General features: G+C 44.6%; 3 protein-coding genes across 3 annotated transcripts; 1 reads left to right on the top strand and 2 right to left on the bottom strand.

Moving 5' to 3' along the window:
- Positions 1-14,474: 14,474 nt before the first annotated feature.
- On the bottom strand, positions 14,475-15,395 carry OR14A16 (olfactory receptor family 14 subfamily A member 16). The gene has a single exon (XM_084807594.1). The coding sequence runs from the start codon at positions 15,393-15,395 to the stop codon at positions 14,475-14,477; it is 921 nt and encodes a 306-aa protein (XP_084663720.1).
- Positions 15,396-23,518: 8,123 nt separating this feature from the next.
- Positions 23,519-35,011, bottom strand: LOC146341647 (vomeronasal type-2 receptor 26-like). The gene is made up of 5 exons (XM_084807592.1): positions 34,727-35,011; positions 33,310-34,149; positions 29,895-30,122; positions 27,726-27,852; positions 23,519-24,417 (listed from the first exon to the last, which is right to left on the bottom strand). Exons 1-5 carry the CDS (start codon positions 35,009-35,011, stop codon positions 23,519-23,521), a joined length of 2,379 nt encoding a protein of 792 aa, XP_084663718.1.
- A 2,527-nt stretch (positions 35,012-37,538) lies between these two features.
- LOC146341646 (vomeronasal type-2 receptor 26-like) lies at positions 37,539-55,848 on the top strand. Its single transcript, XM_084807591.1, has 8 exons — positions 37,539-37,587; positions 37,815-37,869; positions 38,739-38,828; positions 49,846-50,137; positions 50,544-51,383; positions 52,799-53,026; positions 54,441-54,567; positions 54,947-55,848. The coding sequence occupies exons 1-8, from the start codon at positions 37,539-37,541 to the stop codon at positions 55,846-55,848; spliced, it is 2,583 nt and encodes an 860-aa protein (XP_084663717.1).
- The last annotated feature ends 16,070 nt before the right edge of the window (positions 55,849-71,918 follow it).

Raw genomic sequence — 71,918 nt, 5'->3', positions numbered from 1 at the left:
GCTGCGTTCTTGGCCCTGGACATTCAGCTCATGCCTGATCCTCCTGTACTTGTGTTGATGTAGCTGTGGTTTCAGTCAGTTTGGCATGATTCTCCTTCCCTCAGCAGTTGTCAAAAATCTGCTGGGTGGTCCCCAGCCTACCTCCTCTACTTGTAGTCATGGTTTTAACTACCTTATGCATGGGCCTCTATTTTCTCCCCTCTCCGTTCCACACCCACCAAAGTTGTGACAAGAGGTGCATTCAAATATACACAATCTGACCCAAATATTACTGCTTGAGTGCAGTTCCTAGATGATACCCCAGGGAAGGCAAAAACTATGCTAGCTCCATAGCCAATCTGGTTATCATGAAAAAAAATCCTTCCTGGCCCCAGTAGAAGGACCAGCTAATACCTGGGGTTACCCTGACAACAAGGGAGTTGTGGGTGTGTCATGCTGTTGATTTGGTCTGGAAAGAGACCTAGCTGTGTGTGCAGAGCCTTACATAGGCCCTAATTGATCTCATCTCATGAGATGCAGAAATCATTTTGCCCATGACCATACCAGCAAATCTGTGATGGCTGGGTTCTCCAGCCATTATGAGATTTGCTAATGATATGGTATTGGGCTGTGGCAGCTGCCAGGGTCAGCACATTGCAATCATCTCAGACTCTCCCCTCACTCCAACTTCCCCTTCCATACACTGTGGGGGGAGGGTGGTGGTGGACCCAAATGCAACATCTATAACTATCTAAACTATTCAATGCCACAGGACAATAAACATCACCATGAGTGCCAGGCTGAAAAAGTCAGAAGAGTTTCCAGATTAGAGATCACACCAGTGGTCTTAGTATTCCTTCTATTATAATCCTGATGATAAATGAAGACAAAAATCTGATTTTTTTAATAAATAAAATGTAATTAGGAAGCATCCATCCTTTATACATTTTTATGCATTTGTTCTGAGATGAGAGGGAGAACTGGTAACATTGTAAATGGGTACCTGTAGGGGGTACCTAACATTCTGCACTGATGGCAAGATTTATGCATTCAGAATTATTTCCTGAATCATACAGCTTTCAGGGTTGAATCAACAAGGCCAAACAGAGAGTGGTTGCTACTGAATGAGTGGTAAAATTATCTCCGCTATTTATAGGGTGATAGCTGATAGGTCCAACTTTGTCACTGGAGGCCCAGGTATCATCTCTGGCATGCAGAACCTTTAACTACCTAAGGCTGATGCACCAGCTGTGACCCTTTGTGATGATAGCCTGTAGAGTTATCTACACCCTGGAAACTAGACTACAAACTGGGATTGGCTACAGGAATCATATTTCACCAGTCCTTAAAACACTGCTGGTCCATTTCTGGAATCTGTCTTCTAACTTAAAAGGCTTGAAACCTTAAGGACCACATGAGCCTGTTTGGATGTTATGATTACTGCTGTGCCAAAAATTTTGATTCTTCCATTTTCAGCATTTCATGGGGGTGGGGGAATGAAAACTCTGTCAAAAGAGGCTGGGAGAGGTGAGAATTTTGGAGAATGTTTTCCTTGGGGAAGGGGGACAGGGTTTCCACATACCTTTTAAAGTGTAGACAGTTGTTGAGGGGGTCTTCTTTCTATTTCTATTCTTTTAAAAACACCCCCTGCACTCGCAGGAGCCCAGGACTCTTCTCCAGCTGGGAGTTCTTCCTGAATGCGGATTAGATAGGGCAAGGTCACATGGTCTCCTGATAGTTCAGAAAGAACTGCTGGGCTGGAGAAGAGTCCTGGGATTCTGCAAATGCAGGGGGTGTTTAAAAAAAAATAGAAAGAAGACAACTCAAGTACCTCCCTTTTTGTTATTGCTGTGTCCTCTTAAGAATACTGTATTGTTGGAAACTGTAGATAATGATTAGATTGCTGGAACTGTTTATTTCATTTATAAAGATAAAAAATAGAATAAAAAGTATTTTCAAAAAGAATCGCCTACACTTAAAAATGTATGTGGAAAGCCGAAAACCTGTCCCCCACCCAAAGGAGAAAATTCTCTGAAATTCTCCCCCTCCATGTGAAAGAGGCAGAAAAAGCAATGCCTTTTCCACAAGGAAAGAAAAAGTTCCCAGAAACAGGGGGCAAGGTTCAGCACAGCACTAGTTACAATAATCATGAGAGGCTCCTTGCAAATTTCCCCACTTTCTGTAGTTAGGCATGTAGTGATCACAAAGAGGGCCTCTTCAGTTGTGGAATATCCTTTGCCAGGGAAGCTCACCTGGCAAACTCACCAGGTGCAGAACTTTATTTTGTTTTTGTTTTAATTTGCCCATGCCTTCCAGCATGTTACCGGAAGCAGGGCTTTATCAAGGAGTGCAAGACAGGTGACACACAGTGCTGTGCTTCTGTGTTTGCCACCACTCCCTGTCCCGCAGGATCAGCTGTCTAAGGTCTTACTCTGCCTAACTTGTGACGTGTGTCTAACACGTCCTTGCTCAGGATCAGGGTTGTCTTCAGCTTTGACGGAGGGAATAGCAAATTCCACTCTTTGCCAAAGACAAACTGTCACCAGTATCAACAAGAACCTTTTCAGCAGGGCTGGCCCTACCGTTAGGCAGAGTGAAACAGTCACCTCAGGTAGCAGATGCTGGGAGGAAGCAGCAAGGTGTTGGGAGGAGCTGTGCACCATGCAGCCTGCTCTGTACCCCCTAAATTAGCTTACTGCCTTTAGGTGTAGTGAGGAACACTGTCCCATCGTCAGCACTGAAGACAGTCCAGTTGGCTTTTTGAATATGGAATGGGAGAGAGTGCAATCTTGTTTTTTGCCTTAGGCAGCAAAATGTCTTGGGCTGGCCTTACTTTTAAAGAATGTGTATAACATGTGTAAGTTTCTATATCTAAAAGGTTCACATTCAGTAATTGGGGGGCAGGGGAGAGAGGATTGAATATCTCCCCCCCCCACTTCCCCCTCCTCAGTGATGCTGATCAAGATAGCTGTTTAGCAAATTTGGCTATTAGCAGAGAAACAGCAATCTTGATCAGGATTGCTGGGTGGGGGGAGGCTTTAATCTCTCCCTCCCAGTGATCTTCCCTGCATCGGGATCACTGAGTACTGGAGGTCAAATCTTCCCCTCTCCCTACAAAACCTGATCATTGCCCAGCTTATGGATGGTCAGCTAGGCAGTGGGAAAAAGTGCATGTAGCTCCCTGGGCTCTTTGGAGAGCTACCAAAGCCCATGGGTTCCCCCCTCCCAGACTAAAATATTGGAATTTTGGAAGTGTATGTAAATTATATTAGGCAGGTTCCAGCTGAAATTAAGATCTTTAAAGCACCATTGATTTCAATGGGAGAGAGTTAAGGATGTGATTGACTTTCCTATTTGAAAACAATGGGAAGTAAAAAATACTTAACTATGGCTGGACCATGCCTGTCATATTTTTCTAAAAGCATATTAAAAATACATATACTTAGGGCACTGCCCATCCTCCTGAGGGTGCAGCAGTGCCTGTAGGAGTGGATTGGGACTGAGTTGAATAGAGCCCTCTTCTCTCCTTTTCCCTCCTTGGCTGGTACTTGAAATATGTGCAAAGGTGCCTATAGATTTTTGCACACTAGCTATTGCTTACAGAGGGAGGCTAGCATGCACCTCATGTAGGATGGTCCAAGAGTAAAATTTGTATTTACTTTCCCAGTTTGGTTAGTAACAACATGAGGTTCAAGGGGTGTAGTATCTTTCCAAATTTCACCAATCTTCCTGACATTTTCAGAGTGTGTAAAATGAACATGTCTTTCTGACTTCTGAAAAATTCAGAATGACTGGTCAAACCATTTCATTTTTATAAAAGTTAAGCAACCTACCACCAATCATCCCTTAACATGGTGGAATGTGAAATTTACTGAAGAGCCTTAACATAGGCATCACACGGGCTACAATATATTTGCTGGTACCATTTTTGTATTTTCTGGCTTGGGAGGTGCTTCAGGGGCCAGGAAAATGTATAATTCTTGATGCCCAGAACAATCAGTTGAGGTACATAAACCTGCAGCAGACTGGAGACTGTCCAAATTTTCTGATGTTCCTCTCCTGAACTGGAGAGTTAAAGACATACCCAATCCAGGGTTGAGAAACTAGCTATTTAGATGGAGTGGAGTGCTTAACTGTCTCACAACTAATAATACAGTTCAGCAGAAACGCTTGTTGTGGAATGGTTTTTAAAACTGTTTGAGCAAAGATCACTTTTAACTTTTACTAGGAACCAGTCTTTGAAAGTACAAGTACTGAATGTATACAATATTTTTGGTCCAGTATACTCTGAGTGTAAATGGGGCTAGGTAATTGAGGGCTTCAATTTGTAAAGTATTTAGAAATTTAACCTAAAGCTCCAGTCCTGCGTTGCAGGGGCAACTCTTTAAAAAAAGAAATAAATGTTCTCTTTTAACAGTCACAATACACATGTAGTTTAGTATTTCAAAAATAAAAGAGAATTCTTATTATAGTGAGTTTAAATGGTGAACACTGGATTTTATTTTAGACTGCCTTTCCATTTGAAAATCTATAAAATCGGAAGAAATGTGACAGAATATAATAAGGGGAAAATACCTTTCAGGATATTGGTTATATAACTGATTGAAGAAATATGTTCAAAATGGATAAATCTTTCTGAATGTTCTTCCTGGAAACCCGGATCTTTCGGGTACCATCATTGGGTGGTTCCTACAGAATTCTCATTCAGTCTTTCTCTCAACTATTATCTATCTCCGTGGTAGAGCACCTGTATTGCATTCAAAAGGCTCCAGTTTCAATTGCAGGCATCTCCCATTAAATGGATCATGTATCAGGTGATGTGGAAGACCTTTGCTTGGCACTCTAGAGCAGCAAGTCTGACCTGGTATTAGGCAGTTTTCTAACTTCTTCTTGTTCTCTGATGCTGTCTTTCTGTGGGAGTGCAAATGCCTGGCCATATGGCTAGAGAGTTTAATTTCTTTCTGCCTTAATTCACCTAGAGAGCTGTTCCCTAGACCTCAGTTCAAAACACCAAATACCCAGGGGGATAAGGTAGATTTTGCAGTTCCAATTTGCTATCAGGTTGCAGGCAAAAACTGTGCTCTAGAAGGGGGGTTTCTGCAATTTCTGCAAGGGACTAATTATGTAATACATCTGCATCTTGGTTCATGAGTACTTTGTTTAATTTAGGACTCTGCAGTAGGGTTTCTGTGTATGGCCCTCAATATAAATGTGCATCAGTCTATACAATCACTTAGATTTTTACTTTCCACAGAGTGCTCAGTCTTAGGGGGCTTCCAGAGAAGGCTTTTGTTCTGCAACCCTCCATTCACAGAATTTACTATGGGTCCAGATGACATCATCTTCTACACATAACCCTCTCACTTTTTCCGCTACTTCTTCTATCTTTTTTTCTTTTCTTCTGGCCACAGGAAATCCATTAAGGATGAAAAGATGGAATGGCTGCATAGTGTCTTTTGATTCATAGCACTAGGAGCCATCCATCTCAAAGCAGGCCTAGTATACCTACTCCTACGTCTCAGTTTCCAGAAATATTCAAGATGTCCTCCTCCTAGGCTTGATAAAAAATGACCACCACCCCTATTCACCTTCACATTTGCAGGTGGTGAATAGACTGGGCATTTTGTTGATTTGGAGAAGGTCTTCAAAACTTTGGGGGCTTACCATTGTTGGCACAGTGGCTAGTTCTTTTCTTTTTTTCTTTTTAACTGTATAAGTCCATCAGTTCTGGTAGCGGAGCTCCTCTCAGAGGCTTGTGGCAACCATTCCCACCCACAGCCAGAATACCCTGCAAAACTAATATAGCTTAAAAGTGTGTATAGTTAAAGGAAGAAAGATGACTTTCCCTCACATTTTGCATAATCCAGTAATTAAGTTTAATGTAATGATTTCTTCTTTTCCTGTCATTACTTACAGCACAAATTCCAGACATACAAACTGTGGATTCCACTATTTTTAGCACCACACTGGAATTCATTTTAGAAATTATTTTAGTTAAATCAGAATTCAAGCGCAGCAAACTAATAAAGGAGCAGAATGAGGGAATGCTCAATCTACCATGACCACCTTTTTGTTGACAAATTTGTCATTGTCCTCTAGTTAAAAATTTCTTTTGGACAGGCCAAAACCAATGACTTCAAAAATTCCTTGCAAACACTTTTTTTTTTTTGCCAGCCCTGATTCATATGCCCATATTGAAAAGCAGGGAAACTTCACCATGAACTTTATTTATAAAAGTTACATGCTCTAAAATTTCACAGATCCTTGTGAAAAACAATTCAAAAAAAGGAGAATGGGGGTACCCAACTAAATCAAGCTTAGCGATGTGTGAATCAGCTCAACTCAAGCTTGTCTAAGTTCTCCAGATTCCACTTTGAAGCTTATTCCAGCTCACGTCCACTTCAGATTGCAACCTTTGATTTGTGTTTTAACACAAAAATGTGTCAGTGTTTCCATGTGTATTTTTCAAAATGTATGCCAGTTGAATACATTTTTAAATGTATGCATTCTTCTTTAAGTGTTTGTGCACATTTTTCAAAAGTACATTTTTCCCATGCATATTTTTCAAACATTATGCATTTGTCAAATGCATTTTTCTTTCATTCCATGAATCACTGAAACAGATAGTAATATTGGTGGAATCACACAATATTGTTTCCAGTTGCCTGGACAGATTGTGTATGACATAAAGGAGATAGGAAGCTTTTGGCTTCTACCAGGTTGCAAAAGGTTTCACCTCTATTGCTGTGCTCCAGGCCACAAGTACCCAGTGATAATGAGGTCTAGACCAATGCACTAGCTGGCAATAGCTGCCCCCATCCCCCAAGGTGCACGGTGTATGACAGGACCAGCAGTCCTACACAGATATCAGCATCTTAAATTTTGCCCATGAGCATTTAAGACTACATATTAAGATTATCCCATTGAAGCAGCCATCTTTCCCTTCCCCCAGGAACGTCCCTGGGAATGAGACTCACATAGCGTCATTCCCATGGGGCATTCTGAGCCTCATGTACAAGGTGCTTGGAGTTATGGTTTAGCTTAGTTTTACATAAAAGAGAAGAGAAAAGGAAAGCCCATGAATAAGGCAAACCATTCAACATCACAGTAATTCAAGTCTATGCCCCAACCACTGAGGCCGAAGAAGCTGAGGTTGATCGGTTCTATGAAGACCTACAACACCTTCTAGAACTAACACCAAAAAAAGATGTCCTCTTCATCATAGGGGATTGGAATGCTAAAGTAGGAAGTCAAGAAATCACCGGGATAACAGGCAGGCATGGCCTTGGTGTACAGAATGAAGCAGGACAAAAGCTAATAGAGTTTTGCCAAGAGAACATGCTGATCATAGCAAACACTCTTTTCCAACAGCACAAGAGGCGACTCTACACATGGACGTCACCAGATGGTCAATATCGAAATCAGATTGATTATGTCCTTTGCAGTCAAAGATGGAGAAGCTCCATACAGTCAGTAAAAACAAGACCTGGAGCTGACTGTGGCTCAGATCATGAGCTGCTTCTTGCAAAATTTCGGCTTAAATTGAAGAATGTCGGGAAAACCACTAAACCGTTCAGGTATGACCTAAATCATATCCCTGATGAATATACAGTGGAGGTGAGGAATAGATTTCAGGGATTAGACCTGATAGACAGAGTGCCTGAGGAACTATGGACGGAGGTCCGTAACGTTGTTCAGGAGGCAGCAACGAAATCCATCCCAAAGAAAAAGAAATGCAAGAAAGCAAAGTGGCTGTCTGATGAGGCTTTACAAGTAGCTCACGAAAGAAGGGAAGCGAAAAGCAAGGGAGAAAGGGGAAGATATAGCCAACTGAATGCAGAGTTCCAGAGAATAGCAAGGAGAGACAAGAAGGCCTTCTTAAATGAACAATGCAAAGAAATCGAGGAAAACAACAGAATGGGAAAGACTAGAGATCTCTTCAAGAAAATTGGAGATCTCAAGGGAACGTTTTGTGCAAAGACGGGCATGATAAAGGACAAAGAAGGCAGGGACCTCACAGAAGCAGATGAGATTAAGAAGAGGTGGCAAGAATACACAGAAGAACTATACAGGAAAGATCTGAATGTCCCTGATAGCCATGAGAGTGCGGTCACTGAACTTGAGCCAGACATCCTAGAGAGTGAAGTCAAGTGGGCCTTAGGAAGCATTAGTAACAACAAAGCTAGCGGAGATGACAGTATTCCAGCTGAGCTATTTAAAATCCTAAAAGATGATGCTGTTAAAGTGCTGCATTCAATATGCCAACAAATCTGGAACACTCAACAGTGGCCACAAGACTGGAAAAGGTCAGTTTACATTCCAATTCCAAAGAAGGGCAACGCCAAAGAGTGTTCAAACTACCGCACAATTGCGCTCATTTCACATGCCAGCAAGGTGATGCTCAAAATCCTACAAGCTAGGCTTCAGCAGTATGCGAACCGAGAACTACCGGAAGTACAAGCTGGGTTTCAAAGAGGCAGAGGAACTAGAGATCAAATCGCCAACATTCGCTGCATCATGGAGAAAGCAAGAGAATTCCAGAAAAACGTCTATTTCTGCTTCATTGACTATGCTAAAGCCTTTGATTGTGTGGATCACAACAAACTGTGGCAAATTCTTAAAGTGATGGGAGTACCAGACCACCTTACCTGTCTCCTGAGAAACCTGTACGAGGGTCAAGAAGCAACAGTAAGAACCAGACATGGAACAACCGATTGGTTCAAAATTGGGAAAGGAGTACGACAAGGCTGCATATTGTCACCCTGCTTATTTAACTTATATGCAGAGTTCATCATGAGAAATGCCGGGTTGGATGAATCAGAGGTCGGAATTAAGACTGCTGGGAGAATTATCAACAACCTCCGATATGCAGACGATACCACCCTAATGGCAGAAAGCGAAGAGGATCTCAAGAGCCTCTTGTTGAGGGTGAAAGAGGAGAGTGCAAAAGCTGGTTTGAAACTCAACATTAAAAAAACTAAGATCATGGCATCTGGCCCCATCACTTCCTGGCATATAGAAGGGGAACAAATGGAAACAGTGACAGATTTTACTTTCTTGGGCTCCAAGATCACCGCAGATGGTGACTGTAGCCATGAAATTAAAAGACGCTTGCTCCTTGGGAGGAAAGCTATGGCCAACCTAGGCAGCATAGTAAGAAGCAGAGATATCACCTTGCCGACAAAGGTCCGTCTAATCAAAGCTATGGTTTTCCCAGTAGTAATGTATGGCTGTGAGAGCTGGACTATAAGGAAGGCTGAGCGCCGAAGAATTGATGCTTTTGAACTGTGGTGCTGGAGAAGACTCTTACGAGTCCCCTGGACTGCAAGGAGGTCAAATCAGTCCATCCTAAAGGAAATCAACTCTGAGTGCTCATTGGAAGGACAGATAATGAAGCTGAAGCTCCAATATTTTGGCCACCTAATGCGAAGAGAAAACTCCCTGGAAAAGACCCTGATGCTGGGAAAGACTGAAGGCAAAAGGAGAAGGGGATGGCAGAGGATGAGATGGCTAGATAGCATCACGGATGCAATGAATATGAACTTGAGCACGCTCCGGGAGAGAGCGCAGGACAGGAAGGCCTGGCGTGCTATGGTCCATGGGGTCACGAAGAGTCGGACATGACTGAACGACTGAACAACAACAACAAATTTGAAAGTGCTGCAACTTTCACAGTCCCCCATGAAAGTTGCCTATATCCCCTCTCCAACTTCACAGGGGGATAAGTGGTCCCACAAAGGTATCTCTGTGTGAGATATAGAGACAGGGAAAGAGGCAGAGACAGAAGGATCAGTCACAAGGAGCTTTTATCCTGAGATTTGAGATTGTTCCTTAATGGAAGTTTGCTGGCTCTTTACATGAGGCAGTAATCATCCCAGCCATCTCCTGCACTAAATGCCCCCTTCTTCCGTTTTTAAATAGATCGCAGATAATGAGCTGTCAAATTACCCTGTAGTGTTCCACTTCAGTTCCCTCCATCAAAAGAGTTAAAGCAGCAAGAAGAGGAACGAGATCAATGAATCTCGTATATAATGGAAGATTCAGATATGGGGGAGAAGAAGGGGGGAAAGGAATCACATGTAAATGGAGTCAGTTGTTATCCTGCATTTAAAACAGAAGCAGAAAGCCCCATTTTAAATGCAAGATTTTATTTTAGGCTGGTGTAGAAATGCCCAGAGAGAGAGAGAGAGAGGAGACTTCAGTTCACCCCAGTAGATACTACTACATTGTTATTGTTTGGCCCCAGCTCGCTTCCAAACCCGTAGGCACTCAAATGAGAAAGAGTGATTGAAGCTGTTTTTTATATTCAAAGCTAATGTTTAATTTTGTGGTGATTCTTAAAAGAATTGCTGCTCCTGGATTGTATTATTTTTAAATGTATGTTTCTATTGGTTTGGATTTTTATATTCCTATAAAAAAATTAAGATGACATTTCTGAACTCATCTACTCTTAGGAATTATAATAACCTGCTCATAAACATCTACAGGAAACAAGAAGTTCCTTACATAGGATCTTGAATAAACCTTGCACTGGGGTGTTTATTGAAGGACATAATGTTAAAAAAAGGGGGGAGAACAGACAAGAGATACCACCAGTTATGAGGTCTCCTAGCTGATAGCATCCATGTGGGATCTGGAAGGGATCACTCGGGGTGTGCCTTGCACTGAGTTTGTGTCATATCCCTGGAAGAGTCCTCCTCAGAGGAAGAGCTAGAAGCCCCAGAAACCCAGGACAACCTAGACCAAGGACTGCCACCAGACCCATAGGAGCCTGAACCCTCGGGGGAAGTGGCGGCAGGGCCATCCCTGTCAGGAGAGAGGAACTCTACCTCTGAGGCAGAGGCTGAGTAACCCCCTGATCCCCGGGAGCATCGCCTCAAGCAGCAGGCTAGTAGCACTCCTGTGCAAAAGGAGTTCTTGCCTCCAGAAAAGGTCTCCTTGGGAGAAAGTGACTGTGATTAAATGGCATTTTGTTTTGTTGTTTAATTGTATGTTTGCATGATTGATTTCTTCTAATAATTTCTTCTTCTAATCTCCTAAAGGCTATGGTAAACAGGGGGGAGGGGGGAGTTAGAATGGTCAGATTTTAAATGGTGTCTCCTGATCAGCTGTTGCTTTTTCAGTTAGGAGAGAGAGGGAATAAGAGGCACTTGGTTTTCTTTACAGGTTTAGATAGGGGTTGGCTTTCTGAGGGGTAGCATTAGGGCACTGGGTTCTAGCTTTGGGTGTGGTTATATACCCTTGGGAGGTGGTGGAAGGAAGTATATTTATTATTTTAAAGCTTTATTATTAGAAGGGGTAGAGTAGGAAAGGAATTAATAAAAAACTTGAAACAAGAATTTTACCATATAAAACTCAAACAGGCATGGAAACTTCTTATACCTTGTTTGGGGAACAAGGTATAAGAAGAAACTTCTTCTTCCTTGTTTGGGGAAGAAACACCAACCCCAGCATCAATAGCCATAGCAAGAAAAACAGCATTGTGACCACAAGAGAGCCAGTGTGGTGTAGCGGCTAGAGTGTTGGACTGGGAGATCTGGGTTTTAGCCCCCACTTGGCCATGGAAGCTCACTGGGTGACTTTGGGCCAGTCACAGTCTCTCAGCCCAACCTACCTCACAGGGTTGTTGTTGTTGTGAGGATAAAATGTAGAGGAGGAGGACTTAAAGAGGAAAAATAGCGGGATATAAATGTAATAAACAAACAAACAAACAAACAAGAGTGAATCCTTGTCTACTAAAGCAAAAGCCACAGTTCCAATCTAATTCATTATTATCTAACATCAGCCTGTTTACACTATTGTCTCCTGACTCTCCTAGTCAACACTGATACTATCTGCTAGAAGCTCTGCCTGTCCACAGTCTGTCACCCCACATTCTGAAAGGTGCAGAGGTAGGAGGTGTGTGTGTGTGAGAGAGAGAAAGAGAGAGAGAGTATATCTTTTCATTTTGATTTTGTACTGTAACAGCGGTCATGAAACGCCATGCAGTTTTTGGCAAGAAAGTGCATCACCGTAATTTGAGACAATTGCAGGGTTCACAATTACCTTGCCAAAGTATTCTATTCATAGGCAGCAGAACAGGCAAATAAAACATGTTTGTTAGATCTCATCTCACACTTGTTCCTCATTGGGACAGGAATGACACCTGAGCTTAATTCAGCAATGACCATGACCATTCTTCTGGAATTGTTCAGCCTTGTGATAAAGGCAAAGAGGAACTGGGCATGGTTGGGATAGAAACGGCAATGTTAACAATGTCTTCCCTCTGCTCCCTTGCATATGTTTACAATTGTGTATTGTGTTCTACGTAGGGCTGCTTGTAATACACAGAAGTTTCTAAGGCTGTGTGAAACCTCTCAGAGGAACTCCAAGGTGGGCTTCCTACATCCAGTCTCATCCTTTCCATGAATTACATCATTAATTTGTGCAGATTCAGCATAGCTTGATCTATGTTGCAAGGACCCCTCCACTATCCTTAGTGACAATGGTCCCTGCATCTCCTCAAAGAGCTGGATGATAAGGGCAGCTATTAAAACTACTTCTTTTAGATGAAGAACCATGTTGCTTCCCCTGTGCAGGGGTGGGAAACCCATGGCCTTCCAGATGTTGTTGGTCTTCAACTCACATCATTCCTCACCTTTGGCCATGCTGGCTGGGGCTGATGGAAGTTGGAGTGCCATGACATCTGGAGGTCCATATGTTCCCCACGCCTGTTATAGAGGACTGCTTTGAGCCTTCATCCACAGGTGAGCTAAGAGTCTCAGCCTGGTAGGAAATAGTATGTAACCTGCATGTCCTTCTGTCTGTCTGTCTGTCTGTCTGTCTGTCTGTCTGTCTAATCTGAACAGGATAGGTAAGAATTAGCAATTTCCTCCCTTCCTTTCTTACAAAATAATCAGCCAAGACACTGAAATTCATGGATTTTAAATTTTGTGGAAATTGAATTAAAAGTAATAGTTACAGAAAGCATTCTCTGGTCTTCATTTTTCCTTTGTGTGTTTCTGCAGACAACAGAAATACAGAGTTGGCAATGGTCAAAGACATTAAGAAGTGGTGATTCCAAATCACATCCATTAATCATACAGGGTTCATTATTTATTGTACTGTATTGTATTAAAATAGTCATTCTCCATCTTTCCTTATAAAATGCAATCTGGTCCACACAAAAAAGAACAATAAAACGGAGCAGCAGACCAAGAAATAAAAACAATAAAGAAAGCAGCAATAAAATATTACAACCCCCCCGTAACTCCTTCTCCCCACTCTAGAAAGCAACAAAGGCCAGATGGTAAGGTGAGGCCTGAAGGTTGGAAGATCTTTCTGTTGCGAGGATAAAAAGGAGAGGAGGAGGATTATGTACACCGCCTTGGGTTCCTTAAGGAGGAAAAAAGAAGGAGGGATATATATGTAAGAAACAAACAAACAAACAAACAAAGAAAGGGGCTGCCTGGAGGAGGAATGAGGAAATCCATTTTCATCAGCCCAGTTGTATGTGCCTATATCTGGATCCAACCCATCATATGCAGACTTTTTCACATTTGGAAATATGAACCACAATCAAATGAAGCGGTATGCACACTATTGAGAAAAGCAGGGAAGCTGAGGAATGGATTGTGCTTCAGTCCACCTTGGATAGTGGCCAATATGATCTGTAACGTTTCTTCCATTAACAACTAAACTTTTCAGCTATATAATATTACTTTTTCAGAAAAAAGTAATATTATATAAACTATTCAAACTATAATCAATAAGAAAAAATGAAGATATATTTGTACATAATCACATTAGTTTGGATACCTTTGGCAATAGTTTGGAAACCTAGTTAAGTTGCTTACGATGTACATGAGAAAATACACACTGCCAAAATGGATTTCCTTTCTTTCTACATTTTGGTACCATGGGGATAGTTTAACACAGCTAAGGAGAGAGATCCTGGGAGCAGGAGAAACATGTCAAATATGTGTATTTAAGCTCTGCCAGCAAAGACTGCCAACTAGGTAAATACGATCTCATAATGTAATAACTATTTTGTCAAATAGAACTGTAAAAAGTAATATCTGAAGGGCTGTCACAAAGAAAATGGAGCTGTCTGGTTCTCTGGTGCTCCAGAGGGCAGAACTAGAATGAATGTGTACAAATAGTAGGGAAGCAGGCTTTGGCGAACATGAGGAGAAACGTCCTAACAGTAAGAGCTGCCCAACAGTGGAACAACATGCCTCAGGATATTGTGGGCTTTACTTTGCTAAAGGTATTTAAGCAAAGGATGAATGAGATCCTGGATTAAGCCCAAAGTTTGATGAGATGACCTCCAAGTTACATTCCAGCTCTGTGGTTCTGTGCTTGTAAATGGGATTGTGAGGAGGGATGGCTTTTTTCAGTAATTAGGTTTTACATCCTTCTCTCATTTCTGCACTCCTCTTTAACCAAAAGTGTGCAAGTATATTATCAACCCACCCACCCCAACACACCTATCAGCAAATTTAAGGCAAGTTTATTTAAACAACCTGGATGACTATTTGGTTAATCAGCTTCCATAGAGCCACTTGGATCTCTTTATTCCTTATACTGTAAATGACTGGATTCATCACTGGTGGCACAGCACAGTAGATCACAGCAACTATTAGGTCAAGATCAGATGGGGACCTAGAGATTGGTTTTAGGTAGGCAAAGGAGCAGGTGTAGATAAATAAAGAGACTACAATCAGGTGAGGCAGGCAGGTAGAAAATGCTTTTTGCCTTCCTTTCACAGAGGGTATTTTCATTACTGTTCTGAAGATTTGCACATAAGAAATAGTTATGAATATAAAGCAGCTGAAGACTAAACATGCACTAAAAACAAGGACTGCAACTTCTATGAGGTACAGGTTAGAGCAGGAGAGCTTCAGTACCTGCGGGATCTCACAAAAGAACTGGTTGATAACGTTGGAGCAGAATGTGATTGCAAAGGTGCCAGCAACATGTATTGCTCCATAGAGAAGTCCACTGATCCATGCAGTGGCTGCCATTTGGATGCAGGCTCCCCTGCTCATGACTGTTGTATAGTGCAGTGGATCACAAATGGCAACATACCGGTCATAGGCCATGACTGTGAGGAGGGAGACGTCCATTGCCATAAAGAAAATGAGGAAGAACACTTGGGCAGCACATCCAAAGTAGGAAATTGACTTGGTGTTGCTCATTGATTTGGGGACAGTGACGGAGATGGTACCAAGGTCCACAACTGATAAATTTACAAGGAAGAAGTACATGGGGGTATGAAGGTGATGGTCAATGGATATGACAGTGATGATCAGGAAGTTCCCCATCAGGGCCACCAGATACACTGTGGGAAATACGATATAATGCAAAATCTGCAACTCTGGGGTGTCAGAGAACCCAAGAAGCTGGAATTCAGTCACAATGCTTCCATTAGACATCTCTTCCTCTGACAGTTGCTGGGGACATGTAGGAAACAAAATTATGAATACAACAGGTTAAGTGTAATCATTCTTGCTTGGTCCAAAAGTGGGAGAAACAAACTGACAGATTCCTCCATCCAGGCCTGGGGCTTTGGGTTTGGATCCTTGTGTATTCAGCCATGATAGTGCTGAATTAGGGCTCCTCCGCCACTTCCCCACGCCCCAATAGGCTCCTCATCTTTAACAATTATATGGCTGGCAGGTACAGTTTGATCTTCTCCATGCTCAGAATAGCTGTAGTTATTCTATGAGGCCAGTGCATGGGTGAGAATTTCTTGTCTGATCAGCTTTGTTAGAAGGGTTCAATCAATGTGCCTTGGTGCCACACTGTTGTTGTAATGTATTTATCCATGTAGTCCACCCAAATTGCATCATTGTGCTGAAAGCAGTGATGGTTGCCCCACTGAGAGGTGAATCACTGGCATGCTCATAAATACTCAATGTAACTGTACCACAAGGATGAGAATTTTTTACATAGTACCAGAATCAGGTGGGAGTCAACCATGTTAAAGCAGGACAGTCATGCTACTAGAGATGTATGAGAAATTTGTTTTAGTTTGTTTATGTTCAGGGTTTACCTAGTTCACAGCTTCTGGACTAAAGGTGGACACCATCTGCGGTCGAAGTCTGTAACTTCCTTAGTTTGCAATATGATTTATGGACCCCAAAAATGTGTTAGACAGCATGTGTACATTTGAAAAATGTGCATGAAACAACGCATACTTTTGAAAAATGTGCACAAATACTCTTTAATCAATGGGAGAAGAATGCACACATTTCAAAGATGCACATAACTGATGTGTACATTTGGAAATATATGTATGGAAATATGCAGGTTTTCATGTAAACAAAGAAAGAAAAAAGCTTGCAATCTGATCTGGACTCCAGTCAGAACAAGCTTCAGCCTTCAAGGTGGAATTTGGAGAACTTCAGAGAGCGCAGCTTTTGCTGATTCCTAGACACAGGTAGGCAACTTGAGGACAGTGGGCCACATCTGGCCCTTGGCTGCTCTCCAAATGACATGTGGAGCCCAATATTTTTCTTGGCTGCTCAGCTGTTAACTATCAGCTAGGTGTAGGTAGGGATCAAGGCAACTGTTTCCCCACTCTTATTAGTGGCAGGGACATGATGATTTTCATCAAGATCGGGGGGGGGGGTTAAACTTGTCCCCTGCCCCCCACCAGTGATCCCTGCAGGTGAGGGTATGTGGTTGTGAACAGAGTATGTGTGTGTTTTTCCTGTTCCTGGTGCCAGCTCCACCCTCCCATGCAACTTCTGAAGGGTTCTGCAGCTACAAAGGAGGCCATTCATCTCCCAAATGGTGGCCAACCCCTGCTTAAGGCTAACATGTTAATCAGCTCTTCACTTTGGAAAGGTCTGGAATGGTGCTGTGCAAGGTTGAAGAAGGCAGAGGGGCTGTATGAAATATATGGCTTCTGCTGCTGCAAACAAGAGAAGCATAGTCCACACAGTGTGATAATACTGACCTGCCACACTAGCGTCACCCAAACACATGCAGGATGCTAACATTTATCAAGATCATGTCTAACAGGAAAAACAGTAGGATGTCTCGGGGCTAGATGTGACAGCATTGGGAGAGTTCCTACCATGGAAAATAGTAGGCACAGAGAAGGGGGATTCCAATCAGGTCTGTGGCTGGGGAAAAGGCTTAAAGCTCCTCTTCCCCACGGCATGGTCCCAATATGCTTGCCTTGAGTTGGTTATCTTCTTTTTAACAAAACGAGCATGACAGGGCAATGCTACATCCAGTTTGTCCCCACACTCCCGGACCACATTCTGGTATGAATGCTCCTGTAAATGTGCTGTAAAGTGAAGGCAGCAAACATCAAGGAAAGCATTTTTTTTAACAGCTCATTAATTGTGATGACTTCCATGCTGGAGAGCAGGGATGGAAGAATCCATCACTTTAGCTTTCTCTCAGTTTCTGTTTTTTTTTTCAGTCTTAAATTTGGCTCATCATAAACATTGTGTTTTTTTTCCCAGTCTTAATTTCAGTTCATCCTAAACTTTGAGAATTCATTATTTTAAAGGTGACATGAATATTTACTTGTTTTTGTGTACATTTCTCCTAAAGAATGCATTTGCATACAAAATGTTGCCTAATATACACATTGCTTGAAATGACGGTCCTAAAATAATGCATTTTGAGCACTATTTTAATTATTATACACATTTTTGTATGCAGTTTTTGAGTGGATAAATCCATTGCAAACTTCAGGGAAGTGCACATTTCTGAGCATAACTGAGTTTTGATTGGCATATTGGTTTGACAGTCTGAAATTAAGTAAGTTGGTATTAAAATATTAACTGAACAAATATCTCCTCCATCCATATTGGAGTCATGTTTTTGCCATCAGTTTCCATGATTCCTTGAGGGCAGCCTCTTCACATAACATAACATAACATAGAAAACCCATTACACATTTCTAGTGTAAATATATCAGTAGAGTGTTGGGAAGTGTGATACTACCACAGTGAAACATGGGACCCTGGGGAAAGTACAAAGTAGCCGGATCATATAGCAAAGCCAAGACACACAAACACACTGAGAGGAAAAGATTTGTAGGAGAGAAGGAAGGTAAACATATTCATCTACTGACTGACATGTCATCAGCATGCATGCATTGGAAAAGCAGGGGAGAAAGACAGGCAGCACGGCTATGAGATAGAATGACTGAAGCTGAAGAGAACTTACAATTTCAACTGAATTCTCTACAGAATTCATAGCCGTTCTTTCCTTCAACTATATCTCAGTTGTAGAACACTTATATTGTATTCAGAAGGTCCCAGGTTCAATGATTGGTATCTCCCATTAAATGGCCCAGGAATCAGGTGGTTTTAAATACCTTTCCTTGACAGTCTAGAGAAGCCATTGCAAATCAAAGTGGACAATGCTGCACTAAAGAGAGCAGTTTTCTAACTCCCTCTTCTTCTCTGATGCTGTCTTAATGTGGGAGTGCAATGCCTGGCTATACACGTACAGAGTTTAATTGCTTTTTGCCTTAATTTGATGCCTAGATACCTGGTCCCTAGAGTTTAGTTCAGTGCATCCAGGGGATAAGGTAGATTTTGCAAGCTGATATCAGGTTGCAGGCAGACACTGTGAGTGTGCTCTAGAAAGGGGGTTTCTGCAGTTTTCTCCATGGGACTAATTAAGTAACACATCTGAAACTTGGTTCCTGAGTACTTGGTTTAATTTAGGACTCTGCATTATGGTTTCTGTGCATGGCCCTCAATATAAATGTGCATCAGTCTATACAATCCCTTAGATTTGTACTTTCCACAGAGTACGCAGTCTTAGGGGGCTTCCAGATAAGGCTTTGATTCTGTAATCCTCCTGCTTCATTCACAGAATTTACAATGGGTCCAGATGACATCATCGTCTGCACATAACCCTCTCACGTTTTTCACTGCTTCTTCTATCTTCTTTTTCCTGGCCATAGAAAATCCATTAAAGATGAAAAGATGGAATAGCTGCACAATGTCTTTTGATCTGTAGCACTAAGAGCCATCCATCTCAAAGCAGGCCTAGGTTTTCCCAGTAGTAATGTATGGCTGTGAGAGCTGGACTATAAGGAAGGCTGAGCGCCGAAGAATTGATGCTTTCGAACTGTGGTGCTGGAGAAGACTCTTACGAGTTCCCTGGACTGCAAGGAGGTCAAATCAGTCCATCCTAAAGGAAATCAACCCTGAGTGCTCATTGGAAGGACAGATACTGAAGCTGAAGCTCCAATATTTTGGCCACCTAATGCGAAGAGAAAACTCCCTGGAAAAGACCCTGATGCTGGGAAAGACTGAAGGCAAAAGGAGAAGGGAACAGCAGAGGATGAGATGGCTAGATAGCATCACCGATGCAATGAATATGAACTTGAGCACACTCTGAGAGAGAGCGGAGGACAGGAAGGCCTGGCGTGCTATGGTCCATGGGGTCACGAAGAGTCGGACACGACTTAATGGCCGAACAACAACAACAACATCCCAATTTCTAGAAAAAATCGAGATGTCTTTCTCATAGGGCTGATAAAAAATGACCACCACCCCTATTCACTTTCACATTTGCAGGTGGTGAATAGACTGGGCATTTTGTTGATTTGGAGGAGGTCTTCAAAACCTTTGGGGGCTTACCACTGTTAGCACAGTTTCTAGTTTTTTTCTTTTTTACTGTATAGTATCTCCGTCAGTTGTGGTGGTGGAGCTCCTCTCATAGGCTTGTGGCTACTATTCCCACCCCCAGGCCACAACCAGAATACCCTGCAAAACTAATATAGCTTAAAAGTGTGTATAATTAAAGGAAGAAAGATGACTTTCCCCCACATTTTGCATAATCCAATAATTAAGTTTAATGCAATGATGTCTTCCTTTACTGTCATTACTTACAACACAAATTCCAGACATGCAAATAAGGTCAGTAGTGGATTACACTATTATTAGTGCCACACTGGAATTCATTTTAGAAATGAGTTTAATTAAACTAGAATTCAAGAGAAGTGGACCATAGCACAGCAAGCCAATACATGTAAATGAGCAGAATGAGGTAAAGCTCCATCTATCTTGACCACCTTGTTGTCAAATCTGTCATTGTCCCTCTACTTAAAAAGTTTGGTTTTTGTTTTGTTTGTTTTTTGGGCAGGCCAAAACCAATGACTTCAAAAATTCCTTGCAAACAATTTTTACCAACCCAGATTCCTATGCCCATATTGAAAAGCAGGGAAACTTCACCATGAACTTTATTTATAAAAGTTACATGCTCTAAAATATCACAGATCCTTTGTGAAAAACAATTCAAGAAAGGAGAACGGGGGTACCCAACTGGATCATGCTTGATGATGTGTGAATCAGCTCAACTCAAGCTTGTCTAAGTTCTCCAGATTCCACTTTGAGGCTCATTCCAGCTCACATCATCTTCAGATTGCAACCTTTGATTTGTGTTTTAACACAAAAATGTGTCAGTGTTTCCGTGTGTATTTTTCAAAATGTATGCCAGTTGAATACATTTTTAAATGTATGCATTCTTCTTTAAGTGTTTGTGCACATTTTTCAAAAGTACATTTTTCCCATGCATATTTTTCATATGTTATGCATTTGCATTTTTCTTTTGTTCCATGAATCACTGAGAAGCAGACAGTAATATTGGTGGAATCACACAACAATGTTGTTTCCAGTTGCCTGGACAGATTGTGTATGACATAAAGGAGATAGGAAGCTTCTGGCTTCTACCAGGTTGCAAAAGGTTTCACCCCTATTGCTGTGCTCCAGGCCACAAGTACCCAGTGATAATGAGGTCTAGACCAATGCACTAGGTGGCAATAGCTGCCCCCATCCCCCAAGGTGCATGGTGTATGACAGAACCAGCAGTTCTACACAGATATCAGCATCTTAAATTTTGCCCATGAGCATTTAAGACTGCATATTAAGATTATCCCACTGAAGCAGCCATCTTTCCCTTCCCCCAGGAATGTCCCTGGGAATGAGACTCACATAGCTTTATTCCCATGGGGCACTCTAGGCCTCATTTACAAAGTGCTTGAACTTATGGTTTAGCTTGGTTTTACGTCGTAGAAGGAAGAGAAGAAGAAGAGAAAAGGAAAGCCCATGCATGAATAGTAAGTCCCACACATTTGAAAGTGCTGCAATTTTCACAGTCCCCCATGGAAGTTGCCTATATCCCTTCTCCAACTTCACAGGGGGATAAGTGGTCCCACAAAGGTGTGTGTGTGTGCATGTAAGATTGAGAGACAGAGAGAGAGAAAGAGAGAGAGAGAGAGAGAGAGAGAGAGAGAGAGAGAGAAACTTCTGTTCACCCCTAGTAAATACCACTATATTGTTATTTTTTGGCCCTGGCTCACTTCCAAACCCATAAGCATTCAAATGAGAAAGAATGATTGAAGACACTTTTTTATATATATATTGAAATCTAACATTTAATCATGTGGCTTAAAAAATGATTCTTAAAAGAATTGCTGCTCCTGGATTGTTTTAAAGTATGTTTCTGTTGTGTTGCATTTTTGGACTGCTGTAAGCTGCTCTTGATGCTCTATGAGCAGAATAGTGGAATTCTTCTTCTTCTTCTTCTTCTTCTTCTTCTTCTTCTTCTTCTTCTTCTTCTTCTTCTTCTCCTCCTCCTCGTCCTCGTCCTCCTCCATCAAAATGAACTCTTTCCTTGACCATCTCCATCACTGTATTGATTACAACTGACTTCTAACTGTTCACTTCTAAGCTTATGTTCCTCAGGATCATACGATAAGCCATTCTGTTCACCAAATCTCATCAATGACTGTGCAAAACCTTTACCCTATGAGAAATCCATGATTTTCCTTTCAGACAGAAGGATTTATGACAGGGACATGGGTTTTTTCTTGGTCTACACCTGAGATCCCCATAAACTCTAACGTAAAATTTGCTATATGGGGTTTCAGGAATCTTGCTCATCATCCTTCCATACCCATCATGCTGAGGCAGACCATTATTCTCATTATTGCTTTCTCTCTCTTTCTCTCTTACATACACACACACACACACACACACACAGACGTACAATGTGAGGAAGAAAAAGTGAAGAAAAGGCTAGGCTGGAGAGTGAGGGGTTGTTTTGTTGCCTTTTCTACCTGGAAACACTTTAGAATCCTCTTTCCAAGGATGCTGTTCTTCCCTGTCCCTCAAATGAATTTAGGCTAATGTGGAAGGGGCACTTCTCCTATTCCAGTAGGTCCCAATTCACAACTTCATAGGTGATGCTTTTCAGAACTCTGTCAGCCAATAAGCCCTTCCTCACAATGTCTTTCTCTCAGTCTTCAAGGAAGATCTGACCATGCTTGCCTCTTATGGCAGAAACCAGCTTCCCTTAGCTCCCCCCACTGCACTCACCCTAAGGGCTTACTACTGAATCACTGGTTACAGGAAAGGAAAATAGCACTGGGCATGAAAAGAGAAGTGGACTATGGGGATAGAACAGCCTGCAAATATGCCTCCTCAGGTTTTCTCTGAAATTTACATCACCACTGCAGAATAATATCATTGCAGGCATTTCAAATACTTACACTAGGATCACATGTTCCCTACATCACATGTGTGGGAGTCCTCTCTGGGAGTTCTGTCCTTGCTTGTTCGGAATAAACAACAAAAACAGCAGATAGTTGCTTCCCTCCACAAGTACTGTGGACAATCATTCAGTGGTGGATATAGGGATGTCCATTGCTGGGAAATCTGGCCTGTTCTGGGCTCATTGGAGGTTCACAACACACCGAACTGGGCTCACATTTGTGGATCAAGCTGTGGGTTCTTCCCAAACATTTTAAGTTTTTTTACATTTGCTAAAGTGAGACTTGTGCAAATTGCAGGCGTAATTTGCACAAAATACACAATTTGCACAATTTGCGGCTGAAATAGAGGCCACAATTTGTGCAAATGTCTGTTTGTTGAAAACATGCACACACACCACCCAACAACAACAAAAACAAAACAGAAAATCTGTTCGTTGACCTGACTTGCTGCATACCGAGTTGGGCCAGCTAGCAGAATTTGAGCCAAAATCTGGGGCACTGAGCTGATGAAAGCACATCAAGCCCCACCTCCACCATATTCCTTCAGCATCCCTAGCTGGAGGTGTTTAAAAGACTGGTAACTGATTCCCCCATTCTCAAAAAAGAGAAAGGATCAGGTGCCATTAAGTTCAAGGCTGACCTGCACCATCCATCCTCCAAACAGCAGTAGCTATATTTTGGAAGCTGGAGTTATTTTATTGCTGAAGCAGCCATTCACCTTTCCAGACAGAGGTCATCAGTGTCTGCTCAAGCAAAGGATTAATACTTCAAACAGATAAATGTACCTGTACTTTGATATGGGTTGGTATAGGACAACAGTGCCTGTGATGGCTTCCTCTCCTTTCTGACAGTGGATACAAAGCAAAGCCTGTGTAAGCAAGTCCAAGAAGAGTCTCTTGGACTTCTGACCTGTTCTAATGTTCATGGAAGGAAGCCCCTCACCTCCTCAGAATTTCAGCTAGGGAAAGAAGGAGTCCCATCCATGTCTTTGAAGAATTGTGTGTCCCTAACTACTGGCTTCTACTTATTTCTCTTTAAAAGATCCTTGCTGTTCAGCCCAGGCCTCAGGACAATTATATAACATTTTGGGGAAAAGATACAGCCCAATAAACCAGCATTGGAGGACAAGATGGAGAAGATCTCCACAACCACCATGTATTTCCCCTTGGTGCTCAGGTAAGTTGGAACAAAGGAGATCCACACACTGCAAAATACCAACATGCTGAAAGTGATGAACTGGGCTTCGTTAAAGATGTCAGGCAACTTCCTAGCAAAGAAAGCCACGACAAAGCTGACTACAGCCAAAAATCCCATGTAGCCCAGAACACAGTAAAACAGGGGGACAGAGCCTTCATTACATTCTACCACAATTTCTTCAGTCAAAGATTGCATGTCCAAGTCTGGGAATGGAGGGGCAGTACAGAGCCACACAGTACAAATAGCTGCTTGAATAAGAGAACAGGAGAAAACGATAAAAGCTGCCAGTCTTTTCCCCACCCAATTCCTTATTCTGGATCCTGGCTTCGTGGCCATGAATGCCAGAACCACCGTAATGGTCTTGGCCAACACAGAAGAAATAGACACTGAGAAGATGATGCCAAAAGCCATTTGCCGCAGGAGGCAGGTGACTGGCTGAGGGTGGCCAATGAATAGCAAGGAGCAGAGGAAGCCGAGCAGGAGGGAGATCAGCAGAGTGTAGGTGAGACCACAATTGTTGGCTTTGACGATGGGAGTGTTTTGGTACTTAATGAATATCCCTAGCACCAAAGCTGTGATCACGGAAAATGAAAAAGCCATAAACGCTAAACCGATGCTCAAGCTTTCATCATAAGGCAGGAAATTTAAAACCTTGGGAAGGCATCCGTCTTGGTTGCTGTTTGGATAGTGATCTTCTGGGCACTCGATACAGTTGTCCATATCTTTAAAAAGCAGAAATAATGACACCTCAGTGTCTCAAAGAAGTGCGTGTTTATACTCGGTTTTCTGCCTTGCCCTCTCAGGAATTCCAGAAAAGCAAGGTTCCTGGTTCCACAGGAATAGCCTTCTGCCTTTGCCTCATATAAAAGATGTGTGCAGTGATCACAGGATTTGACTCAGACCCAGCTTGAGGATTTCAGAAAATACTTCTATATATACCTTCATATTTTGATTTTATTAAATGGAACTGCTGATAACTTTATTTCTTGGCAGAACTGAATGCAATTTACAGGGATGGTTGCCACTTCTGAGGGTATTAAGCCTGCCAATTGGCAGATGAATAGGTCCAGGGAATTTGGGCAAGAGAAGCCTTTATATTTTGAAAATTATTACAATAATTTAGGATGGTTAAAACAAAAAGGATTTTGAAGAGCTCCAGAAGGATCTGTGACTGTCTAAACTGGGAGAATGGGCATCTAAATGGCAAATGTGGTTCAATGTAAGCAAGTGTAAAGTGATGCATGTTGGGGCAACCCCCCCCCCCCAACTTCAAGTATAACCTGATGGGATCTGAGCTAGTGGTAGGGATGGCGGAGAAATCCACCACGGACTCCAGTGAGGCTGGATTCTTTAGAATCTGGCCCCCCATAGTCCACGGCAGAATGGACGGCTCCCCACCACCACCCTGCGAAGGCTGGTCGGGACGGACCCTACCTGGCGCCAGCCTGTCCGGGTCTGTTGTAATCGTTCCGCAGCCGGGCTGTGGACGCAAATGGCATCTGGTGTAGCAGATGCCATTTACATACCTACTAGGGATGTACGAAAGTCATTTACCTTTTCGAAGGGTGACATTCGCGGTGGGGGGGAGGCGCTCCATCCCTCCCCCCCAAATTCTCTCCGGCCGGCTCCACTCTGTGGAGGTTTGAGTCCCTGTATTTTGCCGTGATAGGCTACGTAAATATTTACGTAGCCTATCACAGAAAACAAACAAACAGTGAACGCAAATGGCGGCGGCTACAGCGGCCGCCATTTGCGTTCCCTTTTTTTTTTTTTGCTGTGATAGGTTACGTAAATATTTAGGTAGCCTATTACGGCAAAAAAAAAAAAAGGAACGCAAATGGCGGCCACTATGCCATTTGCGTTCTTTTTTTCTTTTTTTTGCCGTAATAGCCTACGTAAATATTTATGTAGGCTATCATGGCAAAAACAAAAGGGAATGCAAATGGTGGCCGCCGTAGCCGCCGCCATTTGCGTTCCCTTTTTTTTTTGCCATGATAGGCTACGTAAATACTTATGCAGCCTATCATGGCTTCTGCAGGGATGAAAATGGCGGATTGCAGCATGGATGGCAGCAGGTAGGTGCTCCATTCCAGGTCCATTTCATGGGGTGGGGGGGCGGGGGGCTTTGTTCCGCCATGGATTTTGGGGGACTGAATGCACTGGCATTTGTCCTCACCGAGATCTGTGGCAGAATTCTCTGACATCCCTAGTACCTACTCTTGGCCATGATAGGCTACGTAAATATTTACGTAGCCTATCATGGCCAAGGGCAGGGATGCAAATGGCGTCCGCTATGCCGGATGCCATTTGCGTGGCAGTGGCCGGAAGTCTGGCTGCGGATGGGCCTGGCCAGTGGCTCCGCGGACTTGTCGCAGAGTGGAGCTGGCCGGGGAGGATTCTGGGGGGAGGGACGGATCGCCTCCCCACCCACGGACCCCTTCAGCGGATGGGTAAGTAGGTTTCGTACACCTCTAGTTAGCGGTGACTAACTAGGAAAGAGATCTTGGGGTTGTGGTGGACAGCTCAATGAAGATGTCAACCCAATGTGCAGCTGTTGTGAAAAAGGCAAACTCCATGTTAATTAGAAAAGGAATTGAGAATAAAACTGCCAATATCATAGTGCCTCTGTACAAATCTATGGTGCAACCATACTTGGAATACTGTGTTCAGTTCAGGTCACCACACCTAAAATAAGAGATAGTATGGAGCTGGAAAAAGTGCTGGAAAGGACAATTAAATGATCAAGGGACTGGAGCATCTCCCCTATGAGAGAAGGTTACAACCGCTGGGATTGTTTAGCTTGGACAAAAGGAGGGTAAGGGGAGACATGATAGAGGTCTACAAAATTATTCATGGTGTAGAGAATGTGGCAGGGAAACATTTTCCTCCCCCTTTCAAAATACTAGAACCCAGGGTCATCCTATGAATCTGATTGGTGGGAGAGTCAGGACAAATTAAAGGAAGTACTTCTTTACACAGCACATAGTTAAACTATGGAATTCACTACCACTGGATGTAGTGATAGCCACCAATTTGGATGGCTTTAAAAGGGGGTTGGACTAATTCCTGGAGGAAAAGGCTATCAATGGCTACTAGTCTTGATGGCTATGTGCTACCTCCAGTACCAGAGGCAGTGAGCCTACGTACACCAGTTGCTGGGCAACATTGGTAGGAGGGTGCTGTTGCACTCATGCCCTGCTTGTTGGTTTGTGGTCAACAGCTGGTTGGCCCCTGTGTGAACAGAATGCTGGACTAGATGGACCCTTGGTCTGATCCAGCAGGGCTCTTCTTATGCTTCTATGAAGGTATTATTTATTAATACTGCCTTGCAGGGCCAAAACAGATAGTTTACAACATATGATCATCATAAAACAGGTTACACATCAAGGACAACTTTCACAATGATAACCACCTAAAAGCAATTTATTTGAAAATCGTCAATAAAATAGTGGTAATGGTTAAACTTAAGAGCATAGACTAGCATCACCATTAATTAAAAGCGGATATCAACAGCCAGGTCTTTAGAGCCTGTCCAAAACCAGTTAACAAGGGAGCAAAATGAAATTCCTGTGGTAGGAAGTTTCACAGTGATGGGGCTACCACTGAGAAGGCCCTGTCTCTTGTGCCTGCAGCTTGTACCAGTTCACATCCCTGGCATCTCCAGCTAAAAAGGATCAGGTCACTGTTGATGTGGACAATCTCTTTGGAAGATGCTAGAGAACCACTTTAAGTCAGAGTACAAAATACTGGGCTAGAAAGACAAATATTTTGATCATAGTTTAAGTCAACTCCCTATGGCAATAAAATGGGTGGAACCTTAAATGCTGCTTTGCAAGCTTTACACTCCTTTAAAGAAGAATAAATGTGTAATCAATCAATACTATTTGCTCCAGAGCAAGCCCATATCTGAATGAAAACAAATGACCTGTGTCATGATTTAGATGGTTTTGGAAGGGATGATGCAATCTGAACCAAACCTACTTTATATGTTCTTAATGTATTAAATATGACAAGGTGTTGTATTACTTACCCTTTTTGTTAGTAATCTTCCCTTCTGGACACAAGTCACAATCATAGCAGCAGAATGGTTTCCCATCTTTTTTTTTCCTAACAGAACCTGGATGGCAGTTATCATTACATACTGAAGTGGGTGGCATCTATTCATAAACAGAAGGAAGGAAACATGTAGTCTATGGTTAGTAAATGCTCTTCTAGTTACATATTTTACCTATTTTAAAATTATTTTTTGTGTGAAATTCCCACAAATCAATAAAACAAAAGGAGGAAAAGAAAAAATATATAGCTACATACAGTTGAATATACCAATTTCAATGCATGCCTATAAAATGTGTAATTATATAGAAAGACAGAAAGACTAACAACAGAGTATTCAAAAATATATTTAAGATAAATATAGGAAGACTAACAACAGAATATTAAAATATATTTTAAGCTAAATGTTTTGGCTTCTGCCCTCATCACACTGTTAAATGGATACCAGGAGTGGCAGTTTGGAATGCCTGGAGATGAACGTTCCTTAGGAGAAAAAACAAAACAGAGGAATGACTGGTATACTGCTTATGAATTGTCTTCCAGATTAAGACCATTTGGACTAAGAGTCTATAGATCCAGAAATGTTCCCTTTTGTCAAGCATGTCATTGTCTTTTGTTTGTTCTGTTGGAAGGATCTTTAAATCTGAGAGACTATGTGAAGGTGAGATGAAATGTCTTGCAAGTTGCAACAGGCTGCTCCACTTTTTGGTAGGAATCACAGATTGTGGTTACGGAATCTTGTTCTTAGGTCTGCTGTAGTTTTCCTAGGGATGGCGCAAGCATCCAGTTGGGGACTGAAGCCTGGTGAGAAGTTGCCGGTTCAGCCCCCCTGATGCCAGTTCATGGACCTGAGCTCTTGCCCAATTCACAGCATGCTGAGTTGGGCAAGAGCTCAGGCACCCACTACCTCAGCAAGGAGAGGGGAAGAAGGCAGTACCTCTCCTCCTTCCCTCATTCCTGCTACAGCATCAGTGGCCGGGACAGGCTGGTCATTTTCCATAAGTTTTCCTGACCTTACAGAAAATGACCAGCTTGTCCCTTGCTGCTGCCACTGTAGCAGGTGGGGGCAGAAGGTGGAGGGAAGAAGGAGGCACCTATCCTCTTCTCCCCCCCCCACTGGAGGCCAGGGCAAGAGGCTGGGGGCTGGCCACTGAGGCCCTTTTCCCCCTCATCGGCCCTTGAAAGCTGACACGAGGAAGAGGGATGGCTCACACAGCTCGTGGGCGGGGGGGGATGCGGTGAGCAGGGAAACTCATGGAGCAGGTCCAGGCTGCACGAGCTGCAGGGGGCAGTTTGTCAAGCTCCCCCCTCCCCGGAAGGAGATGGGTTCATCCATCTCTAAGTTTTCCCTACATATTGCATGTGATATATATATATCTGTTGGTGTAAAGTGGCACAACAGCAAAGCAAAAAGGAAGCCCTGGATCCACTGTGGATGCAGTCAGTCTTAAGGTAAAATGTACATGGAAGATACAAAGACTAACAACAGAGTATTAAATATATATATATATTTTACACTCATACCTTGGCCTCTCCTAAGGAAATTTCATCTCCAGCCATTCCAAACTGCCACTCCTGATATCCAGTTAATAGCACAGCTGCTGATGAGGGCGGAAGCCAAAACGTTTAGCTTAAACCATTGTTTGAGTACTCTGTTGTTAGTCTTTCTATCTTTCTTATATATTTGTATGTCCTGTGAAATGACAAGTAGTCCTGTAAGTAATTGCCATAATATTCAATCCACCCATGCATCTTTTAAAAGCCAAAGGCACATAACATATTTTATTTATTTATTTATTTATTATTACATCTCTGTACCACCCAATTGCCAATGCTTCTCATGTGGGCAAGATTATTCCAGGAAGGAAAGAACAAAAAATGTACAGACTCTCATTATCAAAAGTCTGGTATAATTTGATTTCACTTGGGTAGAACACGATAACTGTAAGGAGGACAGAACCTCCAAATACAATGTTAATATAAATCAGTAGTTAATAAAAACATTTATTCAAGAGTAATAGATAACATGAGGATCTTTGCTTTTTAAGGAGATCACCCTATCTGGCAAAAATAGTTTGTCTACAACTGATATTGGAACATTCAAATATTGAAATTTGTGTCCCTCAAACTAATAATCAGGCCCTACCTGATTAAACACTTTGTGCCATGTGATAATCTTCTCATTAATGGTGAACATTTTGGCTTGGAAGGCCCATGGATCCATCTTCCCAACTTTCACCCTTGAGAAAGTTTTGTTTGGGAAAGTAACCCAGTTTATAATATCAAATCCACTTTCCAATTCACCTTTCTCATTCAAAGACAACTGGTTGCCAGCAGTGTTGTTAAATGAAATTCTCCTCAAAAAAGGATGAAGCTACAATCGAAGAGGTAAAGGCAGCCTTCACAAAATTATGGAAGAGACAACAGCATGTGTGTATGACTTTGTGCATGTGTATCCATCCTTCACTCAAAGGTTTGTGCATTATTTTATATAAAATATTGATTTCCTAGCTTTCCATCCACCAGGATGGAAGAAAGTGTGACACGGGCTGAGAGGACTACCACCCAGCTGTGCAGTAAAGACAAGGAGGAAAAAAAATCCAGAAATGCTGGGGTTTGGATTATCTAGAAGCAGAACGATCAACCCTCTCTGGAATGTAGACGGAGTCTCAAAAGGAGGATGTTGGAATAAATACATATTTCTCTAAGAATGTGCCAGGGATGTTAAAGCAAGGATGAGTTATAAACTATTCTTATCTAAAACCACAACCTCTGGGCATTCAACAAAAGTACAGTATTGAAGGGAAAAACATTGTGTCACTGTAAAAAGAGGTTTGGATGGGGGACTTTCATAAGCTCAACAAATGAATGATAAAAAGTTCTAAAAACACATTTAAATAATACTCTATTTGTTGTTTCAACTGTCATGGTCATATCAACCACGACTACATAAACCAAAAATACATAAATACAAATATACATACTCAAACACTATGATAAAAAGGATTAAAACAGTAAAAAGGACGCTAACAAAACTTTAAAAGATACCTATGGATATAAAATTTAAATAATAAAACAAATAAATAATGAGATGCTTTTCTAAACACCTTTTTCTTAAACTAAAGGAAGGACTTGTGACACCAGGAAAAAATATGCTGACGTTGACTCTGCAAGTCCACCCTTCCTCTTAGTTTCAATATGGCCTTGAAATAGTGTCCAAGAATTATCAAGAATAAAGTTCCTCATTAAAATCTGCCCTTGTGAAAGAATGGCTACTGGGAACGATCAAAAACAATCCTGGAGCACTATTACATTTTTCTCATACCCTGGGAACATTTCATCGTTGTTGTTCGATGGAGATTATTAGATTAAGAAAGCTGCATAATCCATTTAGTTTGTAACTGCTTCCACACAACTCTTCCGAGGCAGAGGGAATTCATCCTTCCAGGCTGGGTAAGAAACTTATTGTAAGACATTAGACTACGTAACAGTGCTCTAACTAATGGATTTTTCTAAGATTATATTTCTTCCATGTCTTCATGTATTTTAGATTCTGTATTTATTTTGTATCTGCTATTTTTCTAAACAAAGAATAGTTGATTATAACCTAACTACATGTGTTCAGCCTTCTCCTATTTATTGTGTATCACTAATTTATTTAGTGCATATCCTACACCTCCTCTCTATGGAGATATCATATCACCACACCTGTGTAGCTAAGGTGAAACAAAGGTGGATTAGTCCCTAGCCCAGCCATCAGGAAGAAGGAAATAGTGAGACAATCACGGGTGGCTTAATAGCCCTATAAAAACGATCGATGAAACAGTTAATCAAAAATAAAGAGCTCAAGCAAAGATATGCATTTAAAATGTCAGCAGCAATAAGACTTATGAAAGGCAATAAATATGTATTAGTAATCCCAAACCCCTTGAGAAACAACAGCATCTTAAATTTTCATCTGAACCACAGAAGTGAAGAAGGATCCTCTCCCCACTCAGGAACAAAGATTTTCACTGTCTAGGTGTCACCACCGGGAAGTCCCTGCCTCAGGAAGGCACTCATGGCACTTCAGATGGGGATAGGGCCATGGAGCAGCAAATGATGGGGTAGGAAATGGCAGAGCAAGTGGTGATGGGACACAGAGCAGGAGCTCCACTGATGATCTGAGTGAATAAGTAGGTTTATATGGGAGAAGTCAGTCTTCCAAGTATCCTGTATTTTCAGACTGCACAGACCTTTTAAGGTTATCGATTGTTAATTTTGATTTCATCATTGTTCTTATTTTTTATTATGTTCTATGGTTTTAAACTTTATTGTACACCACCTTGGGAGGGTTTATCCTAAAAAGGTGGCTTATCAATCTTTCAAATACATAAAAAAGTAAACAAATAAATAAAACCAGAATTGGGTCCAGAAACCAAGTGACCACCAAATAGGAAATTGAAATGTATGGGCATGAGTCTTTGATCCAATCATTTTGGATTATTAGAAGCTTCTGTCAGATTGGGAGATGCTCAGTGGTTTCTTCTTCTTCTTCTTCTTCTTCTTCTTCTTCTTCTTCTTCTTCTTCTTCTTCTTCTTCTTCAGGTTAGGTAGTCTTCTCTTTCTTTTCCCTTTCCTCTTTGGGAGGGGGCTAGGCCGTTCTGCAAGCTCCATCCACCTGTACTGGGTACTACTTAAAAAAAGGAGTTTGATCTCTCCTATAGGCGCATTCCAGAACAAATGGTGGTGGCATAGAATACATATGCTCCCTCAGTCTTCCATGTTTTATGCTATAGCTGGCAATCAGTTTTATTATTTATACTGATTTGTGTGTGATTTTCTTGCATCCATCACTTTATCCTAGCCTTCCCTGAGTGTTTGTGCTGCCCGGTTAGTTTGTTTAGTACTTAATGAGTTTTTAATTTTGGGTTTAAATATTTTAAACATTTTAAATGATGAGCTTTTCTATTTATTATGACTTATTTTAATTTTTGATTTTGTAAACTGCTTAGAGATATTGTTTAGGTATATTAAGTGGTATGTAAATTGATAAATAAAATAATTAAAATACAGACATAATTAGCTGATTAGGAGGGAATGCCGAGTTAGTGTTGAACATGCAAATAGAACATGCAGTCATGGCTGAAGCAAAGAAGGAGAATTTCTTCTTCTTCTGAGGGGAAATTTCAGGTGGAGAAAGAAACAGGGAGGGGGAAGAGGGAAGAGCAACTATGGGGTCCAAATACAGATTCTGATGTTACAAATTTATGGATTGCCAGGACCAGTAATTGCATGTGCAACAGATCCTAGTGATAGCATGGATACAGCAGAAAGAAACAGAATAAAGTTGGCCATCTAAATATGAGCAAAGATTTCTGCCATAATATGTTCCTGTTTTCTCAATTCCATGCATGGACTTCTGTAGCTGGAGGCGGGAGGGGGGGATGTAGCCGAGAAGGCAGAGCTAGAAGCATTCAGTGTTGTGTAATATGTGGTCATTTGTCACTCTGTTTGAACACAGTGGTCCTGTACATTTGCCTGTTCATGACAGTAGAACTGCTTTGGTTGTGAGGTAGTACCTGCCACGGTTGTGGATTTGGAAGTGCTGTCACCAGTCTGTGCTTGGTATTCAATGAGCGCATGGCATGTAAAGCATGTGCCACAACATAGACAGCATTGTATACACTGTAGCTTTGAGGAGTCATAGTCATTTCAAAAAAGGATCCAGGAAGGCTCTTCAGTGTTTCCTTCCCGGTGCAAGTTCCATCGTCCTCTCCAGCTGCATGGGCATCAGAAAATAAACAGTCAAAAGCCTGCTCCCAGAAGTCCCTGATAAAACTGTCTCCACTTAGGGAGTGAGGATTTAAGGTCTGAAGGAAATTCTGGAATTCTTGCACCTCATTGTCTTGTACTGCAAAGGACAAGGCTCCCCGGAAGACTTGTATCTCCCAATTCCTGTGAAACTGTAATGCTGGGAAGTCCCATTGGGCTGTCAAGATCCACACTCTGCTCAGAGTCTCTGGCCTATATTCAGCCTGTACTAGCAAATATTTCAAACCCAATATAGAGTGAGTTTCTGCATACACAACAAGGGCTTTGGCCTTGCTGTTGCTGAAAAGGTGGAGCTCATTCTCTGCCTTTAAGTATGCCTCGTGCAACTCAGAGAAATCCGTCAGAGAAGGCATTCTGTCAGTGAAAGCTGGACAGATGCCATTCCGGGAAAGCATGGGCATCAAAGTCTGCACAAAATTTTCTCCTTTGTCATCATCTAATGTGATAATCCCAATCCAAGTCCACTGGAAATGTTTAAGTAGTTGGACAATCCCAAAGTACTGATACTCTTCATTGGGAACCACTCGGTACATGAAAGGAAATTGTGTTTTAGCACTCAGCATAGGACCAAATAAATAATAAGAGACCTAAGCAAAAAATAAATGGTAAGGTAGGTAAAAAGATTGGTTCCATGGTGGACTTCGTACAAATAAGGAAATACGTGTTCCTAGTGTTCCTAATAGGTTGATATTCTGGTGACAGAACAGTGTCCTCCAGCACATCTGAGGAGAGTAGGCTACTGCAAAGGGTGCAGGCCAGGCTGTGTGGTACATATAGATCTGTCCTTCAACATCTTGCCACTGCACACCACCTCGATCAGCTGATGCCTGAGGCAGCCACCTCACTTTGTCTAACGATAGGGCTGGCTCTGATTGCACCTATTAAGCATGTTTTCTGGGCCAGCTGTTAGTTCAGATGCTCTCTGTGTGACAGATAAGCTGGCTTTTGATGGTGCCAAAAAGTTAACTGTAAGCAGTTATTTTTTAAAAAGTGCTTTATTGAAAAAGTGTTTTTTCTTCACAATAAGACCTCTCTATTGTCATCACATTCCCACCTTCTCCTTCTTTCCTCCATGAGTCACACATGATCACACCAGTCCGGACAATACAGGGAAGAAGAGCAGATAGAGTTATGAAAGCCACGTGCCTCACAGGCATAACCTACCTGTGGAATTTTATAGATGCCTAAGATGGTGGCCATGTAGAATGAGGTTTCAGAGTTAAGTCCTCCAGTGATAGCTACCAGATGCTTCTGTGTGTCACATTTGTAGTTGGGGACAATCTTTTTCAGGCTAAAAAGAAGGTTCAAGGTGGTCTGATAAGTCATCTTTACATTGAAGTAGCTGTCATAGATATGGAATCCCAGTGTAACATTGGGTAAGATCCTAGGATTCTCATTGATCTCCTTCACTGCAAACACGAAAGCCAGGACATGCTGGTAGTTCTTCATCACTACACTGAAATGACAGTATGGTTAAAAGTATGGTTTAGAATAAGAGTGTGGTTCAGAATACTTTAAACCTCTCAAACTACTAGTCATGTCCTCACTGTTCTGACAGAAGCTGCTGCTTTGGGACATGGTATTCTGTGCATTTTAACAACTACATATATCTAGGATCAGTGCATAGATAGCTTCCAAACCATATGGAAATAAGCAGCAAAAATAGATGGGATGGTTTTAATACTTTGAAGACTGTAAGCTGCTTTGGCTCTATGATGAAGGAAGCATACCAGCTATTTACTTATGAAACAGAGAGAGGTACTGGTTGCCACTGGTCATAAGCTTTCTATGGCACTCATATTTCTGGAATGCTCCCTACAATAAATAGAAATATTGTTATGTATCTCATCACAACACAAGACCCCAATTGCATACAAACTGCTTTCATCTCAGACATGTATACAAGGACACATAATACATAAAACATCTTATGTGTGGAAAACACATAACAGTATACTCAACAAAACCCCCATCTGAGCAATATTGGTACACTATCAAGTTCATACGAACTTGTGTTGTGGTGGGTGGGATACATACCTAGAAGACCCACTTTTTGTTTAGTTTGATATATTATCATGGACAGAGCTTATCTGGGAAAAGGTTGTCTAGAAGCAGCAAGGGACAATAATAAGTGGAGCTTTAATAAAGTCTAGTTCTGGCAAGTTGTCTTGCTGCAATATAATTCACTACATTGTTATTTTGTTTGTGATTTCTACCCAACAAAACCCTGGCTGCTGCACAGGAAAATAAGGAACCAGAATGCCAGTTCAGGCTCTGGGCTCTGTTTTCAAACCCCAGATTCCATAATTAAAATAATGACATTTATTAAAATAATATTTTAATAAATTAATTAAAATAAAATCATAATATATTTATTATATTATGATCAACTTCTTGATCTTGGCCCATTATCTTAACAGAATACATGGTAATCATAATACAATCGGTAGTGTTCATATTATAATGATAATAATATGACAAGCTATATCAATGGCTACTAGTCCTGATGCCTATATGCCACCTCCAGTATCTGGGACAGTTTGCCTATGTACACCAGTTGCTGGGGAACATGAGCAGGAGGATGCTATTGTACTCATGTCCTACTTGTGGGTTTCCCACAGGCAGCTGGGTGGCCACTGAGGAAACAGAATCCTGGACTAGATGAACATAGGTCTGAACTAAGATGAGATTTTTGAAGTCATCTACTCTTAGGAAATATAATAACCTGCTCATGGACATGTCATGGAAACAAGAAGCTCCTTACATAGGCTCTTTAATAAACATTGCACTGGGGTGTTCATTGAAGGACATAAGGTTGAAAAAGGAGAAGAACAGAGAAGAGATACCACCAATTATGAGGTCTCCTAGCTGATAATATTCATGTGGGATCTGAAGGGGATCACTCATGCTGCATGTAACGGGGTGTGCATTGCACTGAGTTTGGGGCAGAAACACCAACCAAAACATTAATAGCCATAGCAAGAAAAACAGCATTGTGACCACCAGAGTGAATCCTAAAGCAAAATCCACTGTTGCAATCTAATTCATTATTGTCTAATTTCAGCCTGTTTACACTAATGTCTCTTGACTCTCCTAGTCAACACTGATTGTCTCTGCCAGAAGCTCTGCCTGTCCACAATCTGTCACCCTGACCTCTGAAAGGCACAGGTGTGTGCATGCATGCGTGGAGATATATATATATATATATATATATATATATATATATATATTCTCACTTTGATTGTTTATTATGAGGTGGTCATTAAAAATCCATGTAGTTTTGGGCAAGAAAGAATGTCACCATAATTTGAGACAATTGCAGGGTTCACAATTACCTCCCTAAGGTATTCTGAACAGCTGAAGAAAACATGTTTGTTAGATCTCATCTCGCACCTGTTCCTCATTGGGTCAGGTATGACACCTTGGCTTAATACAACAATGACCATGACAATTCTTCTGGAAGAGTTCAGCCTTGTGATGAAGGCAGAGAGGAATTGGGCATGGTTGGGATAGAAACAGCAGTGCTAACAATGTCTTCCCTCTATTCCCTCCATAGGTTTACAGTTGTGTACTGTGTTTTACATTGGGTTGCTTGTAATATATATCCAGAAGTTTCTAAGGCTGTGCAAAATCTCTCAGAGGAGCTCAGAGTTGGACTCCATATATCCAGTCTCATCCTTTCCATGAATTACATCATTAGTTTGTGCAGATTCAGCATAGCTTGATCTATGTTGCACAGACCCCTCTACTATCCCTAGTGGCAATGGTCCCTGCATCTCCTGAAAGAGGTGGATGATAAGGGGAGCTATTAGAACGTCTTCTTTCAGATGAAGAATCATGTTGCTTCCCCTGTGCAGGGGTGGGGAACCCATGGCCTTCCAGATGTTGTTGGTCTTCAACTCACATCATTCCTCACCTTTGGCCATGCTGGCTGGGTCTGATGGAAGTTGGAGTGCCATGACATCTGGAGGTCCATATGTTCCCCACACCTGTTATAGAGGGCTGCTTTGAGCCATCATCCACAGGTGAGCTAAGAGTCTCAGCCTGGTAGGAAATAGTATGTAACCTGCTTATATATAAACAGAACTGAACAGAATAGGTAAGAATTACCTCTTTCCTCCCTTCCTCTCTTACAACATAATCAGCCAGGATACTCAAATTCATGGATTTTAAATTTTGTGGAAATGGAATTAAAAGTAATAGTTACAGAAAGCATTCTCTGGTCTTCATTTTTTTCCTTTTTGTCTTTCAGCAGAGGACAGAAATAAAGAGATGGCAACGTTCAAAGAAATCTTAATTAAGATGGGGTAATTAAAAATCACATCCGTTAATCATACAAGGTTCATTATTTATTTATTGTATTATATTAATTTAAACTAGCCAGCCCCCATCTTTCCTTAATGCAATCTGGTCCACACAAAGAACCACAAAACAGAGCAGCAGACTAAGGCTGCCTTTGCATCCTTACCCCCGCGCTGCAGTCCTCCTGTTACGGAGCCTTTCCGCATTTACAGCAGTGACCACATGACTGCTGAGAGGGGAAGCTTTTAATTAAAGGATTCCATAGAACTCAATGAAACAGCGCCATAGAATGGCTGTTTTAATAGTGCAACATCCCGACTTAAATAGATAGCTCATTATTTCTGCATCTTTTTGAGATGGAATAACCAGGACATACCTCTGGATGTGCCCTGGAGGTTCATGCCATCATCTAAAGGACCCATAAATGTCTGTGAGTGAGCAATCTTAATAGCAGGATAACAGGTCTGTGTGAAGAAGCCCCAAGACAGCAATAACATACCACAAAACTCCCCAAACTCCTTCTCCCCACTCTAAAAAGCAAGAAAGGCCACATGGTAAGGTGAGGCCTGAAGGTTGAAGGTCTTTCTAAACAGAAAGGTTTTAATACTGTGGGATTAAGGACAGGATGTATGGGGATTTTGTTTTAGTTCTCAAAGAACTCAAAAATGTCCCATTCATCACCCTGAACACGAACGTGAATGGGAGCATATGTTCTCTGAAAACGTTCATAAATTCCCAAACTTGCATTCATGTTCACAAAATGTGCACTTTTAAAAATGCACAACTTGCAAAATGCACAACTTTTGAAATTTACACTTTCCCTATTCAAACAATCTGAAAAACAAGTCCGCTACTGCCCACATTCCGGCATCAGAGAAAACTGCGGGTATTCCTCTAGGGAAGAAGGGTTGGAGGAGCAAGTCCTGCCCCCTGGAGGAACCCAAAGCGGCTTCCTGCATCAGAGGTAGAACCTCCTTCCAACAGATTAGGACTAATGGCTGGAGGCTCCACATTTCTGCAAGGAACTTAACATTAAAACCGGTAATAAATTACTCTTGAAGGTCTGGGTGAATACTTAAACAACAAAGCCATGCCACAGAAAATACACCGAACTTACTACCTAACAGACTCCTTTGAAGAGGCCTTTCTAAATATGTGGTGTCATGACAAATCAGCCCTATCCCTGGTCACCACCTATTTAACCTTACATGGGCAGGAGGGGAGGGATTGCAGAGAAGGGCTTCTTTTGACAAATGAAAAATTCAAACAAGCCTATGTGAGAAAAGGTCATTCTTCATGTAGCCAGGACCCAAGTAATTTGGGGCATTATTATTCATAACATTGGGCATGGATCATGGTGGCCTGGCTATCTCTGCCTAGAAGAAATTGCAGCTGGCACACCAGGCTTAGGTGGTAAAGACAATGCATGCCACAGCTGGCACTTGGGCAGCTTATGGAAATGCTGGATCAATTGGTAACCCCAAGCAGCAAACCTGATCCTTTAGAGCAGGAGCAACCTGGTGCCCTCATGATATTTTGGACTACAACCCTCTCAAACCACAGCCAGCATAGCCTGGGTCACAATCCATAGTCAGGGATTGTGAGAGTTGTAGTCCACAGTATCTGGAGGGCACCACTCCTGTTTAAGGGGAATGCAATCCCATCCAGAAAAGGTGAACAAAAACTTTTTGGTCAGGTAACCCATCTAACAACAGGACCTATGTCTTCTATACAGTATCAGTGAGGCTTGAGCTCAGCAAAGTTCTTGGAGTTCTACCTCGAAGCTCCATCCACTTCATTCCCATTCCATTCCATTTGTGAGCTCCCACCCTGTTCAAACAGGGAAAGTATGCATTTGAGTGGACATTCTTTTTTAAGTGCACACACAATGTGTACTTTCCCCAATTACCAAAAGGCGAAAAAGTGCTTTTTGAAAGTTAAATTTTTCTGAAGTACACATTTTGTGAACAGGCATCACACATTCAGGAATGTGCAAATTTTGTATGCAAAATGTGCTCACATTCGCATTTAGGGGTGTGAATGGTGCAAGTTTTGGTCTGAAATAAACAAAAAGAAGATTCTCATTAGGGATGGATGGAGTCGCCCTTGTCCAGGTTGGCTGGGGGCTCGACACAGCCTGGACCCACTCATCAAGCCCCTCTGCTAGCCCTGCCCCCACCTGCTGAGCCAGATGAGCCCCCCACCCTTTGTGTGAGTCACCATTAAATGTAAAAATGGTAGCTCACTATTTTCCTTTTTTAAAAAAATACTTTTTATTTTATTTTTGTCTTTATAAATGAAATAAACAGTACCAACAACCTAATCGGTAACTACAGTTTCCCAACAATACAATATTCTTAGGAGGACACAGCAATAATGAAAAGGAGAAGAAAATATATTTTTTAAAGGATTAAATTTAAACTCCAATACACATGGGCTTCAGATCCCATTCTACTTAAAAATTATACCTATAGCACTGGCAATATTACAATTCAATACAGCATAAATAATCAACCTTACATTTCAATATCATATCATCAGTCTTATAGCAAGGAAGCAGGCCTACAATTCATTTCTAGTAACCATATATTGCCCTTAAGTTAGAATATAATAGTAAAGCTTAACAATTTAACAAGCCAAAACTCTTACTAACCAATCTTACAGTAGTAGTAGTAGTAATAATAATAATAATAATAATAATAATAATAAAAGGGAGATTAAAAAGGATAAATAATAATAATAACAAATCACTAATAAATTTTATAATGTTATATAATAAAGCTTAGAAGCAACCTTACAACAATCAGTAATATATTGTATACTAGATATACTGTATATGAGTGTGCACATTTCTATACACACTCAAACAATATATTTAAGTACAGTATATCATATCCATTTTAAAGAGAAAGGATTTAAGGAAAAAGAAAAAAGGGAAAAATGAAAGAAAGCAAATGGATATATGTATAAGCAATTATCTCTGGCCTAGCCTGAATCATACAGACGAAACATAGCCAGTTAACAAAACATGTTTGTAGATTCCAGTTCATGGGGCTGGAACAGAAATCTCACACATTTTTGCGTTTGTGGCTCATTATTTTCGATGAATTAAATCTTGCGCAGAATGCATGGCCTGCATGGCCAGCCATTGAGCGCAAGATTTAATTTACGAAAATTAAATTATAGTGAGTAGCCATTTCTATATATAATGGTGACTTGCACAGAGGAGGGGCAGCTACAGGTGCATGGCTTGGCGGGCGGGTGTGATGCTCCTTTCTCCCCCTCCCACCTTGGCTACCATGAAGACAGAGCCTTTCCAAGAGGAAGATGAGAGGGGCTTCCCTCTCATCCTCCTCTTGTCAAAGTGCTGCTGCCACAGTAGCCAGGATGGGAGATGGAGAAAGTATCACCCCCCAAACACTGAGCTGCATACCCACAGCCGCTCCTCCTCTGTGAGATGAGGACTCCAGCAGTCAAGCCCTTGTGCACACAAGGGTGACCAACAGATTCCCTGCAGCTGCCCTTGTGCCACAAGGGCTTTGTGCGCACAAGGGCTTGACAGCTGGAATCTTCGTCATGTGCATGCCAACTGATCTCGCCATCTCCTCCTTGCAAGGAGGAGATGGCAAGAGTTGTTGTGTGCATAGCAAGAAAGACTCCAGGCTCCTCCCGGCCATTTGCCGAGTCTTGGGGCGCTCGGCAGCAGGGTCTATTAATGACCCATGGCTTGGCAAGTGGGGTCTCGGCATGGGGGAGTCTGCTGGCCTCCCAGACCCAGCAAGGCACTCATGATACCCCTAATTCTTCTACTTCCCTGTTCTTCTTTGGATTGAGATACAGCTTATTGATCCCCATCCAGCCCATTGGTGCTTCCAGACACTGATTCAGCACAGCCGCCTCACCTGAGCCTGCTGAAAAGTAGAAATAGGATTGGGTGTCTTCAGCATATTTATGGCACCTCACACCAGATGGCTTCATTCAGTGATTTCATGTAGATGTTAAATAGCCTGAGAGACAATATGGAACCTTTTGGATCCCCAGAACATAAATGCCATAGAACTGAGCAGTAACCTCACCTCTGCCTTCTGGAATTGCCCATCCAAGTAGGAGTGTACTTCAGTACAGTCTCCCCAATCCAGATAGGCCATCCAGAAGCATACCATTGGCAATGGAAGAGAAAGATGCTGACAGGTGCAGGAGAATGAGCGGAGCCACACTCCCCCTGTCCTTCTCTCAGCACCTTCTCTCAGGATGACCAAGACCATTTCTGTGCTAAAGCCAGAAACCAGGCCTGCAACCAGACTGAAATGGATTCAGATACTCTGCTTCATCCAAGAATCACTAGCATTGTACTGCAACCATGCACACAAGCATATTGCCCCAAGAAAGGGCTATTGCTGAATTACCAGTATTTTACGCTCCGAGGGGTCCAAGGTGTTCACTGAGTGTTACAGAGCTGAGAAAATCAATCAGCCTCACACACAGCAGAACTGTATTTTACAAATCCTTTACTGCAACAACAGACTACAAACAGCATTACACAGCATGACTTCAGCCAAAAAATCAAAAACCAGGAACAGGAAATGAAGAGAAAGGAGCTTGGATCAAAGAGAGAAAGAGAAGCAAGCCCTAATGTATTTTTTTATTATTATTTTAAAAATTCCTTGGTCACCTTTCAGGGCAAAAGCCCTCCCAAGTTGGCTCACGGCAATAAAATACATAAAAACAGTTAAAACATTAAAAGTGATGAAACATAAACACAATAAAATAGTGGTAAAAGCAAAAATAAAAGCCAATGATAAAACCAGCAACAACAGCGATCATATTAAGAGAAGGCCACAGTAAAATCATACATTTTCAAGGCCTTCTTAAACGCCTGCAATAATGGAGAATGGCAGACCACTGATGGCAACTTGTTCCAAAGGTGTGGGGCCACTGCAGAGAAGGCCATCTCATGTGTGGTCACCCACCTAACTGCTCTCACAGGTGGACAGATGAGAAGGGCCTCTCTTTCCGATCTTAAAGTGTGGGCAGGCTGATATGGGTGTAGGCGGTCCTTCAAATAACTTGGTCCCAAATGGTTTAACGCTTCAAAGGCCAAAACCAGTCATTTAAATTGGGCTCGGAAACACATTGGTAACCAGTGCAGCTGGTACAATATAGACATCATGTGATCAAATCACCTCGCCCTTACCAATACTTGGATGGCTGCATTCTGCAGCAGCTGAAGTTTCTGAACTGTCTTCAAAGGCAGCCCCATGTACAATGAATTACAGTAGTTCAGCCTGGACATGACTAGTGCATGGATAACTGAGGCAAGGTCCACCCTCTCCAGATAGGGCTGCAGCTGGCGTACCAGCCTAAGCTGGTAAAATGCACTCCTGGACACTGCAGCCACCTGGGCTTCCCCAGTTAGCTCAGAGTCCAGGAGGACTCCTAGACTGTACACTTGGTCTTTTACGGGGAATGTAACCCCATCTAAGACCAGTTGTAAAACTCCGTTCGAAGTAGTTGGTTTCCCAACCCACAGTACCTCCATCTTGTCTGGATTAAGTTTCAGCTTGTTCACCCTCATCTATCCCCGAACAGCCTCCAGACATTGGTTCAAGAGTTCCACAGCCTCCCTGGGATGTGCAGATGGAAACAAGAGGTAGAGCTGCGTGTCATCTGCATACTGATGACATTTCAGCTCAAACCTCCTGATAACTTCCCCCAGCAGTTTCATGTAGATGTTAAAACACATGCAGGACAAGATAGAACCTTGTGGCACCCCACAGGCTAACGGCCATGGGGTGGAACAGAAATCCCCCAGCACCACGCTCCTCCTGAAAAGACGAGAACCACTTTAAAACTATACCTCCCAAGCCCAATCCAGAAAAAAATATCCAGAATGATACCATGGCTGATGTTATGGAAAGCTGTACTCCCTTTGAAAACTTGTACTCCCATCCATTCCCTGGCGTAGATCATCAGCCATGGTGACCATGGCTGTTTCTGTCCCATGACCAGGCCTGAAACCTGATTGGAATAGATCTAGGTAATCAGTTTAATCCAAAATGGCTTGGAGTTGTGAGGCCACCACACACTCCATCTAGTCCAGCACCTTGCCCAAGAATGGCAAATTTGGCACAGGGTGGTAGTTATCCGAAACCATAGGATCTACATTTTGTTTCTTCAACAGGGGCTTCACCACAGTTTCTTTCAAAGCTGCAGGGACCTCACCATCCCTCAAGGAGGCATTTACTACCTCGGAGGTCCAGATATCCAGCCCAGCTCTGGCAGATTACACAAGCCAGAATGGACAAAGGTCTAAAGGGCAAGTAGTAGGCCTTACTCCTCCAAGAAGGTTGTCCACATCCTCAGTTTGTGCAAGCCAAAAGGTATCCTTAACATGACTAGATGGTGCACCATCCCCATCCATATCAGACTCTGTCAAAACAATGGCATCCAAGTCAGCATGAATACGAGCGATTTTATCTGCAAAGTGCCTGGCAGATTGTTTACAGAGGGCCTTTGAGGGTTCAAGTTGTTGTGTTCCAAGGCCTATACCCAAGAGGCCCTTAACCATACAAAACAGTGCCACTGGATGACACTGAGTAGATGAAATGGTGGCAGAGAAGTAGGATTACTTTGTCACCCTCACCACCACAGAACAAGATCATAAGAGGATTCTTACCGGTGTTCAATCGTATTAATGTTGAGTCTTCTGCCATTTGTTCTCTAATCATTGACACAGTCATTTCATTGCCCTCAGATCCTCAGAATACCAAGAAGCTGACACAGTTCTATGACTAGGTTGAGGATGTTTGGGAGCGATCATATCGATCCCCGGGTCATCTACTCGTTCCAAGCAGTAACCAGGACCTTGGCAGGACTGCCAGCTAAGCCTGCAGGAAAATCCCCAAGAGATCTCAAAAATCCATCTGGATTCATCAGCCTCTGGGGACGGACCATCAGATTTGGTCCCCCACTCCTACAGAGGTTACAGGTCTGTCTATGCCAAAGGAGTCACTACTGGCTCCACCACCTGCAGATAATTTTCTCTCAATCCAACACAGAAAATCAGGTTCAAAGTGTGTCCCGCCACATGTGTTCAGCAAGATATTATTTGAGGCAGGCCCATGCGTGACATGGCAGCTATAAAATCCTGAGTTGCTCTTGACAAAGTAGCCTTGGCATGAATATTGAAATCCCTCAAGACCATAAGCCTCGGGGTCCTCAACGTTACGTTCAAGACCACCTCAGGCAGGGAGACTGTCGGGTAGCAGGGTGGGCAGTACACCAACAGAATCCCTATCCAATGAACAAGATAGGTCACAGCACCGCCTACTGTTGGGGCATAGAAATCACACGCTTCAATCGATTCACATCTGGCCAGCTCTCTCATGAGGCAGGGTGAATTCCCCACCTCAGGCAGCAGTGTGGGAGGAGCAACGACTTCCCCACTGACTCGCTGGGAGTCTCCCCCCGGCTGCCTCAATCTAGCAAGGCCGCACATTTGCCACAGTGGGAGAGCGGAGCTGTCCGGGCCGTCTGGAGTTGCTGCCCATCTGGTAGCATGTGAGGACCTGAGGCTTTTTTGACCATCTCACGATCCTACTTCGAGTCACCAGGTCAGGTGCTCTCGTCAGTGTCTCTGCTCACACTGCCACGTTTAGGCTCTTGCCCGCCACAACCCCCTTTTGGTACAACAGGACTGGAAATAGGGACTGGGTTGGGATGAGGAAAGGATATCAGGGATGATTAAAATAAGTCAATGCTATAACACTTGCTTTTAGCTCTATGCTCCAAAATCTCTCACACACTATCTGACACACTCTCCGTCCCACAGACTATCTCCCTAGATGTTCTCACTCTTATCCCCAACTCTCTAGCTGTGCCCAATCTACCTTCCTCCCAGACTGATCTGACTCCCTAGAAGCAAACACCCCACCTTGTCTCTGCACAAGCTCTCCTCCAATCACACTGCATTCCCTCCTCACTCAGCCACTCACTTGCCACACTGTCATCCTTGCCCACACTCTGCCAAACCCCGCCTCACACTCACCTGTCAGTCATTCCAGATACATGCCAGCCACCCAACAGAAATGCAAACCTTTGCGATTTACATATTGTGCAGTGTGGGAGGAGCAACGAGTTCCCCACCGACTCACTGGGAGTCCCCCCCCCCGCTGCCTCAATCTAGCAAGGCTGCACATTTGCCGCAGAGGGAGAGCGGAGCTGTCCGGGCCGTCTGGAGTTGCTGCCCATCTGGCAGCGCTCTAGGAGCCGAACCTTAGAGCGAGCCCAAGGGCAGGCGGTGGGAGAGGCAACAGCAATGGGGTGAGGCCGGGGCAGGGATGGTGGGGGGCGATGCTGCAGTGGCAGTGATGGGCATGGCGGTGGCAACAATGACAACCAAGGCAACGATGCTGCGGTGGTGCATATCTTCCCTCCTGCCTCAGGCAGCATGACCCTTGCATCAGCACTGGCAAGGATGCAGTGGTGGTATAGCATGACTGCTAAAGTGGAGTCTGTGATTCCCTGGGCAGTTCTGCTTGTGTCCAAGGAAAGGCATGCAGAGTTCTGTTTCAGACCTTGGAATCCAACATGGCAAGATGTGATCTGAGGGGGGGGGGAAGGGCACCAGAGACAAGTGGAGCCAGGCCAGAGTGCACGGCCCCGATCCTCTACCCACTTTAAGCCCTCACACATTCACCTGATTGCCTGAACAGGGGCTACCATGACAGATTTAGAGTGGAGGATGGATTCTTGTAGTATAGGCCAGAGTTATGCTTAAAGGGTAAGCCACAGAGATCGTCAAATGCTAATGTGGAGCGATGATATAGCCCATGAATAACAAGGCTGAATAAAAGAGCTCCACCATGGAAGCCCTTTGAGAACATCCACACTGCCAGAAGAAGTTTCTGAATATATATTACTAGCAGCCCAGTGCAGAACGCAGTTGACAACGGTAACCATATGTAATACCGCAGAGGGGAGACTTTATCAGCATAGAGGTTTCTATCTGATAGATGCCCACTTCCACTATAGCTTCATCCAAAGGCTCTTCTGGAGATATTTTTTTGCTCAATGTCCTATAAACACAGATGCCACTCTAGTCTCAGATGGGTGATGACACCTGACAAACATGTTTCCTTCTGTTGTTTTGCTGTGTATGAGAATAATACTCCGGGGAGGTTATTGTGGACCTTGTCATCACCTCAAATTATGATAATCTAACCTTACGTTTGGCCAAAGACTGGGGGGATTTTCAATGGCTATAAGCATCAACTAAAGTGAAGTGACATATAAGACATGTCTGTGTGCCTTTCAGGGCTCCGGGTGACCAAGTGTGGGGATGCACAGCTGCATGCAGTTTAGGTTTTCCCAGCCAGAGAGCACCTCCATTGACCAGAAGAGTCAGGAACTGAGAAAATCAGGATGTTGTAACTAGGCTACATTGTATGATAATTAGTTAGATGAAACTCAGAGAATGAAACTGTGTGAGGAGAAAAGGATCCACTCCTTTTTTGCAATGCTTTTGTTCTCGCTGCGGCTATCAGTTTTGTGGCTGGTGCTTCTGCTGCACACTGAGTGCAAGGAACACCCCATGATTTGTAGCATGAGTGATCCTCTTCGGATCCTGCATGAGTATTACCAGCCAGGTGATCTCATCATTGGTTCTATCTCTTCCCAGTTCTTCTCCTTCTTTGACACTATGTCATTTGATCAACATCCCCATGCAATGTTCATTGAAGAACCCATGTAAGGAACTTCTTGTTTCCAACGAAATGTCTATGGGCAAGTGAGGTTGATAATAGAAACAACGACATGTTTTTCTTTCTCATTAGATGTCTTTTGACAAGTTATTATAATGCTTAACTGAAAATGGGTGACAGCTAAGGTTCATAAATAAGTCTCTATTATCATTCCCCCCCCCTTTGGTTGATAGAAAATGCATTTGCACATCCTTTTATTGGATATCTTGCTCCTTTTCCCCCTTTGCCTTTCCCATCCTCTTGTCAGATCTACAATCCATCAGTTTGTCCAGTCAAGAATAGAAGTTCAGCTCTGAAATCGCCAAAATAGAATGTTGAGCTTAAGATCGTCTCATCTCTTCTCTTTACCCTACGGCTCACCCTTAAACTCTCAAAAGCAAGTTGCCGGTTTACACGCACTTGTTAGAAATCTTAAGAGTGAGCTGATTTTGATCAGGTCAATGACTAAACCATAGTTAAGACTAATTTATTATAAGTAAGTTTCTTTGACTTGTGTGCTAACTATCAATTTCTTGAAATTTCCTAGGCTGTATCCATGAATTAAGACTGACTACCAGAAATCTAATTATTTGGATGCAATTACCTGAGGTCTGTGCAGAATTGCCTTCACAGAACTAAGGTTTTTGCATTCTGCCTTTCTGGAGATCATTATAAGAAATTGCTTTTGAAACTGCATTTCTATTTGCTCTGTAAAAGAGCTGTAAAGGACACAGTCCATTATATTACCCAATGTCCCCTATATAACTCAACATAATGCTTGTTTGTTTGTTATTAGACAAGGACCATTACGTTCCAACATGTCTTTTCATTGGCAGCCAGGAAATTGAAAGCCAAATGTTTCGCCCAAATATGAATGTCTTTGAGTTATAATGGCTTATATCTAAAACCCTCTCTCTCTTTCTCTCTCTCTCTCTCTCTCTCTCTCTCTCTGGCATCTTTATGGGTTTCAAAATATCAATCAACTTTATCTTTAATTATTCTCCTTCTATGCAGTCCTTTTTTGGGGGGGGGTCTTTTGTACTGAATAGTGGGTTGGATGCAATATCTGCCTTCTGTGAGAGGAAGGGACCTTCAAGGAGAGGACGGGTCCACTTGCAGAAGCTTCCTCTGTCTTTTGGGAGGGCACCTCCCCCTCCCCCACACATCACAGCTCACCCCTTTCAACAGGGTCTTCTGACTCTCTGTGTAGCATTTTCAGGGGGCTGGAAGTGATGCCATGGGAAGGAAGGGGTGGCAGGGAAGTCCATTTCCATAATCACAAATGATCTGGTGTAAATTTGGATCCAATCTTTTGTATTTTCTTCTCAGCAACTCAAGATTCTCCTTTGTATATACTTTGAGGCAATGCGTGGCTTTACTAAATCACACAAAGTTGTATGTTCTATCCATTTCCACTATATTATGTTAGTCCTTCCTTCCTTCACCACACCCTTTCCTATCCAAAGTACATTTCCTATTTTAAACATTGACGTTGTGATTCTATTGATAATGATCTTATGTTTCAAATATCAGGAACTTTGTAAATGTAGCTTGTAGGACAGCAGTTGGGATACCGGCACACACATACCACTATCTCATCTTGGCAAATTATTGAGTGTCTAGGCATGCGCTATGTAAAAAGGGGCAAGATCAAGAGATTGAGTTTTTCCATACTATAATCCTGGATTACATTATTTTAATTATGATAATACTTTCCATATATTACTGCAAGACAACTTGGCATTACTAGATTGATTGATTGATTGATTTTCAAAACATCACACTTTCTGTTGCTTTTGTCTTCCTCAAGAGTGCTCCCCCAAACCCCATTCAGACATATATTTTTTTAAAACTGAAGGAAGAATTGGTTGAAGTTTGCTTGGACACAGAATTCTCCCTTCCTGAAAAAACACACAAACATTGCCCATAATAAAGTTTTTACTGACTATGAACAGAGCTTCAGAAATAAGAAGGATCCATAATAATGATGAACAGTAGTAACCCCTCTCTCTCTCTTTCAAAATTAAAAGTTCTTAAGCCACTAATAATGAAAACTGTTTTTCTCTCAGTTCCTCAGGGTTTTCAAGGTATGGAGGCATTCTTTTTAATGCTATATGTAGCTATAATGATGTATAGAGTGCCTTGCCAAAAAGCAGAGTCCGATGTAAGAACAGAAGGATGTAGGAAGTAGTTCATGAGGTCTAGAATGTTTATGTGATTTGGCCTTTACTCTCATTGCAGTGTAGTGACAAAACACTACCAGCATGTCCTGGCCTTGGTGTTTGCAATGAAGGAGGTGAATGAGAATCCCAGGATCTTACCCAATGTTACATTGGGATTCCACATCTTTGACAGCTACTTCAATGAAAAGATGACTTACCAGACCACCCTGAATCTTCTTTTTAGCCTGCAAAGGATTGTCCCCAACTACAAATGCGACACACAGAAACATCTGACAGCTGCCATTGGAGGACTTGACTCTGAAACCTCCTTCTACATGGCCACGATATTAGGCATCTATAAAATTCCACAGGTAGGTTATGCCTGTGAGGCATGTGGCTTTTTGCAGATAGAAGATGAAGAAAAAATGCTTGAGGGGAAAAAAACTGGTGTTGGGGGGGGGGTAGGTGTGATGTACCCTGCCAAGTTACAACCAAGAAACACAAGTGGAGGGAGTGGGAGACATTCAGACTTCAGTTTCCCAAGCAGCCCCTATATCACAAGCTGGAGAGTCTGGTGTGAATACTCATCATCTCATGTCATTGTCATCTCATGAATGGCACCAAGTAATGTGGTCACACCCATTCCAAATCCTAGAACAAATGCACCAAGAGAATGAAAAGAAAGAGAGGACAAATACAACATTTCCACACTACATCATCTCTGAAAGCACACATAATCTCTGCTCTGATTTCAGCAATTCATTTGCTTCTTCTTAGGTCTCGTATTACTTATTTGGTCCTATGCTGAGTGCAAAAGTCTTGTTCCCTTTCATCTACCGTGTGGTCCCCAATGAAGAATATCAATACATGGGGATTGTCCAACTACTCCTGCATTTCCAGTGGACATGGGTTGGGATCATCACATTGGATGATGTTAAAGGAGAGAATTTTGTGCAGACCTTGATGCTGATGTTCTCCCGAAGTAGAATCTGCCCAGCTTTCACTGACAGAATCCCTCCCCTGGCAGACTTCTCTGTGTTAGATAGCGTATACTTAATGACAGAGAATAAGCTCCATCTTTTCAGCAACAACAAAGCCAAAGCCCTTGTTGTGTATGCGGAAACTCATTCTGTATTGGGTTTGAAGTCATTGCTAATAGAAACAGAAAATATGGAAGAGACTCTGAGTAGAGTGTGGATCATGACAGCCCAGTGGGATTTCCCAGCAACACAGTTTCAGAGGAACTGGGATATACATGTCTTCCAGGGAACGTTGTCTTTTGCAGCTCGCTCCAAGGAGGTGCCAGGATTCCCAAATTTCCTTCTGACCTTAGATCCTCACTCAGTCAATGGAGACAATTTTATCATGCACTTTTGGGAGCAGGCTTTCGACTGTCTGTTTTCAAATGCCAATGTGGCTGGAGAGGGCCATGAAACTTGTACAGGGAAGGAAACACTGCAGAGCCTTCCTGGGCCCTTCTTCGAAATGAGCATGACTCCTCAGAGCTACAGTGTATACAATGCTGTCCATGTTGTGGTACATGCTTTACATGCCATGTGGTCATCGCACACCAAGCATAGAGTGGTGACAGCACTTCAGAATCCACAGCCATGGCAGGTACTACCTCACAACCACAGAAGCTCTGTTGGCATGAGAAGAGACATGCATAATGCCATTATGTTGACATTCTAGGACAATTGGCAACACTTACATGTAATATTGTACATGTCCAGCTCTAATGTCATGCTTGATCCTGGCAAACCATAGCTTGTAAGGCAGGAGCCAGCATTTGGAACCTAGAGTCCCTCCCTCCCATCCATCTCAAAAACAAATTCTCCCTCCCTTGTCTTGTTTGCTATGGCCATTTCTTAGGGTTTTATCTGCATCCTGAATCTCAGCAAGGGACCCCTTCTCAACCAGCCAATTCCACTTATAAAAATGTATACGCACGCAATAAACCTGATCATCAACCATAGCATAAAACTCAAACATGGTTGTTGGAGCACATGCATTTGAAGCCCGCATTATTTGTTTCTCAATGTAAGAGAAGGAAGCAGACTCCCTACTACTAGGAGCATCTACAGCTGTTTGGGGCTTTTAGAACTGCATAATGGTGCCTTCCCAAAGAGGAGGAGGGAGAACCAAAGGATCCACTCAGGGATTTGAACTGGTTTCAGGGCCCAGTTCAAAGCACCGAGTTTGCTTGTAAAGTCTGTATGGCTTGTGACAAGAATATCTCAAAGACGGCTCTCTGCATATTGAACTACACAGTCACTATTTTTGTCGGTGAGACCCTGCCCCCTCTCCTCCCACCATCTGAAATGCAGTGGTGGATTCGCAAAGCAGGGCCTTCTCACTAGACCATGGAACTCCTTCCCATTTGAGGGCTTACCTGGCTCCTTCAGAGCTGCCTTTCAGATGGCAAATCAATGCTACTGTTTCAGAGGGAAGTTGGGTAACTGATTAGCAGTTACAGCTCTTGATATGTGTCTTGTTTTATACAGTGGGGCTACCAAGGCCAGATCATGGGGTGCAGGTCCTGGGCTCTGTGATCTGGGAGGGCACCCAAACAACCTTCTGACAAGAGAGGGTCCTTTGCCAGTCCTGTGCACTCATTTGCCTTGCCCCTCCAAAGGCAGCTCAATGCTACTCAAAGTTAAGAAAGAAAAACACTTTCATTTAAAACAGCATACCATAGAGCTATAGCCCTCAGTGGTTGGATGCCACAGTGCTTTCATTCATGAGTGGGTCAGCAAGGAGGAGGACCCTCTGCCACTGCCTTTCTTGGTCAAAATGAGGACATCTTTCAAAGAGACAGGGAGAGGGAGCCGCTCTGTGCCAAGCCCACAAGGTAAACCAAAGTGGGCTGTCAGAGTGACAGGGTGGTGGTGGGGGAACGGACCTGGTTCAGGGGACCCTCTAACTGAATAATAACACTGTTTATATATTGCAGTTAAGCTGACCTGTTGATCATGGTGAGTGGAAAGCTGGGATATCATTTGAACTCATTAATAAACTCTCTTTGACTGTAGCTTCATCCTTTCTTGAGGAGAATTTCGTTTAACAACAGTGTGGGTGACCAGGTGTCTTTGGACAAGAACGGTGACTTGGAAAGTGGATTTGATATAATAAACTGGGTTACTTTCCCAAACAAATCCTTCTCAAGGGTGAAAGTTGGAAGGATGGATCCATGGGCCTTCCAAGCCAGAGAGTTCACCATCAATGAGGATATCATCACATGGCACAACACGTTTAACCAGGTTGGATCTGACTGTTGGTTCTTGGTACAAACCTCAGTGGATATGTTTTCCAGTCTCAATCCTAGATAGTTTATTTGACAGGCTTTGTATGAAGCTATTAATTCTCCAAGCATGGGTGAGTTTCCCTAGCTAAATCACCTATCCTAGAATAAAGGAAAACTGTCCCACACGGCTCTCCCTACAAATAGTTTTATATTTATAAATCCCAGTTATTACCAATGCATTGACACCTCTAGAAACTGAAACAATATTTTGGGAAATGTTCTGTCCTCTTTGTAATGACCCATTTGTTAAATTAAATTGGACCCGCTAGCCCAAATCGTTGAATTTTTGAACTAAGATTGCAATTAATGTGCACATTTTTTTTTTTAAAAAATGTCAGTCATGGGGCCCCCTGAGAAGTGCTGGGACTGCAGTGTAGGGGATATTTAACCCTTCCCTCCCTGCTCTGGCCCTGATGAAAATGCCCCCTATCTGATGTTTGCATTCAGAAGGAAGCACCCATTGGTGCCATTTAGTGATGAATAAATTAGTCTGTTTCTGGCCCATGTCGATCTTGCATTTCTGTTCCTTCTAGCGGTGTACGAATCCCCTACCTTTCTGGTCCGGGGGGGTCCGCAGGGGGGAGGCAATCCATCCCTCCCCCCCAGAATCTGTCTGGGCTGGCTCCACTCCGCGGCAGTCCTGGGCTGGGTCTGCATTGCTGGCGACACAGCCAGCCGCCATTGCCGTCCTGTGTCATATCGCTGGGCTAACTCTGGACACAAATGGCATCCACTACGCCATTTGCATCCCTGTTTTTTCCCTCGATAAGCTACGCAAGTATCTACATAAATATAATTTGCGTAGCCTATCATGTGAAAAAACAGACGCAAATAGCGTAGTGGATACCATTTGCAGATGGAAAACTGTTTGATTAACCTAAATGCAGCCGTAAATGGCTGCATTTAGGTTAACCTAACAGCTTTACAGCCGCAAATGGTGTAGTGGATGGCATTTGCGTCCGGAGGTAGGCCAGTGATATGGCACGGCAATGGCAGCTGGCTGTATCGCCAGCGATGCAGACCTGGTGGCCGGCTCCGTAGGATCGCTGTGCGGAGGAGCCGGCCACACACAGATTCTGGAGGGAGGAAGAGGTGACTGCCCCGTTCTGCCACAGACTCCAGAGGCTGGATTCTTTGGAATCCGGCCTCATTGGGGTCCGTGGCAGAATTCTCCACCATCCCTAATTCCTTCTTATTTTTTTCATTAAGTCTGATCTCTCTCTCTCTCTTTTCCTGAACTTGAACATGTTTTACATACAAAACCCTCTCCCTCTGTCTCTCTGCTGGCATTGGTTGCTATGTGGAGCATTGATTGAGAAAGCATTTATGAAGCATGGGGTAAGGATTTCCCTGCTTGTGTTTATGGTTAGATGCCACCCTCTTCAATGTGCAATGACAACTGCCATCCAAGTTCTGTTCAGAAAAAAAAGGAAGGGGAGCCTTTCTGTTGTTATGATTGTGACCCATGTCCAGAGGGGAAGATTTCTAATCAAAAAGGTAGGTGTCATATCACATTATCATATCAAAATGAACAGAGAACTTTATGGTCAAGCTTACAGATGTCACAAATGAATAAATAAAACATTGTTATAATCTCCTCTTGATCTCTAGAGGTTAAGTTAAGTTTGTGTGGGTTTAGACTAGAACGTTTTTAACATAGCTTCATAATGTTCACCATTGTATTCAAAGATGAGAACTTGAATAGGATCTGAGGCCTAGGGCACACATTTGGGCCCTTGTACATCTGTAAAAATCCCTCTTTTTGTGGGATTGGGACCTTGCTTTTCCAGGATTCCTGAAAGGGCAAGGCAGAAAACCGAGTATAAACGTATACTTGTTTGAGAGCCTGAGGTGCCATTATTTCTTCTTTGTAAAGACATGGACAACTGTATCGAGTGCCCAGAAGATCAGTATCCAAACAGCAACCAAGATGGATGCCTTCCCAAGGTTTTAAATTTCATGCCTTACCATGAAAGCTTGAGCATCGGTTTAGTTTTTATGGCCCTTTCATTTTCCATGGTCACAGCTTTGGTGCTAGGGATATTCATTAAGTACCACAACACTCCCATTGTCAAAGCCAACAATTGTGGTCTTACCTACACTCTGCTCATCTCCCTCCTGCTCGGCTTCCTCTGCTCCTTGCTATTCATTGGCTGCCCTCAGACAGTCACTTGCCTCCTACGGCAAACGGCTTTTGGCATCATCTTCTCGGTGGCTATTTCTGCTATGTTGGCCAAGACCATTATGGTGGTTCTGGCATTCATGGCCACAAAGCCAGGATCCAGGATAAGGAACTGGGTGGGGAAAAGACTGGCAGCTTTTATCGTTTTCTCCTGCTCTCTTATTCAAGCAGCTATTTGTACTGTGTGGCTCTGTACTGCTCCTCCATTCCCAGACTTGGACATGCAATCTTTGGCTGAAGAAATTGTGGTGGAATGCAATGAAGGCTCTGTCCCCCTGTTTTATTGTGTTCTGGGCTACATGGGATTTTTGGCTGTAGTCAGCTTTGTTGTGGCTTTCTTTGCGAGGAAGTTGCCTGATGCCTTTAACGAAGCCCAGTTCATCACTTTCAGCATGTTGGTATTTTGCAGTGTGTGGATCTCCTTTGTTCCAACTTACCTGAGCACCAAGGGGAAATACATGGTGGTTGTGGAGATCTTCTCCATCTTGTCCTCCAATGCTGGTTTATTGGGCTGTATCTTTTCCCCGAAATGTTATGTAATTGTCCTGAGGCCTGAGTTGAACATCAGGGAGCACCTAAGAAGGAGAAACAAGTAGGTGTCAGAAGCTGAGGGTCATACAAAGCTATGGTAATCAGCGTATGGGAGGTCTGGGGGAACTGCTTTGTAGCTGTTGCTTTGTCTCTGCTTTGTCCCAGCATCCCTACTCCAGGCCTGTTTCCTCCCCTTCTACTTTTAGCAATCAGAAACATTTTCATTTTCATCCCTTTGGGATGATTTAACCTGAACTGGATGCTTCCCAGCTCCTGTCAGCTTTCCCCCAGGGTTCAGTTTAAAAGCTTCTTTGCCACCCTTTTTATGTTTAGTGCCAGCAGTCTGGTTCCATTTTGGTTCATGTGGTGCCTGACCCTCCTGTACAGGCCCAGCTTGTGTCAAAATGTTTCCTGTGCCTAACAAATCTGAACCCCTCCTCCCTGCACCACCATCTCATCCACGCGTTGAGACTCCTCAGCTTCACCTGTCTAACTGGCCCTGCACGTTGAATGGGTAGCATTTCAGAGAAAGCCACCTTGGTGGTCCTGCATTTCAACCTCCTACCTAGTGGCCTAAATTTGGCTTCCAGGACCTCACGACTACATTTTCCCACATAGTTGGTACCAACATGGACCATGACCACTGACTCCACCCCAGCACTATCTACTAGGCTATCTAGATGGTACATGAAATCCACAACCTTCACACCAGGCAGGCAATTTACCATGTGGTCTTCATGCCCACCACAAACCCAGCTGTTGATGTTCTAATGATTGAATCTCCTGCTACCACAAGCCCCCCTCCCCCTTGAGGCACATCCTCAGTGTGAGAGGATATTTGTTCATCTTCCAAGGAATGGTTCTCTTCTAAGGGATCATTTTCCTCTTCCTCAGAATGATGCCCTGCTCCAAGACAGCAGAGGAGCTGTCACTAGGGATGTACGAAATTGCCCTTACCTGTCTCCACCAGGTTCCACTGGGGGGGGGAGGTGCTCCGTCCCTCCCTCCGGAATCCTCGCCAGCTGGCTCCGCTTCGTGGGGATTCAGCAGAGCCACTGGCTGGCTCCGCCAGCAGCCGGACATCTGGCCGCTGGCTAGCAGGGACGCAAATGGCAGCGGCCATAGCCACCGCCATTTGCGTCCCTGTAGTCAGCCGTGATAGGCTACGTAAATCTTTACGTAGCCTATCACGTCTGACTTTTTTTAAAAAAACAACAATGTGTGTACGCAAATGGCCGCGGCTATGGCCGCTGCCATTTCCGTTCCTTATTTTGGCCTGTCTTAGTCTACGTAAATATTTACGTAGACTAAGACGGCAAAAATAAGGGGGAACACAAATTCCAAACCGCTGCTGGAGCCACAACTGGAGCTGCTGCCATCCGGAAGATCCGTCCCAGGTAAGTCTCGTCCCAGGGGGGATCCTTCGGGGGGCGGGGGGGTGGCAGGCCGTTCCGACATGGAGTTTGGGGGGCCGAATGCACTGGCATTCGGCCTTACCGGGATCCGTGGCGGAATTCTCTAGCTGTCACCCTGGGAGTGGGACACAGCTAATAGGTCCCTGAAGGTCTCCTCCATCAATCTCTCTGCTTCTCTAAGCTTCTCCACGTCAGCAACCTTGTCCTCAAGGGAACACACTTGTTCCCCGAGAGCCAAGAGCTCATTACACCAAGCACACACCCACAACTAGGGATGTAGGAATTACTTACCTGCCGTTCTGGCCGGCAGGGGGTCCATGGGAGGGTGAGGCAATCCATCCCTCCCCCTGGAATCCTTGCTGGTTGGCTCCGCTCCGCGGCGATTCTGTATCGCTGGCTGGACTGATTTACTGTGGACACAAACAGCGTCTGTAGTAGCTGACGCCATTTGCGTACCTGCTCTTTGATGTGATAGGCTACGTAAATCTTTATGTAGTCTATTGCATGAAGGAACAGGGACGCAAATATGCCATTTGTGTCCCTATTTTTTCACGCAATAGGCTATGTAAAGATTTATGTAGCCTATCACGTCAAAAAGCAGGGACGCAAATGCCATAGCAGATGCCATTTGTGTCCACAGCCTGTTCGTCATAGCCATACATGTGGCACTCAGTGCAAAACAGTGGATAGCCCCTGCCCCCCTGCTGGCATTCTACTTTCATAACTGGTTTGTATTTGGTTGTGTGTTCCCTAAAAAACTTAGTTGTTACTAGCAGAAGGTGGGAAATTATTTATAGTTATTTATTTACAGTTACTTACTGTGTGGACTAAGTAGGGAGGGAAGAGTTCACTGCCCTGGCTTCCTCACCCTGTTGCTAAACTCGCACAGTTGCTTAGCTCGCTTATTTGCTGATGTGTCCTCCCTGGGGCTGAGACGCTTCATCCTTGGGGCTCCTCATGCTCAGAGAACTGCAGTGAATCTGATTGGAGGGCCTCATTTGAAAAGTAGGGGAGACTGTGTATGAACTCCTGATTAGTACTGGCATTCAGTGGTTGGAAATGTAGGTCATTTGGCCCCCCTGGGAATGGTAATTCCTGTTTAGGAAGGAGGATTATTAACAGTAGTGAATGGGAGACCTATTGAGGGGAGATCCTTTATTCAATGGGTCATTGGAGGGGACACAGACAGAGGCTGGGTGATTTGGGAAGGCTGTGGCTTGCAAGGTCTGGATACTTTTACAGTGTGCTTTTTAAAACTTAAATGATATGCTGAACCCTTAACTCACTTTAGTTAGTGATCAGCTCTTGAAGACCTAAAGCCTGAGCCTAAACTGAGCCCAATCTGAAGCTAGGCTGCACTTTTTCCTGCTTTAAGCAGACTCTTATTCCCGCTTTCTAAGCTTGGGGTTAGTTTAAAATATGCAGCTGAGGTTCTTTTCAACTACTCAGTGGTCTTTATCAATGCAAGGCTGCAAGGCCTGTAAGTCCTTGCTGGATTCCCCCCTGATATTTAGCTCTCTCCTGTAAGTTTGTAAGCTGTGCCTTTGTTTTGGCTTCAGCTGCTATTCATCAATTTTAAATTGTTACCTGAAGTACTTCAATAGATAATTAAGTAATTTCACTTATTAAGCTGACACCTATCCAATGCAAGGTGGCCGGAGCATGAATGGCATCCTCTCCTGCATGCTCCAGCTGCACTGCCTTTTGGGCTAGAAGCGTGATTTTGGCCATCTAGTTGAGGTGCGTCGAACCAGGAGGTGGGGGGAGGCTCTGTGGTGCAAAGGAAGACTCATAAATCCGTCACACTCCATTTTGAGAATAGAGACTGGTGAGAACCACACCGCCTATGAGGTGGCAGGGGAGGGGGCAGGGAGCACAGTTCCCAGTAACTGAAAAATCCTATGGCCCTGTAGACACTGTCTAGTGGCCATAGCATTGCTCTCTAAAATATGCTATATATAACTTGGGTTGCACATAAAATTAATCATGTTTGATACATTAAATTTTAAAGGAATAGTTTATTCAGACAATAATTACACATTTATTAACTAAGCTCACTTCTTAAAGTTTTCAAATATAATTATATTTGAATGAGCAAACCAAGTTACACATAACTTTAGGAACATAAAGGCGGTTTTATATTCCAAGCGCAGCTTTCCTCAACCTGGTGTGCTAAAGAGGTTTTGCACTACAGTGCCCAGCATTCCTGACTACTGGCCATTCTGCCTGCGGCAGACAGGAGCTGATGTCCCAAATATCTGGAGGGCACCAGGTTGGGGAAGGCTTTGCTAATGCAACAAAGTGACTTGAGATCGCTAAAGGATGCTAAAAAGTAGAAGCATTGCTTCTTTTTCATTTTCATTTCCCCCCAAATTTCCATTTTTCCCAAAACACCAAGGGGGGGATTGCCCCCCCCCACATCAAAATTTCTGGAAATTTACATCCCTGGGCATGGATCATTCTGGCCAGGCTATCTCTGTGCAGAAGAAAGGCAATGCACGCCATAGATACCACTGGGGCTGCCAGTGGCAATGCTGGATCAATCAGTAACCTCAAGCAGGAAACCTGATCCTTTAGAGCAGGAGTAGGTTACCTGGTGCCCTCATTTTGGACTACAACCCTCTTAAGCCCCAGCCAGCAGAGCCATTACACAGGGATTGCGGGAGTTCTGGTCCAAAATATCTGGAGAGCACCAGGTTGCCCACTCTTGTTCGGAGGGAATGAAATCCCATCCTGAAAAGGCTAGGGATGTATGAAAGTGACTTACCTTTCGTGGATTATGTTGATGGTGGGGGGGAGGCATTCCGTCCCTCCCCCCGGAATCCTCGACGGGGGGGGGAGGCGATCTGTTCCTCCCCCTCAGAATCCTCGATGGCCGGCTGTGCTCCTTGGCAGCTCCGTGGAGCAGCTGGCCAGGCCCAGCCCAGCCCAGAGCCGTCCGCAGCCGGATTACCGGTCGCGGAGGGCTGTGAGGAAAAAAAAACCCGCATACGCAAATGGTGGCGGCTACGGCCACCGCCATTTGCGTTCCTTATTTTTCGCTGTCTGAATCCATGTAAGAGTATTTACGTAGAGTATGACGGTGAAAATAAAGGGGAACGCAAATAGCGTAGCGGGCGCTATTTGCATTCCTTTTTGATTCACCGTTTTAGCCTACATAAATCTTTATGTAGGCTAAAACGGCGAATCAAAAATGGACACAAATAGCCCATTTGCAAATAGCCCATTTGCGAATAGCCCAAATTTGCAAATAGCCCAAATGGCTAGCAGGGACGCAAATGGCGGTGGCCGTAGCCGCCACCGTTTGCATCCCTGCAGTCAGCCATGATAGGCTACGTAAATGTTTACGTAGCCTATCACGGCTGATTTAAAAGAAAAAAACCCGCGCGTATGCAAATGGCGGCTCCCATGGGCACCGCCATATGCGTTCCTTATTTTGGCACGTCTTAGTCTACGTAAATGTTTACGTAGACTAAGATGTGCCAAAATAAGGAACGCAAATGGTGGCGCCCATGGGCGCCACCATTTGCGTACGCGTGTCTCAGCCGTGATAGGCTACGTACACATTTACGTAGCCTATCACGGTGTTTTTTAAAAATCTAGCCGTGATAGGCTACGTAAATCTTTACGTAGCCTTTCACGGTTTTTTTTTTTTTTAACTGGAAATGGCGGCGGTGGCAGCCGGTCAGAAGACCGGCTGCCGCCGCTGCCACCACCGAACCACCGCTGGAGCTGCTGCCGGAGCCGCCGCCGCCAGGAAGATCCGCCCAAGGTAAGTCTTGTCCCGGGGGGGCGGGGGGGCAGACCGTTCCGCCACCGATTTCGGGGGGCTGAATGCGCTTGGATTCGGCCTCCCCGAGATCCGTGGTGGAATTCTCTGACATCCCTAGATATGATAGCACTCTTCAAGTACTTGAAAGGTTGTCACAGAGAGGAAGGCCAGGATCTCTTCTTGATCATCCCAGAGTGCAGGACACGGAATAATGGGCTCAAGTTACAGGAAGCCAGATTCCGGCTGAACATCAGGAAAAACTTCCTGACTGTAAGAGCAATACGACAATGGAACCAATTACCTGGGCTCTGGGTGGTGGGCTCTCCCACACTGGAGGCGTTCAAGACGAGGCTGGACAGCCATCTGTCAGGGATGCTCTGACTTGGATTCCTGCATTGAGCAGGGGGTTGGACTTGATGGCCTTGTGGGCCCCTTATTCTATGATTCTCTAGGGATGGGAGTATCAGGGAGGCTCAAGCGTGTCCAGGTTGCCCAAGTTCCACCTTGAAGCTTGGTCCACCTTGTCCCCATTCCCAATTATGAACTCCCCACCTCGCCCCCATTCAAAGAGGAAAAGGATGCATTTAGGTGCACAATTTTTTTAAATGCCAAGTGCACACCCAATGTGGGCTTTCCCCCATTGTCCAAAGTGGGAAAATGTGCTCTTTAAAAGTCCGTATTTTTCTAAAGTACATATTTTGTGAATGAGCATCATTCAGGAATGTGCGGATGTTGCCTGCTATATGTGCCCGCATTCTCATTTGGGGGTGCAAACAGTGCAAGTTCTGGTCTGAAAGAAGCAGAAACAAAATCCTCATACATCCCTGTGCTTCTCTGGACTGAGCTGCAGTTTATTGATCCCCATTCAGCCCATTGGTGCTTCCAAACAGCGATTCAGCACAACTGTGTCACCTGAGTCTGCTGCAAGGAGAAATAAGATTGGGTGTCTTCAGCATTCAGTGATTCCATGTAGATGTTAAACAGCAGGGGAGACAATATGGTGCCCTGTGGATCCTCATAAAATAAATGCCATGATGGAGCTGAGCACTAATCTCACCTCTGCCTTTTGGAATTGGCCATCCAAGTAGGAGTGTACTTCAATAACGTGTCTCCCATCCAGACAGCCTATCCAGAAGCATGCAGTTGTCAATGGTATAGAAAGATGGGCAGAGGTGCAGGAGAATTAGCAGAGTCCCACTCCCCCTGCCCTTCTCTCAGCATCGGTCATCCATCAGTGACAGATGCCACTCTGGGAAAGCATGGGCATCAAAGTCTGCACAAAATTTTCTCCTTTGTCATCATCTAATGTGATGATCCCAGTCCAAGTCCACTGGAAATGTTTAAGTAGTTGGACAATCCCAAAGTACTGACACTCTTCATTGGGAACCACTCGGGACATGAAAGGAAACTGTGTTTTAGCACTCAGCATAGGACCAAATAAATAATAAGAGACCTAAGCAAAAAAGAAATGGTCAGGTAGGTAAAAAGATTGGTTCCATGGTGGACAAATAAGGAAAGATGTGTTCCTAGTGCTCCTACTAGGTTGATAGTAGTAGGATGGGATCTGGGAATGGAGCACCCATGGGGGTTAAGGCCCGGAAGACGTAGACCTAATTTCATGACAAGGCAATGACAATTGGGTTTGCCTAACCCGGCACATGGTGGACCCAGAACCAGATGTTGTAACACCGACTCTGGAGCGCGAACACACTGACACACGACATGACCCTCCGATTTCAGGAGGATGGAGAATGAACAACGTGGTTGTGTTGTCATACCGGGGGGTGGTGTTACTGACTTGGCTATAAGGTCATCCAAAATGTGTTTGGCAGCGGCAGCCTCCACTCTACAGGCCACTCCCCACAGCACGATCGGATCTGCCCAAAGAGTCTGAAACCCCCTGGGGTAGCAGCGGAACCATATTAATCCGCAGTCTGGTTTTGAGGAGAGGCTCACACCTCCAGAAAGAGGTGCCATTAAAGCCCTACTAAGTTGAAGCCGTGCCCATGGATACATGCGCACAGCAGAAGTGATCCTGGTTCGATGGTGCGGCAGCCGCAGTCCCTGCACTGCCCAAACTGAGCCGGCACGAGAAGGCACGGTCAGGGGCCGCTACCCGAACTGTGAAAAGAAGATGCCCTACAATATCTTGCATGGCCCCCCAAAGGAAAATCCTAGGAAGATGTATAACTGCTTGGAGCTGTGCCTAAAGGACCTGAAAGTTGTCCTGAGGGAGGCAAGAATGACACCTAAGGGTATCGGATTGGCTTCACCGAATGTTGATGTGGGAGACAGGCCCTCAGTCTTTTGTGAGCTAAGGAACACTGAGGTAACAGGAAAGGGGAGCAATACTTGCGTTAGGTCAGAACATTGACCACCATCTTAGGACTCCATGCAGCACATGCCCATCAGGGACCCGTGGCCGGGATCCCAGACCAAGACAGCTGCCTCATCGAAGAGGTGTATCGCACTAAGCACAGATGATCAGGGATCTTGTGATTAACAGACTGGCCCTCAGGGAAGAGAGGTTACGAATCTGGATAAACTCCCTAGAGGATTTCCTGGGCACCCTTTCTAGAAGGGAGATCCCTAGAGTAGATAACGGGGTGTGGAAAAAAGGGAGGAGGCTAAAACTCTTCTGCCAGCACTGCCTTGTTAACCTCTCAAGAACATGTCGACACCTGGCGATGAGAAATGTTGCTTACGAGGTAAGGATGGCCTATGTTGACCTAGAGAAGGGGGGAGGGGTCCTAGAACCTAGCATAAAACAGAGTTTCAAGTTAAGATGCATTCCCCAGTTGGGGTATCATCTTAAAGCCGGAGTAGCGGCGTAACCTAACCGGGCATGGGCCAACCAGAGCTTCCTAGCGCCTCGGCCTTTTCAAGGGGGACCCTAGCATCCACAGGCATTGGGCAAGAGGTGCACGAGTGCTGACTGCTATAAGGGAGAACTCATGATGGAAACGGCACGTGTCCTGGGAGCATGTGCCCTTGAGGCTGTATTCCCAGCACAGACAGTGGTGCTGAAGCAGCGGACCCGCCATAGGCCGAGGGCCAGTGCGGGAGACAGCCTAGTGAACGTGGCCACTGCCAGATCTGTCGCTGAACCCGGCCGGGAAGGAGTCAAAATTGGAGCGAAAGGTCCTGGTCCAACAGGTCCCTGCGCAGAGAAGGGCACTGGCGGCCCTTCTGCGCAAGGCCTCGACATAAGCCACTCGCACACCTCCTCAGGTGATAGACATTATGAGAAGGAGAAGCCTTGGTGGTATTACAACTCGCCATATTAGCGTAGGGATCTGATATGCCACTTATGTCGATGCCCGAGTGGGCAGGGGCAGGCGAGGGATCCTAAATTAATCGAGCAAAACCTTGTAAGATGCTGCGTTAAGCAGCTGGTGCTACTGTGAGGTGTGACTGATGGAGCTGCAGGCAGCCTGGGCGTCGTATAGGGAGATGACATTGAGAGGGACAGCCGCCCCAGGGAGGTAAGCTAAGGCGGCAACCTCACGGCCCTGAAGGTCACCCGTCTGGACAAGTGGGGCGAGGTGCAGTCATCTCACCCATATCCAGAGCAACCGTGTCCGAGTCCCCAGGAGCAAGGGAGACGATGCCGCTTGCAGCGCTCCTGACGGAGATGCCCCATGAGGGCGGACCGCCTCCAGCTGTGGTGTGTCACCTGGGCGAAAGCCACAAGGAAGATGATGTTGCTTGGACCACTGCTGACGGAGATGCCGCAGGAAGGTGGACTGCCTGCAGTGGTGGAGTGCTGCCATGGTGAACCTGCGAAGGCGAGGTGGAGGCCTCAATGGCGTCCAGGTGTACTGAACCCAAGACGAGCTGAAATAGAAAGAAGTAGCGAGCGTTGGGTGTGCTGTTGCGTTCGCTTAGGCTGGACCACTGGGGGTTTCTTAGGCCTGGCCGGGGGAAGGGGAAGGGATCCCCGAAGAATGCTCAGCAGCTTCCAAATGAGCAAGAATTGATGCCAGAACCTGTTTCATCATCAGACTCGGAATCGGGCCATGGCAGCGATCTGCTGGGAAGGGGAGGCGGGGCCCTACCCCTCCCATTCTTTCAACCTTGGCCCTTCTTGGGTGACATGATGTAGAAAGTGAGGTAAGCTTGGCACGACATTGGCAAGAAGAAGGAAGGGCCTGGGTCCTTGGACCCAGTCCAACACTCCAACCACCACCCCTAGAAGTAAATGCGGCAGGGGTCAGAGCACACAGCAGGAGGTTCCAGTGGGCTACTCACTGGGCACCCCGGGCAACAGGCAGCAGCGCCGCCGCTACCGCTAGACAGGAGGGGCTTATAGGGCAGGGGTGGAGAATCTGCGGCCCCCCACTGGCGCTGCCAAGGGTTCAGATAGGGGTTTTCTAGCCCTACCTGGAGATTCCAGGGGCTGGACCTGGGACCTTCTGCATGCCCAGCAAGGGCTCTAGCCCTGAACTATGCCCCTGGAAAGGAGACTAGAACCTGGGTCTCCCAAGTCCCAGTCCAACACTCTAGCAATTACAACACAGTGGCTTTTGAAGGGGGCGCAGTTGCCGCCCGCTGCAAGCCCGGCACCCAAGAGGCGCAGCAAGGCCCGCAGCCATGGGGGCCGCTCCTAAGCATGGGCGCCCCCAGCCAAGAGTGCCCGCTACCCGGGAGTCACGGTGGGCGCACAACTGGGAGCCGTGGCTGTGGTTGTTTTGATTTGTTTATTTGTGTGTGTGTGTGTGTGTGGGGGGGTTCCTTCCCCTTCTGGGGAGGGTGCACGAGTGCTGGAGAGTCAAGAAACAGGGCAGGCACGCCACCGCCGAAGCGCCGGCACCCCCGAGGCCGGTAAGTGTCGGCAGCCACCGGTGCCGTGCCGGAGTGCGCACCCACACAAACGCCGCCACCTGCCCCGGCCCAGCCAGCCAAGGCCAGGAGGGGTGGCGCACGAAGACACGTGCCCCACCGCGAGCACCGGAGATGCCGGGGCCGCAGCAAGGGGGGGCGGGCGCCCGGCCACCACGAGCGCCAGCACCCCCGTGAGTGCCGGCGCCCCCACAGGGCAGCAGGGCAACCAATGCCGCACCCGGGCGCGCGCCAGCACAGTTGCCGGTGCTCCCACCAGGGCGGCAAGTGCCGGCTGAGGAGAGAAGGAGGGAGGAGCGGGCGCTCGGTCTCCACGAGCACTGCCGCCCCCAGCAGGGAGCGAACAACAAGCGCCACAGACAGGCACGCGCCGGCACAGCCACCGGCACTTCTGCCGGGGTGGCCAGAGCACGTGCGCCCGCCGCCGTGAGCGCCGGGAAGCCGGAGCCGCGGCAGGCGCGCCGAGCCCTCGGGGAGCAAGGAGGAGGGGGCGGGGGCATTGCCGCCGCAAGCGCTGAGGCCCCCGCGAGACGGAGGGGGTGAGCGTGCTGCTGCCGCAAGCGCCAGGGCCCTCAGGGGGCACCGAGTGCCAGAGGCGACCGGCGCCGCGCCCCAGTGTGCGCCGCCCCAATGCTGGCGCTCCCACTGGCAGGGCAGGCGCGGCAACAAGGGAGGCGCACCGGAGCGCGTGCACCCCGCCGCGAGCGCCGGCAACCCCGGAGTCGCGGCAAGGGACGGCGTAAAAGCGAAGCTTTGGGTGCGCTGATAGCACGTGGAGTTCAGGTGGCTGGAACGACACGAAGCCGGTCTCCAGCAGGCAGGTGTCCTTCGTTGTTTCTCGGCGGAGCTGTAGTTCTCTCTAGCTGCGTCGAGCCAGAGAGCTGAGATTGGGAGGGGAGCTGAGTTTAAGGCAGCTCAGCCTGCCCCTCCCTGCATGGTGGTGCCACTGGGGTGCACCAATCAGAGGCCCCTACGTCTTGTCACCCCACCCGCCCGCAATGCCCCCCCCCTTTCGGACAGACAAGCTGGCGCTGGGGTGAGGGCATTTCTGGGCCAGCGGTTAGCGCAGATGCTCTCTGTGTGACAGATAAGCTGGCTTTTTGATGGTGCCAGAAAGTTAACTGTAAGCAGTTATTGTTTTAAAAGAGGTTTATTGAAAAAAGGTTTTTTCTCCACAATGAGATAAGGCCTCTCCATTGTCATCACTTTCCCACCTTCTCCTTCTTTCCTCCATGAGTCACACATGATCACACCAGTCCGGACAATACAGGGAAGAAGAGCAGATAGAGTTATGAAAGCCATGTGCCTCACAGGCATAACCTACCTGTGGAATTTTATAGATGCCTAAGATGGTGGCCATGTAGAATGAGGTTTCAGAGTTAAGTCCTCCAGTGACAGCTACCAGATGCTTCTGTGTGTCACATTTGTAGTTGGGGACAATCCTTTTCAGGCAAAAAGGAAGGTTCAGGGTGGCCTGATAAGTCATCTTTACATTGAAGTAGCTGTCATAGATATGGAATCCCAGTGTAACCTTGGGTCAGATCCTGGGATTCTCATTGATCTCCTTCACTGCAAACACGAAAGCCCGGGCATGCTTGTAGTTCTTCATCACTACACTGAAATGACAGTGTGGTTAAAATAAAAGTATGGTTTAGAATACGAGTGTGGTTCAGAATACTTTAAACCTCTCAAACTACTAGTCATGTCCTCACTGTTCTGACAGAAGCTGCTGCTTTGGGACATGGTATTCTGTGCATTTTAACAACTACATATATCTAGGATCAGTGCATAGATAGCTTCCAAACCATATGGAAATAAGCAGCAAAAATAGATGGGATGGTTTTAATACTTTGAAGACTGTAAGCTGCTTTGGCTCTATGATGAAGGAAGCATACCAGCTATTTACTTATGAAACAGAGAGAGGTACTGGTTGCCACTGGTCATAAGCTTTCTATGGCACTCATATTTCTGGAATGCTCCCTACAATAAATAGAAATATTGTTATGTATCTCATCACAACACAAGACCCCAATTGCATACAAACTGCTTTCATCTCAGACATGTATACAAGGACACATAATACATAAAACATCTTATGTGTGGAAAACACATAACAGCATACTCAACAAAGCCCCCAGCTGAGCAATATTGGTACACTTTATCAAGTTCATACGAAGTTGTGTTGTGGTGGGTAGGATACATACCTAGAAGACCCACTTTTTGTTTAGTTTGACATATTATTAGGGACAGAGCTTATCTGGGAAAAGGTTGTCTAGAAGCAGCAAAATAACAAGGGGAGCTTTAAAAAAGTTGTCTTGCTGCAATATAATTCGCTGCATTGTTATTTTGTTTGCGATTTCTACCCAACAAAACCCTGGCTGCTGCACAGGAAAATAAGGAACCAGAATGCCAGTTCGGGATCAGGGTTCTGTTTTCAAACTCCGGATTTCATAATTAAAATAATTAAAATATTTATTATAGCATGATCAATCCCTTATCTTGGCCCATTATCTTAACAGAATACATGGTAATCATAATACAATGAGTAGTGTTCATATTATAATGATAATAATATAACGCTAGAATAGATGGCTGAATTGCTCATCATTTGCCATAATATAAACTAGATCAGAGATAGCTAGATTTTCCTTCCACAACCTTTTAGCCCCACAACAACACTGTGAATTAGGTTAGGCTTTAGCAACTCTTTACCAGAAAGTCACAGCATAAATATTTTAAACCGGAAACATACTTTAGCTAATGGAACAGAGGGTAAAAGAAAAATAATGGAAGTGGGGAAGTGAACATGCAATATCTTTATGTGGTTTGATAAAGCCACGTATTTTTAGAGTATATGGGAAAGAGAAACTACAGTGATGGAGAACCACATTGCATCTGGACACAAAGACAGGAATGACAGGAGTACATAACAGGATAGAGTAAAAAAGAGGAGGACAAAATAAGGTGAAAGTTGCGAAAGCTACAGAGAAACGTGGTATAATGGAAGTTTGGTGGACTGTATATCTGACAAGCTATGTCAAAGGCTACTAGTCCTGATGCCTATATGCTACCTCCAGTATCAGAGGCAGTTTGCCTATGTACACCAGTTGCTGGGGAAGATGAGCAGGAGGATGCTATTGCACTCACGTCCTACTTGTGGGTTTCCCACAGGCAGCTGGGTGGCCACTGTGCGAACAGAATCCTGGACTAGATGAACATTGGTCTGAACTAAGACGACATTTCGGAACTCATCTGCTCTTAGGAATTATAATAACCTGCTCGTGGACATGTCATGGAAACAAGAAGCTCCTTACATAGGCTCTTTAATAAACATTGCACTGGATGTTCATCGAAGGACATACGGTTAAAAAAGGAGAAGAACAGAGAAGGGACACCACCAATTATGAGGTTTCCTAGCTGACAGCATTCATGTGGGATCTGGAGGGGTCACTCATGCTGTATGTAATGGGGTGTGCCTTGCACTGAGTTTGGGGCAGACACACCAACCACAACATTAATAGCCATAGCAAGGAAAATAGCACTGTGACCACCAGAGTGAATCCTAAAGCAAAATCCTCTGAAATTCTCTAATCTCAGCCTGTTTACACTAATGTCTCTTGTCTCCCCTAGTCAACACTGATAGTCTCTGCCAGAAGCTCTGCCTGTCCACAATCTCCCACCCTAACCTCTGAAAGGCACAGGAGTGTGCATGTGTTTGTATCCAACCCACAGTCCTCCTGTTGTGGAGCCTTTCTGCCTTTACAGTGGTGACCACATGGCTTCTGAGAGGGAAAGCTTTTAATTTTCAAGGTTCCATAGAACTCAATGAAACACCGCCACAGAATGGCTGTTTTAATAGTGCAACATCCCGACTTAAATAGATAGCTCACTATTTCTGCATCTTTTTGAGATGGAGTAACCAGGACATACCTCTGGATGTGCCCTTGCGGTTCATGCCATCATCTAAAGGACCCATAAATGTCTGTGAGTGAGCAATCTTAATAGCAGGATAACAGGTCCGTGTGAAGAAGCCCCAAGACAGAAGCAATAACATACTACAAAACTCCCCAAACTCCTTCTCCCCACTGTAAAACGCAAGAAAGGCCAGATGGTAAGGGGAGTCCTGAAGGTTGAAGGGTGAACAAAAACTCTTTGGTCGGGTAACCCGTTTAACAACCGGACCTATGTCGTCCGTACAGATGGAGGTGTCACTGAGGCTTGAGCTCATCAACATTCTTGGGAGTTCCACCTCAAAGCTCCATCCACTTCATTCCTATTCCCATTTGTGAGCTCCCAGCCTGTTCAAACAGGGAAAGTATGCATTTGGGTGGACATTCTTTTAAGTGCACAGTGCGCACCCAGTGTGGACTTTCCCCCCTTGACCAAAGGGGGAAAAGGTGCTTTTGGAACGTTCACATTTTCCCGAAGTACACATTTTGTGAACAGGCATCACGCATTCAGGAATGTGCAAACGTTGCATGCAAAGCGTGCTCACGTTCACACATAGGGGTGTGAACGGTGCAAGTTCTGGTCTGAAATGAGCAAAAAGAAGCTTCTCGTCAGGGATGGATGGAGTCGCCTCTGCCCAGGTCGGCTGGGGTTCGACGCAGCCCGGACCCACTCATCAAGCCCTCTGCTAGCCCTGCCCTGCCTGCTGAGCCACATGAGCCCCCTCCCTTTGCATGAGTCCCCATTATATGTACAAATGGTGGCTCGCGATTGTCCGTGGAATAGATCTTGTGCACAATGCATAGCCTGAATCCCCGCACCTGCCCAAGGGCTTTGTGTGCACAAGGGCTTGACAGATAGCTGGAGTCTTCATCTAGGTCACAGCACCGCCTACTGTTGGGGCATAGAAATCACACGCTTCAATCGATTCACATCTGGCCAGCTCTCTCATGAGGCAGGGTGAATTCCCCACCTCAGGCAGCAGTGTGGGAGGAGCAACGACTTCCCTGCCGACTCGCTGGGAGTCCCCCCCCACCGCCTCAATCTAGCAAGGCCGCACATTTGCCACAGTGGGAGAGCAGAGCTGTCCGGGCCGTCTGGAGTTGCTGCCCATCTGGTAGCATGTGAGGACCTGAGGCTTTTTTGACCATCTCACGATCCTACTTCGAGTCACCAGGTCAGGTGCTCTGGTCAGTGTCTCTGCTCACACTGCCATGTTTAGGCTCTTGCCCGCCACAACCCCCTGTTGGTACAACAGGACTGGAAATAGGGACTGGGTTGGGATGAGGAAAGGATATCAGGGATGATTAAAATAATTCAATGCTATAACTCTTGCTTTTAGCTCTATACTCCAAAACCTCTCTCACGCTATCTGACACACTCTCCGTCCCACAGACTATCTCCCTAGATGTTCTCACTCTTAACCCCAACACTCTAGCTGTACCCAATCTACCTTCCTCCCAGACTGATCTGACTCCCTAGAAGCAAACACCCCACCTTGTCTCTGCACAAGCTCTCCTCCAATCACACTGCATTCCATCCTCACTCAGCCACTCACTTGCCACACTGTCATCCTTGCCCACACTCTGCCAAACCCCGCCTCACACTCACCTGTCAGTCATTCCAGATACATGCCAGCCACCCAACAGAAATGCAAACCTTTGCGATTTACATATTGTGCAGTGTGGGAGGAGCAACGACTTCCCCGCTGACTCGCTGGGAGTCCCCCCCCCCCGCTGCCTCAATCTAGCAAGGCTGCACATTTGCCGCAGAGGGACAGCGGAGCTGTCCGGGCCGTCTGGAGTTGCTGCCCATCTGGCAGCGCTCTAGGAGCTGATCCTTAGAGCGATCCCAAGGGCAGGCGGTGGGAGAGGCAACAGCAATGGGGTGAAGCTGGGGCAGGGATGGTGGGGGGCGATGCTGCAGTGGCAGTGATGGGCATGGTGGTGGCAACAATGACAACCAAGGCAGCGATGCTGCGGTGGTGCACATCTTCCCTCCTGCTTCAGGCAGCATGACCCTTGCATCAGCACTGGCAAGGATGCAGTGGTGATGTAGCATGACTGCTAAAGCAGAGTCTGTGATTCCCTGGGCAGTTCTGCTTGCGTCCGAGGAAATGCATGCAGCGTTCTGTTTCAGACCTTGGAATCCAACATGG

Source organism: Heloderma suspectum, chromosome 6 (genome assembly GCF_057233095.1).
Source record: "Heloderma suspectum isolate Gila_16-S chromosome 6, 16-S_ref, whole genome shotgun sequence".
Lineage (NCBI taxonomy): Eukaryota > Metazoa > Chordata > Lepidosauria > Squamata > Helodermatidae > Heloderma > Heloderma suspectum.
Note: the sequence above shows the minus strand (reverse complement) of the source record. Positions and strands in the feature narration are given on the sequence as shown.

Excerpts from the sequence above, each read along its gene's own strand:
- OR14A16 (XM_084807594.1), bottom strand. The coding sequence starts at position 15,395 with ATGTCTAATGGAAGCATTGTGACTGAATTCCAGCTTCTTGGGTTCTCT.
- LOC146341647 (XM_084807592.1), bottom strand. The coding sequence starts at position 35,011 with ATGAAGAACTACCAGCATGTCCTGGCTTTCGTGTTTGCAGTGAAGGAG. Across the intron at positions 34,150-34,726 it reads GCATCTATAAAATTCCACAG|GTCTCTTATTATTTATTTGG; the intron begins GTAGGTTATGCC and ends TTTTTTGCTTAG. Across the intron at positions 24,418-27,725 it reads GAAGATTACTAACAAAAAGG|ATATGGACAACTGTATCGAG; the intron begins GTAAGTAATACA and ends TGCTTTTTAAAG.
- LOC146341646 (XM_084807591.1), top strand. The coding sequence starts at position 37,539 with ATGTTCCCCACACCTGTTATAGAGGGCTGCTTTGAGCCATCATCCACA. Across the intron at positions 37,588-37,814 it reads CTTTGAGCCATCATCCACAG|CAGAGGACAGAAATAAAGAG; the intron begins GTGAGCTAAGAG and ends TTTGTCTTTCAG. Across the intron at positions 37,870-38,738 it reads GAAATCTTAATTAAGATGGG|AGAAAACTGCGGGTATTCCT; the intron begins GTAATTAAAAAT and ends TTCCGGCATCAG.